Here is a 72,089-nt window from a genome sequence, read left to right on the forward strand (position 1 = left end):
TTGGTTGAATCGTTTTTTGGACATAGCTCGGTAAGTAATTGTCCGATTAATATGAAACCTTGAAAAGGCACATCCTCGGGTCCCCAGCAATATACCTGGCAAGTTAAAAGTATATCGGACCCGTGGTTGTCGAGAAACAGCGGTCACAGACAAACGTACAGACGTACAGACAGACAGACAGAGATTACTGGAATTATTTAATAAAATGAGACCACTTCTTTAATCTTAATGAAAAAAAATCGTAAATTAGATGTTATTTTCACGAATTAGAGTTGTTGGTTTTTAACTTGATGGTTTATCAATGTTGCCAGTACTGATGCACTGAATCAAAGTCTAAAATTTTAGGGTAGAATGTGAGAGTCTCACATTTTTTTTACAGGGTTGACATTGATGGAGCCTGATCTTGAGGAATGCTACTTCAGTTGGAAGTTCAACTGCCGTACGAAGACGGAATAGTTGATCCGTGCAGGAGCCGTCCGAATAACGAACATTATCCGGTGTAGCAAGATACACGGTGATGAAAAACACTTTGAGCTTGAAAAAGCATTAGGCAGGAACAATGAATTAGACAGGAACAATCTAGTGACCGTGATATTGATGTGAAGTATGTCCTTTCCTATGAGCTTGCACCTGTCCCAACAGCATGAAGGATGGAATGCGGATTTGTAAAGCCAAGTCCACACTCAAGAGGTTGCTCCAGGTTGAAGTCTCCAGGAGGAATGCCGGTGATGCAAACGTCACTGTCATAGATGGATCAGCCCTTCTTTGGACCATCAATTGGCCAGCAGATGGCACAGTAGCCGATTTCATTGCAAATGTCAAGAAGCGGAAAACTTCATACCTGACAGACAGTGACGTTTACCTCATATTTGACAGGTACCACGAGTACAGTATAAAGTCCGTCACGAGGGATGGCAGGGAGACGGGGGTTAGCAGGAAACATAATCTGCTACGGACAATGAAGCTTCCAGCCCAGAAGGTTGTCTTGTCATCTGTTGAAAACAAGAAACAGCTTATCCGAATATTATGTGATGAACTGACTCAGGACAGGCTTTTCCATCTACGGAGCACGGAGAAACACAAGTTGGTTGTGACAGGGGAGGACCCTTGTCCCATCGAAATCAAGAAGGAAGAAAGAAGGAGCCGGCACGATCTAGAAACTCATCATGAAGAAGCCGATACCATCATTGTCCAACAGGTCTTGGAGTGTGCTGGAGAAGCCCATCAAGTCTCTGTGGTTTGTGATGACATGGATGTGTTCGTATTGCTACTTCATCATTACCAATTGGCAAGACTGGAAGTGTCACTGGCCATGGAATCCCCAAGCAAGGAAAGGGCAATAGTGGACATCAAGTCAACACTGGCTAAGCATCAATAAATTGTAAAGAACCTTTTACCTGCCCATGCCATATCAGGATGTGACACTAGCATGTTACTTTGGCATTGGAAAAGGCTCTGTAATCAAAGCCCTGAAAGCTGGATATGAATTATCGGCCATAGGCAATGTGGACGCACCGCTCCAACAAGTCATTAATCAAGCCACTGGCTTCATCTCAGCCTGTTACGGCATAGAGGACAGCAAGGACATGTCACACACAAGGCTGCTTGTATGGGGGAAAAAGAATGGAAAAGGTCATACATCTGCACCAAACCTGGCTGCTCTTCCGCCAACGAGAGAAGCATTTATTGAAAATGTGAAGAGGGCCCACTTTCAGGCAATTTTGTGGCGAACCCTCAATGTAAATCCTCTGCCAGCTCTGAACCCAGAAGAATTTAGATGGAAGAAAGACACAATCAACAGGTCACTGAGCCCAACCAATCTACCAGAAAATGCCAAACTTGCTCCAGACTACATTTTGGAAATGATCAGATGCAGCTGCAAAAGTGAACCCCTTTGTAACTCCAAGAGATGCAGTTGTCAGGTTAAAGGCTTAGCTTGCACAATGTTTTGTGCATGTTTCAGGATAGGATGCTCAAGACCCAAGTAGCCTGAACTAGGCCATTATCAGAATGCCAGTGTTTCTAATTCTACCATGTATTGTAGGACATGAAACAGCACAATATAATCTGTCAGTAGGTTTCAGAACTTGTCCTTGCTCGTTTCAAATTTTGGACAGGGATATGTTTTGGGCCACCCTGTAGTACATAAACGTGATTTGATACATGTTTATTGTGGGTTGGTAGATAAGGGTTAATAAGGGTTCAAAATTCCTCATAGTCACTGTGACATTATTCTGTAGATTTCTCTCTTCATTTACTCTGGTCTACAAAATGTCGATTTCTAAAGCGTGTAATCAGAATTATGGAAATTCACTGATTTGGAACAGCTAGAAAAGGGTTAATTGTTTCAAATTTGAATCATATTTGATTGTACATTAAGTATTGTGTGAATAAATATCAGAGACAGCAAATTTGATGCATTTGATGTGAGTATTCACCATGAAATTATGGGAAGTTCCCATTTTTTCATGATTTGGGCACATAGGGCATGAAGGGGTTAAGATCCTGAGTTGCCCAAGGGATCTCATCGGGCACCCTCCTGAATCTTATTGAGCTACCCCAAGGCTACAAGAAACAGCAGAGAAAAAAAACTTTATATGACAAAACCAGGTTCGACCCCACGGCTCCCGGACTACCTCCGTCCGTGTGTGCGTCCGTGCGTGCTTCCGTCTGTCCGTGCGTGTGTGCACTGCAATATCTTTATAAAAGTAAGGAAAGGACCGAATTCTAATTTGTGTGTGGGTGCAACTAGGCATATGGAAGAACCCTATTGAAAATTAGGTCGCCACGTCAAAATCCAAGATGGCTGTCACCATATCTAAACCTTCTGAGCGTGATATCTTGATAAGTAAATGTCTGAACCTTGTGAGCGGAATATCTTGAAAAATAAATGAACTACTAACTTCTAATCCAGTGTGTGGGTGTATCTAGGCATAAGGAAGAACAATATTGAAAATTGGGTCGCCACGTCAAAATCCAAGATGGCCACCACCATATATATGTCTGAACCTTGTGACCCTGTCGGTGAAATGATGTGAGTTGACAAAGTGGAAGATGCAGAAAACATGGAAGAGTCGATAATATTTGCGAGTGGGTTGGAGACACACCCACACACCAGATTAGAAGTTAGTAGTTCGTTTATTTTTCAAGATATTTCGCTCACAAGGTTCAGACATATATATGGTGGCGACCCGATTTTCAATAGCGTTCTTCCTTATGCCTAGATACAGTCGTGCACCAGATTAGAAGGAAGTAGTTGGTTTATTTTTCAAGATATTCCGCTCACAAGGTTCAGACATATATGGTGGCGGCCATCTTGGATTTTGACGTGGCGACCCAATTTTCAATAGTGTTCTTCCTCATGCCTAGAAACACCCACACACCGGATTACAAGTTAGTAGTTCATTTATTTTTCAAGATATTCCGCTCACAAGGTTTAGATATGGTGACAGCCATCTTGGATTTTGACGTGGTGACCTAATTTTCAATCGGGTTCTTCCATCTGCCCAATTGCACCCACACACCAAATTCGAATTCGGTCCTTTGCTTACTTTTATAAAGATATTGTAGTGCACGCACGCACACACGGACGGATGGAAGCATGCACGGACGCACACACGGACGGAGGGTAAAACCATAGTCCCCCTTTCGCTCCGCGGTGCGACGGGGGACAAAAATGGGCATATCAGAATGTGATTTTGCTATACCTGGGAGAAAACCAAAACCCCGGAAGGGAGCAATGACGGTGGGTTTACAGGAGAATGCCACCTCCCTAACGGCTATTACCTTTTCCACTGACCCAAATAGGGTAGATTCAGAGGGCATTACATGTCTTTCAAATCATATGGTTTCCCCACATGGGACAATGTTTGTCTGCGGGGATAAAGCTTACCCCTATTTATCTGATAACTGGAAGGGTGTTTGCTATTTGGGCTCAGTGGTACCGGAAATCTTGATACTGGATAATATACAAAATTCAAAACTTCAGACTAGAAGGGCGATGTAGGATCGGGATGGTTGAGCAGTTTTGTGTATACCATATTGTCCTGGGTTTTGTGGGGTCTGACCATACTTGTGGGATTAATTTTAGTGGTGTTTATAACAAAGCATCTCCTTCGGATGTGTATGGAGAGATTATTTTCTAGCTCCTCAACACAAATGGCCCAGCTGGAAATGAACGAGTATGAGGAGCTGCCGGATTTACCCGTTACCCTGGATTTCAAGGAGACTGATGATCCCGACACTAGTGGCATTTCTCTTTTATCTTTTGACTATCATGCTTTTTATGCTAAGCATGAACGAATGTTGCAAGAGATTAACGGTCTCATGTTCACTCCAGAGGAACGACACGTCCAATCCCTCATGAACATAAACATCGATTAACTGGAGAATCAGCAAGGATTGCAGCTGCGGGAGGTGGAGGGAGCCAGTCCTGCGGGGGATGTGACAGACCCTCCAGCAGGGCACAACTTCGTCAAACCAGCCGTCTTCATTGCAGATTGGAAAGTTAATAAAGATCCACAAAAGTTGTTGCTCTTTGATATAAAAAAGTTAATATTCGAACAAGAGAAGGGATTGTGGGAGCTCATGATTGCTTTATTAAACTTTCCTTATTAGACTGCTGACAGGCTGAGAATGTGTATCTCATGCTCTGTGATTTTTCTATTGCATTTGCTTTTCTGACCACAAGCTGGTCCATGTTTCTCCTCCTGCTTTTCTAACAACTAGGGCATTGCCCGTACTATATCTATATCTAAAATTATATCCCCCCCCCTCTATTTACATGAAATGGTTTGGTCCAAAGCGAACGGCTTCCGGAGTTTGGTAAAGAAATCGCCATCGCGTGCACAAACGCGCAGGAAAGCGAATGAATCGCAAATTCGTTTTTATTAGTTTTAAAACATAGTTTAACGCCAACATAGTTTGCAAACGTGAAATAAATGAATACGCTCTCAAATGTGCCATCCGAGGCAGAGTGTGTCCGCCACGTTCGGCACACGCGATAGTTCGCTGCTCTCTGATTGGTTGAATCGTTTTTTGGACATAGCTCGGTAAGTAATTGTCCGATTAATATGAAACCTTGAAAAGGCACATCCTCGGGTCCCCAGCAATATACCTGGCAAGTTAAAAGTATATCGGACCCGTGGTTGTCGAGAAACAGCGGTCACAGACAAACGTACAAACGTACAAACAGAGATTACTGGAATTATAGATAGATGAAAGGAACTCTGTCGTTTACTCCCTTTGTACTAAACTCCTACATCCTGGGAAGTGACCCTCAACGTTATGTGTGAGATGCATTGAGCATGAGGCATGTCTTGTGGGAAGCTTCCTGTGGAGATGGTTATCTTTGCTCCACTGAAACTGCCTTTTTGGTTATAAATGGTGTGTGCAGTAAAACCTATTGAGAAGGGACCTGGCATTTATCTGGAGCCGACCCTTTTCCCGCATGTGTGTGAATCCCATATTAAACGGCTTGTATCTTCATTACGGTGTCTTTAGTGTCTCCTCGGACATCCGACATCAGATTTCGACAGTACTTACCCCTTATACAGACATACTCACACAAAGGACATGGCACCAGCATTTATTCCGGGAAGGAGACAAGAAGAACATAAAGAGGCAGTTCGGAGCGTTGGTTAGATGCCTCACTTACCTTACACAACCAAGCGGGGTTGCATCAGGCCAAATATTGTGAGAGGGATGGGGGAACTGGTGAGGGTTTGCTGTCGTGGAGGAAGCGTGTGGTATGAGTGTATATGGAGCCGCACGATACCCCTGGGACTTCACCGCAACTTCAAGGAAGAAGGCAGCTGAAAGGATTTCTGCACAAAAGGACAAGGTGTACTGTCCATCTCTATATGTAGGTCAGTTTGTCTATCTAAGAAATAGACCGTTGGGGAGGGACAAATCCAAGATGCTTGGGGACCCACAGTGTAGCAGGTGGTTCAAATACAGGGTACAACTCATGCAGTGGAACCTGTGGGCGGGGAGCCAATCTGGAGAGTGAATCGGGTGAATTTAAGGGCATGTGTGAGACCTATCCCAGAACCAAGAAAGGGTACTGTTCATCAGGAGATTCTAGGGAATAATCGTCCTGCTGTCCATCAGGGAGACGTGCCCGAGTGGGAATCTTCTGATGTTGATTTTGTTGTTGTGGCAGAGGTAACATTTCCGGGGTGGAATCAACCTACAGAGGGTGTTGGCCTTGAATCTTGGGAATCCACAGGCACATGGTGTGGAGGAGGGACAAGGGAAGCAAAACTGTGCTTTCAGATACAGAAAGGTTTGTCCAGAATGTGCCAGTTCCTGACTCTTGCAGAAGCCGAAGGTCAAGAACCGGTGTTTATTTAAATCCCTTTCATGAACTTCCTCAAGTTGTAAAGCTGTTGCTTCAAGTCCAGAGGTTGTATCTCAGCTCCTGATGAGCGTGGGCACTGGATTTTTCAGATAGGCTGTGAAAGAAGTCAAAAATAGGTGTTGATCACCTGAATGGTGACTCTAAGCAGGAGAAAGTGTGACCAGGTGGTAAAATGTTTTAGCATATCAGGAAAAGACATCCGAGGCCTTCGGAATCCGGGTCAATCCTTTATGCACCACACCGTGAACTCCCTTCTCTCACTCGTCACTTCCGGTTGCCACCAGTCCTGGAGACCCAAGATACAACATATTTACATATTACCACAAGAAAGACAAAATGGTGTCGCCACACGTAAACCAGCACCAACATGCAAACCAACACCAACATGTAAACCAGCACCAACATGTAAACCAGCACCAACATGTAAACCAGCACGAAGATCTGAAGTAGCGCAAAAATGCATGTGTGCATGTAAACCAGCACAAACATGTAAACCAGCACTAACATGTAAACCAACACCATTAGGTAAACCAGCAACAACATGTAAACCAGCACCAACATGTGAAGAAGCACCAACATGTAAACCAGCACCAACATGTAAACCAACACCAACATGTAACAGAGTCCCGTTAGAGCTAGAGAGTTGGCCAAGCCCAGTGGGGAGCAGAAGTGATGGCATCAGCCCACGGGTCCTAAAATCCTGCTCTGCCGCTCTATCTCACCCACTCTCTGTTCTCTTCAACCTCTCCTTTGCTCAAGATCATCTGCCATCATCTTGGAAATCAGCAAACATGACCACTTCACACAAAAAATGTGCAAAAACAGATCCTTGCAACTACAGACCAATGTCTGCTCCCAATTATCAGCAAAGTCATGGAATCCATCATTGCTTTGGATATCAAATCCTTCTTCTTCTCCAATGGCTTGATCTCCGATCATCAATTTGGATTCAGACCAGGTCATTCTACTCTGGACATGTTGCTTCTGCTGTCTCAACAATGGATGGAGGTCCTCAATGCCAAACAGGAAATCAGAGCTGTCTCCCTTGACATATCACGTGCCTTCGATACGGTCTGGCACCCAGCTCTGCTCACCAAAGCCTCCTCCAATGGTATCCATGGAAATCTCCATGCATGGTTGCGGACTTCCTCTCTGGTCGTAGTCAACGTGTGGCCCTGAATGGATTTCTCTAATCTCCCCTTCCTGTTCAGGATGGAGTTCCCCAAGGCAGTGTTCTGGGCCCTGTGCTTTTTCTGGTCTTCATCAATGATCTCTCCGACTCTCTGGAAACTCTATCTCTTTGCTGATGACTCCAATCTCTGCCACTCCATTCCTCATCCCTCAGATCGGCAATCTGCAGCCTCCTCACTCTCTGCAGACCTGGACAAAATCACAGACTAGTCAAACAAGTGGAGCATGTCTTTCAATCCTGACAAATCTCACACTCTTACTATGTCTCTCCGAAAAGACCGACTGGACAACCCTCCCATCTACTTTCTCAACAATCCTCTCCAAGAAGTTCTGTCGCTCAAGCTTTTGGGTTTCACTATCTGCCATGATGTTTCCTGGGAAAACCACATTTACAAGCTGGCCTCCAAAGGCAGTCGCCGCTTGGGCATCCTCCGTTGTGCGAAGTCCTTCCTTGGCACACCTGAGCTACTCACCACATACAAGGCTTTCATCTGCAGCTCAATGGAATACTGCTCTCCCCTTTGGGCCGGTGCTCCTGCCTCACACCTAGCTCGTCTTCATGCTGTTGAAACCAAAGCTTTCAGAATCATTGGAATCTCCCGCGATGAAGCTAATTCCGAGGGCCTTTCACTCACTCACCGCAGGCAGGTTGGTGGTCTTTCTGTCTTCTACAGACTCCTCTATGGCCTTGCTCCCCCAGCTCTCTCTGTACTCTGTCCCCCAAATATTCCTACAGGTCGCACAAGATCTGCCGGCAACCTTCTTATGGTTAAACTGCCAAAATCAAGACTCTCTGCTCACCTTCACTCCTTAATTCCTCTTTTCCCCCACCTCTGGAACAAACTCCCTCACTCTCTTCAATCGCACTCCTCCCTCCAGGTCTTTAAAACAGCTGTTCACCACCATCTCTTATCTTCCCCCCCCATCCAAAACCTTGATCTTTTCTACCCCCGCTAATTCACCCCAGATCCACTTTTTTGAAATTCAAACTTCTTTCCCAGAAGTCCTTAAAGTGTGCATGTGTTTTATACCCCTCCCACCTCCCCCCAAGCCCTCTCCCTCCCACAGATCTCCCGATGTTCCTGCTCTCAAATGTTGTGTTTATGTGCTTCCCCATCTCTCCCCATCTTGTCTATCGCGCCCCTTATATGTTTTATGCGTCTGTTTGATTTTTTGTGTGATTAATGTTAGCTCTTTCACGAGCCTCAATCTTGTATACAAAAAAAAGGGGAAAAAATAAAAGAACGAAGTTGTGTGTCCGAGTCTACCGGGCAACAGGTGTAACATTACCTTTAATATAATGATTGATGTAAATACCATACCAAAATGATCGATACATGATCAATATTCAATACCACCACCACCACCACCAATCCCCCTCCTCACCACCACCAGCAAACCCCTCCTCACCACCACCACCAATCCCCCTCCTCACCACCACTCACTGACTACCAACCACTCCTCACTACCACCTCCATTCTCACTACCACCACAATGCACCACCACCCTCCCTCTTCACCACCATCTCCACTCCCCCTCTTCACCACAACCACAAATTCCCCTCCTGAACACCACTCACCTACCACCAACCACTCCTACCCACCACCACCTCCATTCTCACCACCACAGTGCACCACCACTCCCTCCTCACCACAACCACCACCACCAATCCCCCTCTTCACCACCACCACCACTCACCTATCCCCTTCTTCACCACCACTCACCTACCACCAACCACTCCTCACCACCACCACCCTCCTCACCACCACAGTGCACCACCACCACTCTCCCTCCTGACCACCACCACCACTCTCCCTACTCACCACCACCACCAATCCCCCTCCTCACCACCACTCACCTACCACCAACCTGTGTCTGTTTGCCGTGTCGCGAGCAAGGCCTTGTACAGTGTGCACTGTACAACCTTGAGGCTTTGTTTTTCTCTCAGTGGTCCGTCGTTTGTGATCCAATAACTTTCGTTCTCTGTATTCCCAGTCTTTTCACCCATACTTCCTTGTGTAAATCTCAACTCAAAAAAAAAAACAAAAAAAAAAACATTTCCTTCTCTGTTCTCATTCGTTTATTCATTCTTATTCGTTCGTTCGTTCTTCGACCACGTGTTTCTCCCCCATTTCCCCAGATAGTTTTCACTCATTAACCTTCAATGTTTACACTTTCCCCTCAAGTTATGTATTCCGTCATATTTTATAACACCTTTTTCTTCTTCTTCTTTAAAAGGCTGCTTTCGACTTGCTCACCAAATCAATTCATCCCAAAAAAAATATCCATCTCCTATAGTGCCTTTTTTCTACATTCCCTAAACTCTCCTACACTCCATCCTCCATCCAGCGTCCTTAAACGTATTTTTAACTCGAAGGTCACAAGAAACTCATTTTGCAATAAATGTTCGTTTCCCATAAATCGTACACTTTCAAAAATCCAATCTCACCCCTCCCCTCCAAATCTTCCCCATAACTCCTCCCCTCCAAATCTTCCCCATCACCCCTCCCCTCCAAATCTTCCCCATCACCCATCCCTTTCAAATCTCCCCCCTTGCCCCCTCCCTCCTAAACTACCCCCTCACCCCTCCCCGCCAAGACGCCCCCTCGCCCCTCCCCTCCTAGACTCCTGCCTCACCCCTCCCCTCCAAATCTCCCCCATATCCCATCCCTTTCAAATCCCTCCCCTTGTCCCTTCCCTCCCAAACTCCCCCCTCACCCCTCCCCTTCAAATCTCCCCACCCTCATTGCTTCTCAATTTCCCCCCTCTCACTCCCCCTCCTCAAAGCGTCCTCCCCGCTTCTTCCCCCTTCAAACTCTCACCTCCATCTCCCCCAACCTTCTGCCTCGCTCTTCCCCCTCCTCAAATAACACCTCATTGTGGCTCACCCAATCACCATCAAACCTTTTGTCCGCCCCATCCTTCCCTTTCTCCGAGCTATTCTGAAATCTCTGACACACCTTCAACAGCTCTCCCTACCTCTTCCACCTCTTCCACATCTTACCCTACCCCTCCTCCCCCCTGTTCTGTATCTGATGCTCCCCCTTCCTCTTCATTAACGGTATGGACGTCAAACATCCGGGGCCTTCGTTCAAACTTAACTGATCTCTCCATACAGGTTGCTTCTGTCAAACCAGACGTGATCTGCTTAACAGAAACTTTCCTCCTTTATGATGTCTCTGATTCCATAGTATCTCTCCCGGGCTACTCCCTCCTCCGGTATGATAGACCTGAGCCTCGTCCTGGAGGCGGGGTTGCTATCTTTATCAAAAACTCTCTTCCTCACTCGCCCTGCACTGCACTCTCTCCACCTCACCCCCAGGAATACCTCTGGCTACGGCTTCCCCTTCGCTCCCACCTCTTGTTCATATGTGTGTTGTACCGTCCACCAAACAGTGATGACTCCATCTACATCTCGCTGTCTGATGATATGGACCAACTTCTATCTACTCATCCCAACTCTCTCTTCCTCATATGTGGTGATTTCAACTGTCATCATGCCAGTTGGCTGGGTGTGGGTACCTCTCTCACCAGCCATGGCTCCTCAGCAAAGGACTTCTGCGACTCACTGGGACTGACACAATCTGTCAATTTCCCGACCCGGATCTCAGTCAACGGAACATCTTCTCTTCTGGACTTGGTTATGACTAACTTCCCTGAAAATGTCTGCTGCTCTTCTTCTGCTCCGATCGGATCATCTGATCATGTCCTTGTTAAAGTGGACATCTCTCTGACCATCCTCAGGGAGCCTGCTCAGCGTCGACGAGTCTGGCATTTCACTCAGGCCAACTGGCACGGTCTTCAAGCAGCCATCAATCATCTGGACTGGTCTCCCATCTCTACCACCTCTGACATCAACTCATCCTGGGAATTCTTCCAAAGTAAATTGCTCTCTCTCATGCACAGATTTATCCCATCTCGTCTTCAGTTGTCATACCCTTCCTCCCGTCCATGGTACACGGAATCTTGTGGTGAGGCTGTTGCCCAGAAACAACTTGCCTTCGTCTCCTGGAAAGCAAATCCAACGGAAGGAAATCTCATTTCCTTTCACAAAGCCCGAAACAAGTGTGTGTCCACCCTCAGGAGAGCCAGGAAACAATATCTCTCCGTTCTCAAGACCGAACTCTCTTATCTGTCTCCCTCTTCCAAATCCTGGTGGCGTCTGGTCAAATCCGTTTCTGGTGTTTGTTCCCCCTCCATCCCCTCCCTTACCTCAAACGGCTACACAGCTGACTCCGCACGTGAAAAAGCTGAATGCCTCAACTCTGTGTTTGCCTCTAAATCTTGTGTCCCAAACCCATCCCTCTCTGTACCCACCATACCCAGTCGTACCCTGCTGCTCCTGGACTCCGTGTCCTTTCCTCCTGACAAGGTGGAAAAGTTTCTGTCAACCCTCGACTCTGATTCTGCAACTGGACCCGACGGCATCAGCCCACGGGTCCTAAAATCCTGCTCTGCTGCTCTATCTCACCCTCTCTCTGTTCTCTTCACCCTCTCTTTTGCTCAAGGTCAACTGCCATCTGCTTGGAAATCAGCCAACATCACCGCTTTGCACAAAAAAGGTGCAAAAACAGATCCTAGCAACTACAGACCAATCAGCCTTCTCCCAATTATCAGCAAAGTCATGGAATCCATCATTGCTTCTGATATGAAATCTTTCCTCTTCTCCAATGGCTTGATCTCTGATCATCAATTTGGTTTCAGACCAGGTCACTCTACTCTGGACATGCTGCTTCTGCTGTCTCAACAATGGATGGAGGTCCTCAATGCCAAACAGGAAATTAGAGCTGTCTCCCTCGACATATCACGTGCCTTCGACACGGTCTGGCACCCCGCTCTGCTCACCAAAGCCTCCTCCTTTGGTATCCATGGAAATCTCCACGCATGGCTGGCGGACTTCCTCTCTAGTCGTCGTCAACGTGTGGCCCTGAATGGGTTTCTCTCATCTCCTCTTCCTGTTCAGGCTGGAGTTCCCCAAGGCAGTGTTCTGGGCTCCGTGCTTTTTCTGGTCTTCATCAATGATCTCTCTGACTCTCTCGAAAATCCTCTCTATCTCTTTGCTGATGACTCCACTCTCTGCCGCTCCATTCCTCTTCCCTCAGATCGGCAGTCTGCTGCCTCCTCACTCTCTGAAGACCTGGACAAAATCACAGACTGGTCAAACAAGTGGAACATGTCTTTCAATCCTGACAAATCTCACACTCTTACTATGTCTCTCCGAAAAGATCGACTGGACAACCCTCCCATCTACTTTCTCAACAATCCTCTCCAAGAAGTTCTGTCGCTCAAGATTTTGGGTCTCACTATCTGCCATGATCTTTCTTGGGAAAACCACATTTCCAAGCTGGCCTCCAAAGCCAGTCGCCGACTGGGCATCCTCCGTCGTGCGAAGTCCTTCCTCGGCACACCTGAGCTCCTCACCACATACAAGGCTTTCATCCGCAGCTCAATGGAATACTGTTCTCCCCTATGGGCCGGTGCTCCTGCCTCACACCTAGCTCGGCTTCACGCTGTTGAAACCAAAGCTTTCAGAATTATTGGAATCTCCCGCGATGAAGCTATCTCTGAGGGCCTTTCACTCACTCACCGCAGGCAGGTAGGTGGTCTTTCTGTCTTCTACCGACTCCTCTCCGGCCTTGCACCCCCAGCTCTCTCTGTGCTCTGTCCCCCAAATATTCCTACAGGTCGCACAAGATCTGCCAGCAACCCTCTGATGGTTAAACTGCCGAAATCTCGGCTCTCCGCTCACCTTCACTCTTTCATTCCTCTTTTCTCCCGCCTCTGGAACAAACTCCCTCACTCCCTTCAATCCCACTCCTCCCTCCAGGTCTTTAAAACAGCTGTTCACCACCATCTCTTATCTTCCCCCATCCAAAACCTTGATCTTTTCTACCCCCGCTAATTCACCCCAGATCCACCTTGTTTGAAATTCCAACTTCTTTCCTGGAAGTCCTGGCAGTGTCCATATGTTTTATACCTCTCCCACTGCCCCCTTCCCACGCCCGCCCCCCCCCCAAAGCACTCGCCCTCTCTCAGATCTCTCGATGTCTCCATGTCTCTCGGTCCCTGCTCTCAAATGTTGTGTTTGTGTCCTTCCCCCTCTCTCCCCATCTTGTCTACCGCTCCCTATGTTATATGTTTTATGTGTCGGTTTGTCTTTCTGTGTAATTAATGTTCGCTCTTTCACGAGCCTCGATCTTGTATACAAAAAAAAAAAAAAAAAAAAAAAAACCACTCCTCCTCACCACCACCACTTTCCCTCCTCACCACCACCACCACCCTCCTCACCACCACCACCACCACCCTCCTCACCACCACAGTGCACCACTACCACTCTACCTCCTCACCACCACTCTCCATACTCACCACAACAACTCCCCCCCCCCCCCCACTCCTCACCACCACAACCTCCCCTCCCCCGACCCTCCTCCTCACCACCACCACTCCCCTTCTTCACCACCACTCACCTCCCCAAACCACTCCTCCTCGCCACTAGGAACTCAATTCACATCACTGCCACCTCCATCCTTACCACCACCTCCATAGTGCACCACTACCACTCACCTACCACCGACCTATCCTCCTCACGACCACCTCCATTCTCACCGCCACCACCTTCATTCTCACCGCCACCACCTTCTTTCTCACCACCTCCATTCTCACGACCACCAATCTCCCTCCTCACCACCGCTCCTCCTCCTTACCACCACAGCCCCCCACTCCTTGCAATCACAACCCCCACCCTCGTCACCACCACAACTCCCCCCCCACCACTCCTCACCACCACAACCTACCCCTCCCCACCCTGTACTACTCACCACCACAACCCAAGAAGTCTGATAAAATGCTGAAAGTTAGAGCATGTTGAAGACAACATAAAACTTGACCCCGTATCTCCTTCATTCCTGCACGCTCCTCACATTCGATGGTCGTCAAGAAGTTTGTCATTTAAACTGCAACTCCGCGCTGACGTCATCGCCTCGTTCCCCTTCAAAGACACACGCAATTTCGTCTGAGTGGAACCAAACAAAGAGAGAGGTGCGCGGCTGCGCGCTCACGTCAGCACGTCGCGGCAAGCCCCGCCCTCATGACGTTGCGCCCGACTCCCGAGCGGAGTGACGAGCGGGCCACATCAGCACGTCGCGGTAAGCCCCGCCCTCGTGACGTTGCGCCCGTGCGGGCGAGCAGCGGCCGCCGCTGGGCGCGCGTCGCGCGCGCTGGCGCGATGTTGCTGGGCAAGGTGAAGTCGCTTCGCGTCGCATTCGACGGCGAACATGGTGTCGCGGCGTCCGCGGTGTTCACCAGCGGGGACCTGGTCTCCGGACGCGTGTTGCTCGAGGCGGCCGGCTCGGTACGCGTTCGCTCCCTGCGGCTGATGGCGCGCGGGCACGCTAGAGTGCACTGGACCGAGTCCCGGAACGCGGGATCGAACACCGCGTACACGCAGAACTACAGCGACGAGCTGGACTTCTTCAACCACCGTGAGGCGATCATCGAGCCGGGCGCAGGTTCGGATTGGCCCAGCGGCCTTTTGTTCTCGATCGTTCGGCCCCTGGGTGTTTGTGATTTATTTATTTAAATACAGGTATCCGGGCTCGTCGAGGAGAGTAACAACAGGGGGCAAAGGGGGCAACGGACACAAATATGGGCGAGTGCGAAACGGTGGAACGGAAGGGGTTGCAAGTGAAAGTGGGAGGGGAAGAGAGGTAGATAAAGGGGGAGAGGGTCTCGGGGTGTACACAGAGGGAGTAATCGGAGAGTCCATGACATGAGGTATCGAATGGACAACACACCTGAAGATCCGGATGGAGGAAATCGAGACTGGGGTTCCTCATGCGGGGGAAGAAGGGGCTACAAGGGGAGGGGGATACATGTCATGTACTTAGGGGTTACAAGAAGAAGGGGGAACATGTCGGGAACATGTCATGTACTTAGGGGGTACAAGAAGAGGGGGGTACATGTCATGTACTTAGGGGGTACAAGAAGAGGGGGGTACATGTCATGTACTTAGGGGGTACAAGAAGAGGGGGGTACATGTCATGTACTTAGGGGGTACAAGAAGAGGGGGGTACATGTCATGTACTTAGGGGGTACAAGAAGAGGGGGTAACATGTCATGTACTTAGGGGGTACAAGCAGAGGGGGGTACATGTCATGTAATTAGGGGGTACAAGAAGAGGGGGTAACATGTCATGTACTTAGGGGGTACAAGAAGAGGGGGTAACATGTCATGTACTTAGGGGGTACAAGGAGAGGGGGGTACATGTCATGTAATTAGGGGCTACAAGAAGAGGGGGTAACATGTCATGTACTTAGGGGGTACAAGAAGAGGGGGTAACATGTCATGTACTTAGGGGGTACAAGGAGAGGGGGGTACATGTCATGTAATTAGGGGCTACAAGAAGAGGGGGTAACATGTCATGTACTTAGGGGGTACAAGAAGAGGGGGTAACATGTTATGTACTTCGGGGGTACATGTCATGTACTTAGGGAGTACATGTCATGTACTTGGGGGGTACAAGAAGAGGGGGTAACATGTCATGTACTTAGGGGGGTACATGTCATGTACTTAGGGGGTACAAGAAGAGGGGGGTACATGTCGTGTACTTAGGGGGTACAAGAAGAGGGGGGTACATGTCATGTACTTAGGGGTACAAGAAGAAGGGGGAACATGTCATGTACGTTGGGGGTACAAGAAGAAGATGGAACACGTCATGTATAGGGGGTACAAGAAGAAGGGGGAACATGTCATGTACTTTGGGGGTACAAGAAGAGGGGGTAACATGTCATGTATAGGGGGTACAAGAAGAAGGGGGAACATGTCATGTACTTAGGGGGTACAAGAAGAGGGGGTAACATATCATGTACTTTGTGGGTACGATCCAGACGGTGGAAATCGAGACTGGGGTTCCTCATGCGGGGGAAGAAGGGGGTACAAGGAGAGGGGGGTACATGTCCTATTTCGGAGGGTGAGGGGGGGGAAAGGGGTGTTGATGTCCTTTTGGGTGCATGTATTTATGGGGGTACATGAAGAGGGGTGTACGTGGGTTTTTGTCCCGCTACTTGTGTGTTTTCATGGTCCTGTATTCTGTTTCCCATTCCCATGTCTGCTTTGTCTAACCCCTCCAAGGTGACCCCATCCACCACAACCCCACTCACATGATACCATAGGGATACCTATGAATACAGTATAAAGTTTATTGGGGGCTTTGCTTGTGGAGCTAATACCGTCGGGGTGCTGAAGTCGGTGCGATTCAGGTAACCGGACCCTCTCGGGGTCGTGTCCGCGGAGCCGGTACCCGGTAAACAAGTCGCCGGGAGAGGCGGGCACTGTGCGCAGGTGCGACCGGGAGAGGCGGGCACTGTGCGCAGGTGCGACCGGGAGAGGCGGGCACTGTGCGCAGGTGCGACCGGGAGAGGTGGGCACTGTGCGCAGGTGCGACCGGGAGAGGTGGGCACTGTGCGCAGGTGTGAATTGATTGTCATTCACCCAACGTGATCGGCTGTTGTTGGAACTGTTGCACCGCATTGCGGCTTCGGTTGTTGTTTTCATCCCAAACGTGCCGTGTACGTGCCGTGCACAGCAGATGCGGAGGTCGCACATTATATCCATTTCCTGATATCTCCGTTCGGTGTTCGTGTTAAACACTTTTTACTTTCACTTCGAAGCAGCTCAATCCCGTTCAGGGCAGTCGTTGTTGCTAGGCTCAGATATCTGCTCCGTGCTTTCCCATTGGTTAGAGCGAGGCCCTCTTCCGATGCACAGAGGTCTTGGATGTAAAGTGTTGTCCGTGGGTTTATCTTTCATCCTTGATGTGTCGCTTGGTCTGGACCCATGGGGTGTTATAATCCTTCACATTGTCAACGTTTGGTATTCTAAAGGTGTGTGCACTTTGTGCGTACGCGTGTACGTGTTCAACATGATAGTATATGTTTATAAACACTAGCACACCCGTTCCCTACGGGAGCAGCAAGAAGGGCCATTCCTCTCTGGGGTATATCGATTACAGTGGATCTAGGCCTAGGGTCTCAAAAACATCGGAGGGGGGTGTGGGGTGGGGGGGCGGTGTGTTCATTTGCCAAGTTTCTTCAAGAGCACTCGCCGCAAAGTGGCTTAAGCATTTGAGCAAGCACTCCGTTCAAAAAGATTGATAAGGAACAGTCAGCTTGGCAAGCGCTAGTCAGCTGCTTGGTAACTTGGTAACTTTAAACGTCATACCGATGAAACCGTTACATTAAACCTCCCAGAAAGGAGGGCAATTCAAAAAGATATTTGTATGATTAAAATAAATCATATGTAATTATTCTATGAGAGCAGGAACCCTTTAGAATAAAGGACTCTTCTCCTTTTAGTAATATATGACACCTTGGTGACCGATTGTTGTTGTCGTTTCAGATGACGAGGAAGAAGACGGTGCTGTGCTCCAGCCAGGGAGACACGAATTTGCCTTTAATTTTCAGTTGCCTCAGGGGTGAGTGCTTCGAATCGCCCACAATGAACATTTTGCAGTGTTTGCATGAATCACCACAAATTATAAATAAACGTCAAAACGAACAACCAACTACTCAAGGCCCCAAAAGTTCTTCCGGTATCGAAATTGGTGTTTGAATGCTCGTTGTCCGTGTGCAAAGTTCGGCACTCAAGGCAACATCATGTCAAAGATCATAAGGTGAGTGTCCTCAGTGTGTGGAGTTTTGGCTCGGAGGACAAGCGGGTCATCTCGTTCTTCTCCTCTCTCGCTGTTCTTGTCCGAGCGGAGCGGGCAAGATGGTGTCGTGTGTTGAATTTATTAACTTATCCCATTTTTGTCACATTTATTATTTGCAAAGTTCCATGTCAAAGGCATTATTTCAAACGTCTGAAAATAATCATATACTAGCCGAAACCCGTGGAACATCCACGGAAGGGAGGATGTGGTGTATGGATAGAGTGTACCATTATGGATGGCATAGGGGATTTGCTTGTCCGAGTAAGAGTTAGGAAGAAAGATCAATTTTCACTTGTGCAAAAATGCTACTCACAATTACATCGCCTGTGCGTCGGCCTGTGATTGAGCCAGAGAGTTGGCCTGTGAGTCAACTTCCTTTCCAATGTCTGCAAGAGTTGAAATACTGATTGTGCATGTGTAAAATTATATGAAAGAAGAACATGCATATCAATAGACGATGCCATCGAAAAGGAGAGCAGCTGTCCATAGAAAAGGATGTCTGACTTATCAATTTGACATTATTGCACAGGAAATGACAAACAAAGAAACAGTTCATTTCCATCGGGTAATATTACGATGAGAGATCAGCCGATACCTTTATTATGTCCATCAGCATCCATGGCACTTAGAAAAAAAAAACGTGGCATCAGCCAGCCGCAGCCAACTATCACGTGCCGTCTCGAAGTCAATGCCATCCTTTTATCTCTTCGTATACAACTCACTGATCGCAACGTCACTCCATTTAACTTTATTAAAATGACGATAAAGACGTGAAACCCGTGGAACATCCACGGAAGGGATATCGTTCGTCTGTTTTCAGCTCGTTATCTTTAAGCTTCCTTACGTCTCGCCACCTGCTACACCTCTCTGAGTTACGAGGATTTATGCAACGCACCCCGAGTATCGCAACGTCACTCCATTTAACTTTATTAAAATGACGATAAAGACGTTTCCTTATATATCCTAATTTCAAATGTTCAAGGGAATAAAAAAGCTTCCTTACGTCTCGCCACCTGCTACACCTCTCTGAGTTACGAGGATTTATGCAACGCACCCCGAGTATCGCAACGTCACTCCATTTAACTTTATTAAAATGATGATGAAGACGTTTCCTTATATATCCTAATTTAAAATGTTCAAGGGAATAAAAAGACCATATGGTTCACACCACCCATCACACCACTCGACTGTCGAATCAGCGGACGGCTCGCATCGCCTTCGCCCAGCAGACGCCAATACGATGGTGTCGTAAGATGGCGTCGTATCGGCCGATAATCGGATGCTTTTGGGTCCCAAAGTCGGCGAATTCAGATTTTTCGAGTATGGCTGTACGTGATAAACAAAGAACGCGGTTCGTAGATGGAAAATGCATTAGTGCCGTGGGCATCGGGTCACTGGGTGCGGCGTAAAAGGGATAACAAAGTCGAGTCCTTACGGTATTATTATATAGATGACTTTCTTCACAAATGTCCCAATTAGCGAGCAGCTTGCTTGGGGCGTTCCATTATGGAGTGGAAGGTGGAGGTTTGTGTGCAGGATATTTCTAAGTTGTGCACGAATTCGGATGAAGCTTGGTGGAGACGTTGTTGTGTGGCCTGGACGATTGGTCCGATTTTGGTGAAGATCTGCTTACGAATCCAGATATTAGAAAATTTTAATTATTTAACTGATTCTTCACCATTGAGAAATAGATCCAAAAACGATACGTAGCATGACATTCCAGAACGTTATGGACAGATTTGGACGAAACTTGGTGGAGAGATTAGGTGTATGACGAGCAAGAAATGATTCGATTTTGGTGAACATCTGGATCCTGACACGAATTTTTTTTAATTTTTGAAGTGATTCTTCACCATTGAGGGAGAGGACCAAAAACGATGCACAATACAGTACAGCATGATATTTAAAAAATGTATTGGGCCCGATATGTTCTACTGGATCAGGCATCGCGTGGCGGAGGTATGCACTCCACCGAGTGCTCTTCTAGGTGAGATTGTTATTTGATGCTACAAGGTTCTCAAGGAGCTAATTACATTATATTATCGTGATATTATTGTAATATAGGATTTTCCATTATCGCCCAGACCTAATGCACACACACACACACACACACACACACACACACACATCTCGTTTTTTCATTTCTGTTCCTTACAATTCTATCCCTCTCTTACACACACACACACACACACACACACACACACACACACACACACACACACACACACACACACACACACACACACACACACACACACACACACACACACACACACACACACACACACACACACACACACACACACACATACATACATACATACATACATACATACATACATACATACATACATACATACATACATACATACATACATACATACATACATACATACATACATACATACATACATACATACATACATACACACACACACACACACACTTAATTAATTTTACAGTATCGGTTGTTCCTAAACTTAAATATAAATAATTTAAAGGATTGTTGTAAATGATGTTAATTTTACAACATCCCATATTCAACTTTATTTAAATTGTAAACCTCAAACATAGTTTCTCCACCTAAAGCATACACGTGTACACACACACACACACACACACACACACACACACACACACACACACACACACACACACACACACACACACACATCCATGTGCACACATACACATCCATGTGCACACATACACAAACACATCCATGTGCACACATACACATCCATGTGCACACATACACAAACACATCCATGTGCACACATACACGTCCATGTGCACACACATACACATACACATACTACATCCATGTGCACACATACACGTCCATGTGCACACATACACATCCACATCCATGTGCACACATACACATACATGTCCATGTCCACACATACACATCCATGTGCACACATACACATATACGTCCATGTGCACACATGCACATACACGTCCTTGTGCACACATACACGTCCATGTGCACACATACACATCCACATCCATGTGCACACATACACATACATGTCCATGTGCACACATGCACATACACGTCCATGTGCACACACACACACACATACACGTCCATGTGCACACATACACATACACGTCCAGGTGCACACATACACAGAAACGTCGAGGTGCACACATACACGTACGCGTCCAGGTGCACACATACACATACACGTCCATGTGCGCACACACACACACACACACACACACACACACGTCCATGTGCACACACACATACATACACGTCCATGTGCACGCACACACATACATACACATCCATGTGCACACACACACACACATACACGTCCATGTGCACACATTACACGTCCATGTGCACACATACACATAAACATACACGTCCATGTGCAGACATACACATACACGTCCAGGTGCACACATATACACACACGAGTCTTTCCATGTAGTTTAAACGCCATTGCTTGTGCTATTGTTTTGGATTTTGTGTGATTTTAACTTGTGAACGGTGATCTATGAATATTCTAATTGTAATAGCCAAGGTGTGCACGTGTTCCGTTTTCAGAAGTATGTAGGTAATGTAAATCTGTCATGTTACAATATTGTTGCGGATTCGGGGGTCGGCGCTCCCCTTATCAAGGGGGGGTTAATCCCCATGTCTTTTAAGCTGGCTGTCCCCCAATCCTGGAAATTATGACGCTCCTCCCGGTCGGTCTTGGGTAGGGTGATTGGTCAATTTGGGGTCCCAAATACCTAATACCAACACCGACCGCGAGCAGGGAAATAACTCCCGCTCGAACCACGGATAAGATGGAATATTGCCGAGCGGTTAGCAATCCGCGATCCGAGCCGTTAACAAATGACGAAACCCGATCCTGAGTGGTTCCGAAATCGTGCCACAGGTACTCAATTGGAAGAAAAGACGGAGGCGATCGGATTAGGAAAACCAAGAAGGAACAAGGTACATTTATTAACAAACCAAAAGAGGAAACGATAGGAATATACAAGAAGAAGAAGAAGAAGAAGCAAAAGGACACAGGGCAGGCTTACCTATACAGCCTTAACTTATCACGACCCCAGGACAAACAGACAGACTCACACGGAATTGTAGTGGTAGGGGAGGAAGCTCCAGGCAGATGGTTCCAGGCTCCTCGTCCGGGCCCGACCCGTGCCGTGGCGGTGATGGAAACAGGCCGGCAGCGCGTCGTTGGCGTTGACCGCGAGCGGACCTTACATATGCGAGGGGCTGGAATGCTGCGTACGTATAGCGTGCCAAACGCTCTCTCTCTCCCGATCAATCAAGGTCCGTATCAAACAGGCAGTTCGTCACAACGAGCTCTCTTGGCGCAGTTCTTCAATAAACAGTTCGTGCAACGCAATCCCCGGTGCAGTTCGTTACGTACCATCGATGGTTCCCTACGCAGTCCGTGATAGGGCTTGGCGCGTGCGCTTATATAGTGCGCTTATAGATCAATCCGCGCTTCATAGAGCCACGCCCGCCAGCGAGCTCACCTCAGCCCTGGTTGGTTAGCGAGGGCTCACCGGCTCCGCCCTTGACGGCTGGTTGACAGGGCCACGCCTCGTTCCCGGCGCTCCGCCCCCTTCTTCCTCGAGCTTGACCGCATGTTCAATGGCGTTTGTTTGAGCAAACTTCAGCTCAACGCAGCGAATGCAGCTGGCAAGTGAAGGCGCGTTATAGAATTGGGAGAGAGGTTGGCAAGGAAGCGAATGGGGCCTATCTTATTTGATTAATGCAACGCAGATTCAACTATTGGGAACACAGCCTTATCTGAAACACATACTAAGGAAATAACTGAATGTCCTATGGTGTCCTACGTGTTGCTGTGGCCTAACTATGGGTGCAACCTTTAACCTTATTAAATGATGGGATATTTACAAGTATTTACAAAGTGAGGGGTTCTCAAAACCGCAACAATATTTTAATATGGCAGAATAATTGATTCGTGTTTAAAAGTGACGTTTTAAATAAACGGGACGATGTTGCAATGTAATCCCATTGGAAGCTCACCATAAACATTCTTACATGAGTAACTACAATGTTGTTTTCAGAACAGAATGAATCGCTGAGTAAAGATGGTTAATGTTAACTGGTCATGTAGGCATGTACAGTGCATTCAGAAAGTATTCAGACCCCTTCACTTTTTTCACATTTTGTTATGTTGCAGCCTTATGCTGAAATCGTTTAAATTCATTTTTTCCCTCATCAATCTCTACTCAATATCCCATAATGACAAAGAGAAAACAGGATTTTAGAAAGTTTTGCAAATTTAATAAAAAGAAAAAACTGAAATATCACATTGACGTAAGTATTCAGACCCTTTGCTACGACACTTGAAATTTAGCTCAGGTGCCTCCCATTTCTCTTGATCATCTTTGAGATGTTTCTACACCTTTATTGGAGTCCACCTGTGGTAAATTCAATTGATTGGACATGATTTGGAAAGGCACACACCTGTCTAAATAAGGTCTCACAGCTGACGATGCATATCAGAGCAAAAACCAAGCCATGAGGTCGAAGGAACTGCCTGCAGAGCTCAGAGACAGGATTGTGTCGAGGCACAAATCTGGGGAAGCCGACAAAAAAATTTCTGCTGCAGTGAAGGTTCTCCAGAGCACAGTGGCCTCCATAATTCTTGAATGGAATAAGTTTGGAACAACCAGGACTCTTCCTAGAGCTGGGGCCATCCGGCCAAACTGAGCAATCAGGGGAGAAGGGCCTTGGTAACAGAGATGACCAATAACCCGATGGTCACTCTGGCTGAGCTCCAGAGATCCTGTGTGGAGATGGGAGAAACTTCCAGAAGGACAACCATCACTGCAACACTCCACCGATTTGGGCTTTATGGCAGAGTGGCCAGACGGAAGCCAAACAGTTCAATCTTGGTTTCATCAGACCACAGAAACTTGTTTCTCACAGTCTGATCGTCCTTTAGGTGCTTTTTGCAAACTCCAAGCGGGCTTTCATGTGTCTTTCACTGAGGAGAGGCTTTCGTCTGGCCACTCTGCCACAAAGCCCAGATCGGTGGAATGTTGCAGTGATGGTTGTCCTTCTGGAAGTTTCTTCCATCTCCACACAGGATCTCTGGAGCTCAGCCAGAGTGACCATCGGGTTCTTGGTCACCTCTCTTACCAAGGCCCTTCTCCCCCGATTGCTCAGTTTGGCCGGACGGCCAGCTCTAGGAAGAGTCCTGGTTGTTCCAAACTTCTTCCATTTAAGAATTATGGAGGCCACTGTGCTCTTGGGAACCTTTAATGCAGCAGAGATTTTTTTGTAGGCTTCCCCAGATCTGTGCCTCGACACAATCCTGTCTCTGAGCTCTGCAGGCAGTTCCTTCGACCTCATGGCTTGGTTTTTGCTCTGATATGCATCGTCAGCTGTGAGACCTTATATAGACAGGTGTGTGCCTTTCCAAATCATGTCCAATCAATTGAATTTACCACAGGTGGACTCCAATCAAGGTGTAGAAACATCTCAAAGATGATCAAGAGAAATGGGAGGCACCTGAGCGAAATTTCAATTGTCATAGCAAAGGGTATGAATACTTATGTAAATGTGATATTTCAGTTTTTTCTTTTTAATAAATTTGCAAAACTTTCTGAAATCCTGTTTTCTCTTTGTCATTATTGGGTATTGAGTGTGGATTGATGAGGGGAACAATGAATTTAAACGATTTCAGCAAAAGGCTGCAACATAACATAATGTGAAAAAAGTGAAGGGGTCTGAATACTTTCTGAATGCGCTGTACCTCCCCATGATCGAATACATAATGTGGAACAAGACTCGTGAAAACGCTGGTGTATCGTCGTGCTTTCATATTACTTTACCACACGTACGTGGAAAATGCCCTACAAATTATTTAATTCAACACTCCCACTCGACATTCATGGGGATGATTCAACGATAAATGTAGGCGATCTGTAGTCCTTGTAAAAACATTCTAATGAGATATTTGTAAAGCAAGTCAGGCGACCTGGGTATCCTAGTGGTCCGAGTACTGTATGCCCACTTCTTATGATAACTGGGGTCATGGGCAGGGATTTCACACAGAGGGCAGGTATTTTCCACCAAGTAGTTGATTATAAAGTGAAGTGGATGTGTCTTTTCCGAAGACGAGCCACTAGGCCGACCTCTCGACTGTTGTTACTTGGTTAGAATGTTATTCGGCATTAAGGTTTGATTGTGCGACACATGATAATAATTAGGCCCCCCCTATAGAATCAATAGGAGGTGGTTTATAGGTGTTGTAGGGTTTGTTTTTACAATTGTTGCCCCCACTTTGTAATGGCCCCACAGAAGTTCTTTCACCCCTTGGAGTACCAAACCACCATTTCGGCTCCTTTGCCCTTTTTTGTGGCAATTTCTGAGCTTCATCTCGGATCCATCTGGGACTTTCGGAATGCAATTTTGCATCAATAATGGGAATAAGAAGTTTGTAGGGTTGAATTAACTTTTTTGACTTTGACATAATTTTAAGGCCATGACCCAATTGTAGACATTTTATCATTTTTCACCATAACTCAACTCAGGTTCATCCATTTAGATTGAAATTGTCCTCTCTAGATAGCCTAGAGCAAATCACATTTATGCCTAATTTACAACATACCCCTCCAGGTTAAAGGTCAAGGTCAATCAAATGGCGGGCTGAAAATATAAAATCGTTTTTTTGTCATCGCTTAATTTTGTCATTGCGGAAACTCGAAGATTGCTTGGCCTTCCAAGATGTTCTCGCATCATAATAGCGTACCTGCATTGAAGTTGAGCACCTGATATTTGTTTCATGTCCTTGTCCTACTTTTTTGGGGATTGTGAACGAATTACCAAAAACACATTTTTGATCATAACTTGAATAATTTTCCTCAGATTTTAATGATGTTGAGTTTTATGGATATATTGTACACGGGGACGCGTTTTCTTAATGTACACTCTATCCCGAAATGTTGAAGATCAAGGTCATATGGTGGTCCAAATAGAATATGACTATTGATCGTTGGATTGCGGGATTTGGGGGAGGCTAATCCTCGGCGATCGCTTTGCGATCGCAGATGTCTAGTATTCCCCCGTCGCTCAGCGGAGCGAAAGGGGGACAATGGCTTTCCCCTCCGTCCGTGTGTCCGTCCGTCCGTCCGTCCGTCCGTGCGGGCGTGCGTGCGTAAGCGAAGGACCGCATTCGAATTTGGTGTGTGGGTGCAACCCACGTCAAAATCGAAGATGGCCGCCGCCATGTATGTCTGATGCCATGTATGTCTGAACCTTGTTACCTGCATATCTTGAAAAATAAGCGAAGTACCAACTTCTAATCTGGTATGTGGGTGTATCTAGGCATAAGGAAGAACGCTATTGAAAATTGGGGTGCCACGTCAAAATCCAAGATGGCCGCCGCCATGTATGTCTGAACCTTGAGATGAGTATCTTGAAAAATAAGCGAAGTACCAACTTCTAATTTGATGTGTGGGTGTATCTCGGCATAAGGACGAAAGCTATTGAAAATTGGGTCGCCACGTCAAAATCCAAGATGGCCGCCACCATATATATATACACAAAGAATTAAGTTAAGCACCCCTACACAAAGAATTAAGTTAAGCACCCCCTAATCCTGTCCTGAACCTGAACCCCCTCGAGCACGTTTGGGACATGTTGGGACGACAAATTGCGAAGATGGTCCCTCCAATAGCCAATCTGGATGAATTGGAACGTGCATTACATCGGGAATGGAACAACCTGCCACAGCAACGCATACGACGGCTTACAGGGTCTATGAGACGTAGGGTTGAGTCAGTGATCCGATCACGTGGGTCCTACACACGTTATTGACGCAAAGATCGCTAGAGGTCTTCTCAGAACAATGACTGTACGTTAGAAAACATAAACGTCATCCACACTGTCCGTGATGGACCTATAGCTCCATACTTAAATTGAGGTGAAAATATGCCTAAAATTCCCAAAAAATTTCACCTTAAATTATTCAGAATAAAATATTGAAAACGGCATGATTGTTATGTTTTTATGTGACCATAATATCACTTCTCCAGAAAATATAGCAATATCATGGGTATATTACACTGTTTTGACGACAACAAACTTGTAATGTGCGAGGTTGTAAAAAAACGGGGGGGGGTGCTTAACTTAATTCTTTGTGTATATCTGAACCTTGTGAGCGAAATATCTCGAAAAATAAGCGAAGTACCAACTTCTAATCTGGTGTGTGGGTGTATCTAGGCACACGGAAGAACACTGTGTAAAATTGGGTCGCCACGTCAAAATCCAAGATGGCCGCCGCCATGTATGTCTGAATCTTGTGAGAAGAATATCTTGAAAGATAAGCGAAGTACCAACTTCTAATTTGGTGTGTGGGTGTATCTCGGCATAAGGAAGACCGCCATTGTAAAGTGGGTCGCCGCGTCAAAATCCAGGACGGCCGCCACCATATATATGTCTGAACCTCGTGAGCGAAATATCTTGAAAAATAAGCGAAGTACCTTCTGGTGTGTGGGTGTGTCTAGGCATAAGGAAGAACGCTATTGAAAATTGGGTCGCCACGTCAAAATCCAAGATGGCCGCCTCCATGTTTGTCTGACACTTGTGAGCGAAATATCATATCATAGCATGTTTTCTGCGTGTTCCACTTTGTCAACTCACATCACTTCCCCGACGGGGGACCTAGGCGTAACGCTTGTTACATGTGACATGTTATTTGATTGTTCTGTTATTCATATTATGACGTGTTACGTGAGATCTAATTGATTGGCATCTCAAACCTGGCAAACAATGGTGTTCTCTGTTTTGTATTGTTAGTTCACAGTTGATTATCTTGGGAGGTAATTTGTGTTACACATTTGAATTACGCGATGTTCTCTGGAGCCTAATGTGCCACGTCTGTTGCTTCCTGTGAAGTCGTATTCTCTTCTTATCCACAGACCACTTGCTACCTCATTTGAAGGGAAGTATGGCTTCATTCGCTACTGGGTTAAAGTGGAGCTGGGAAGACCTTGGGCTCTTGTACAGAAGGTGAAGACTGAGTTTACCGTTATTGATCAAGTTGACATCGGGACACCAGAACTGATGGTAAAACTTAGCACCGATTTATAAATCTAGTATTTAGCACCGGATGCCTATTGGTGTGTAGGCATCGTTTGCTTTTCTTCGTAATCACGATGATAGATACCCTGATAAAATACCTTTTTGCGATTCGATGTGGATTACAATGGATCTTCTTCCCATCATTAAAGGCTCCCGCTGGAGGAACGAAAGAGAAAACCCTCTGCTGTTGGCTTTGCACATCAGGACCCATCTCACTTTCTGCCAAAATACAGCGCAAGGGTTACTGCCCGGGTAAGGCACAATGGTACGCATTGTGACTTTGCACCATCTTAAAAACCGATTATACAGTGATTGGTATGAAATACTTATCAATTGTTGATGGGGGTAAATGCGGTAAAGCCTTGCCAGAATTTGCTGCAAATCGGAAAGGGTCCAGGGGGAGGTGGGGAAGGGGGTAACCGTACCGTGTCACCTGTATTGTGTTTTATGTGCTTTACCTGAGTAAAGAAATGTGCCAAAGGAAGCAAAGAAAACTGTTTGTGGTTCGTTACATGGAGCAATTCTGGTCACCAAATGAGGAATTTTGAAGTAACCGTAGGAAGATGTGAGCATCTGATTCATCAAGGTGTTATACATTGGGAAATGCACATTGTGCAATATTAAATTTAAACCAAGGTGAAGCTCCAGAAATTTCAAAAAATCGTTAGATTAGCAAAAGCCTTGGATGTGCTGCACAGTATTGTGGGCATGACTGAAGGAGGCGACTCTTCAATGACGACTCTACGTTACGATACATGAATGAAGAGTGAAGTAATTATGGTACAGTTTGCGACAAAGTTGAAACGACAACATTTGTTACTTCTTTACGTTTGAATCCCCAGTCGCTCAACCTCGACTTTCCTCGTTTGGTGAAACACAGCCTTTTACATCAAATATATGACTTTTGGTACTCGTATATTATTACCTCCATCACCGAAGGTGGAAGGAGATTATGTTTTCACCCCTGTCTGTCTGTGAGCAGGATATCTCAAAACGTTGTTGACAAGTTCTGATCAAACTAGGTGGATGAGTTGGCTATGTGGCAAGAATAATCCAATTCAATTTTGGTTAATGTCCGGGTGCAGATCCGGCCTATCATTGGGATATGCAATGTAAACTGTTCAGCCTGGCAGAGGTATGCGCTCTACCGAGTCTTGGTCTGGTTTATTTACCGTTATTTGCAGTAAGCTGGAAACTCTCGTATCCGGAATTGAAAATCTCGTTTCAAAATGGAAACTCGTATCCGTAATAAGCTGACGACCCCACGTTTGAATTCATCTTGAATGCTTATTGGTAACGCAGTCATAAAATGTGTTCCGGTTGTGATTCGTAGTAAAAAATATCTTGCATGTCCTTTGCTGTTATTGTTGTCGGTCTCCAACAAAGCAGATGTTCAAATGTCTTGCATCACTTCTGTGCTTTGTTATTTTCCTGCAGGGGAATCCATTCCCATCCATGCGGAGATAGAAAACTGCTCCTCGAGACCCATCGTGCCTAAGGCTGCCATCTACCAAACACAGATTTTCTGTGCCAAAGGCAAGCAGAAGCCCGTGAGGCAGCTCGTAACGAATCTTCGGGGAGAGCCCGTGCCTCCCGGTCGGACGGACGTGTGGAACGGACGTCTGCTCAAGATCCCTCCGGTTTCACCGTCTATCCTTGTTTGCAGTCTCATCCGTGTGCAGTACGAACTGCTGGTAAGTCCCTGGCCCTGGAAGCTCTGCCTGGCTGGTTCTACAGTATAATGACATGACTCAGTTGTTGTGCTCATGATGCACAGTGTTTATGCAGAAAGGGCCCACTGGGAGGCTGCAGTGGTAGTCCACTTGCGTTTGAGCTGTCTTGTTTAGGTTTGATTCCCGACCAGACTGCAAACTGTCGGATTTGTCCTTCGTAGACCGGGTGTCGTATCGCAAAGCTTGCCATCCTTCAGTTGGCCGTTGAACAAGGTGTCCCATCGACATTCGCCGGTGGATCTCAAATATCTTTCACCATGTAATGAAGATGTCTCGATCTTGTGTAAAGATAGGTGTCTTTCATGAAGAGTGAGTGAGTTATCGCTGGCACCCTGACTAAATTCCAAATTCCTACGCAAGTCGAACGTACGTCGGGTCTGGTCGGCCGGTTTGTGAAAGATTTGGGCCAAACTTCGCTCTCTGCCATGGTGGTTTATACATTAGGTGTGTAATATCCTGTACCAGGTGCGAGACATTTCACTTTGGGCGAGGTTCAGAAAATAATAAAACAACGTGACACAACATGTTAACGGCCTGTAACCTTGCAAGATTATTTAATCCTGAACTCTATTTGCTGCCATTTTAATTTATCCAATCGGTTTCATTGTCTTAAAGCAAATTCACAGAACTTTATTTTGTCTCCAACATTATTCTGCTTTTGTCCAAAATGAAAGAGAGCAAGTTTTCCTGTCTGTCCAAAGCCCACATCCCATGTTGCCTAAAGCGTTGTCCATACTCTGTTCGAGGCCAGGTGCAGAGACCCGGTGGTCAGCGGGTGAAAAATACTTCGGCACTGCTTGTTAAGTCTACCTGTGTTGTGGCTCGCAGCTAATAGCGGAGGCTTCACGGCAGGTGTACCTGGACATCCCTGGGGCGTTGCAGCTGTCGCTGAGCTTGCCACTTGTCGTGGGCACGGTACCCCTTCACGGGTTTGGCAGCCGCACGTCCAGTGTCAGCAGCCAAGGCAGCTTCGATATCCACTGTCTCCGGATCACCTTGCCCGAGTCTCCGGAAGGTTCGTTGGATGGGGTTCTTGAGTTTGTGTAGTTCCGCTGGAAGGTGTTGCCTTCTCCTCATAGATTTTTATAGTTGTTTGCTGGTGGACGATAAACTCATCATCGCTGACAAATTTCACATTTGACATATTGGTGCATTCGACCACCTCTCGCCTGAATGGCAGTGCTGGCGCTGTGTGGCGTAAATTCCCGAAAGATGGAAAATTACTTTGGTCATATTTGACTCCCTTCCTCTGAATTAAGCTCACATAGTTGAATTGAAGCACATGGTTGAATTGGATGCATTCATTACCTTAATTATACCTATTGTAGGGGTATCAAAGCTGCATAGACTCCAAGATCACACAGCTCGTGAAATCATTTGACACTTTATTTGTTCCACTGATCCATGTTGTGAAGTGAACATTGTTCACTTTAACCACAGAACCACCAAACTATGCGGAGGCATTGCGTGGTGAGGAACCAGTGGCCGTCTCTGCGGTGGAGAGATGTTCCGATGAGTTTTCTGGTGTGCTCATCCACCCCATGTATGCGTACGTGCAAGAGTTTCGCTTTCAGCCGCCACCGCTATATTCTGAGGTGAGTCCGTTTCCACTCCACCGTACGGCTCGGCTCCGATCTCGCAGCTGATAGAGGAGGCCAGCGATGTCTTTCCTACACTGTTGGATGTTTCCAAGTGTCAGCTATTTCTTGTGCTCTGTCAGAATCTCGACTCTAGTGATGGAATCGCAGTGCTGTTTCCACCAGGTGGATCCATTCCCGATGACGAGGCGAGATTGACCAGAGTATACGCCTTCATTACTGGGCTTGCGTGAGACCACGCAAACTCTTTGCTTTCATCTGCCTTTTCATATTGAAGGATCCATAAGAAAATGGCAGCAGATGCTGCATGAGCCCGTTTCCATCGTTGGGAAAGCTGGCTTGCCATTTTGTTTTCCGTTTGTCTTTGTTAAACGGAGGTGTGAATTTGGGTGAGCAAGTTGAGAGTTCACGTAGGTTCCAACAATGCCTTCAGATAGAGAGACAGATGCAGCTTTCATTTTCTTTGGGGATGTTAGACCTGAGCAGTTCTGTTACTTTGTGCCACACCTTGCTTAAAAATGCGCCTCATATGTGTAGTCTATTTCACTTTTGGTAGTTTTCTTCAGGACATGTTTCTTCCAATTCAGTATGGTTGTTCTCAACTTTTTTGTTTTAATCGCTGGTTTTTCATGCGTTAGTCTGACAGGCCCTAGAAGCGACGAACGACATGATTCCCAGTGTAATGAGTATACTTCCGTCATGAACCTGCTTGCCTTTCTTCACATGGAAAAAAAACCCCCAAATTGTTCCAGTTCAAATTGTGCAATTTCAAATTACCCGAGGTATGATAACACTGGTCAAGTCCCCTTTTAAAATTGATTTTCTAACCTGTGGTTGGCCTTGGCTGTAGTATTAGAGCCGCAAACGGCGATGCGACCATGGACCAAGATGCACCGGCGTCGAGGCACCGTCATGAGGTTTCCAAGATTGGAATTAGCACTTGGAGTGTCTAACGGATGACTTGTATGATGACTACAGTGAGCTACGTAGTACTTGTACCTTTCCATGTGGATTGGAAGTCCTGCATTCCACATCACTTATTTATGCAACCACAGGTAGTTGTGTGTGCAATAAATACATGTTGGAAATCCTCCGGCATACCCCGACGTTGTCGCGGAAAGTCGATTCATTTAGCGTTCAAAAACGTTTAAGCTCCACTTTGTGTTATCAATATCATCGTGCTCGTCATCCTTGTTCTGTGGCATAATTAGTTTTTCTTTTGATTCATTCATTGCATTCCGTCGATTGGTGTAGCTGAAACGGCTTTGAAGAATATGCATCCATCCTGGAGCCTTTTTTGGCCGGCTTATTCACTGCACTTTTGGTTGACCCTTCTGTTATCGCGCGCACCATATGTGGAGGAAGCCGTGCAGCCAAGAAGATGGCTCTCCGGTGCGCATAAGATTGTCGCCTTTTTCTCAAAGGTTCATATTGCATGCAATTTTGTTTCTAGTTTATACTTTTGTACGGTGTTTGATAGTGCGGGATATTTGTACTCAGACGTGGCTGATGTTTTTTTTGGTTTTTCCTTCTGATACTTGCATTGGCCAAATGTAATAAATTGCACTGTTGGGGGGCAGGAGGCAGAAAGTTTTGTCATCTTTTTGTGTGTGGGGGGGGAAAGTGGGGGAAGTGAGGGTGTGGGGTTTGTACAATTTTTATGTTTCCAATGATATAGCTCAATCTGATGAGTTGGTGGAAAAAAAGAAAAGAAAAGTATTTTATTCAATTTCATGAAAGGACAGGCTGGTTACCAAAATGAAATGTCTATGTCGTCCTCCAATGAAATGTCCAAAATGAAAGGGCCCTCTTTATGGGTCTATGTCGTCCCATGTCCCAACACTAATGATTATGATGTTCCTAAAAACATATAGAAAACTCTTGCTTTAAAGAATTAACACTTCATTTGAGGATGTTAATTTTTCAAAGCTGCAAACATCCTTTTTAATAGTAATGAAAATTTCGTTTTGGGGTAACGACGTCCATTTGAGTTTGAGTATTTTGTACGAAAGGAAGGCAGGATTTTCATAGTATTATGTGCCCGTTGCAGGATGGGAGGGGCCTGTAGTGTATGCTTATAGGAAACACCACAGAGTTTCTTGCTGCGCACTTCGTTCTAGCACGGGGATGTTTTATCCATACACGAGGCCCCCTGTCAATTAGTCACAGCTGAATATTGTCGCGCGGACCCTTCCGGTTAAGACCAGGGACCGCGGATGGACCAGAACGGATTTAACGGAGGTGACGATCAAAACGGATTGTGCTATCAAACGCGGGAAGAGAAGAAGGGAAGTGGAAGCTGTGGTAAAAGCGCTACCTTCAGCGAACCGACGGCAGCTACGATCCTGCAGGGAATTAATGAACCGAACAACCACAAGATTTAATGTACAAAAATAGAGATTTATTCACGGACCCGAGACAATGAAATGCGACGGTAATCAAATAAAGAGCCTAAGTTGGGATCCCACACACCTCACTTCAGAAACGAGACACAGGAATGAATTAACAAAATAAATCGTCATGTAAGTGTAAATGTGGAGCGTGAGTGCAGTCTTATCTTGTCTGTAGTGCAGTGTCCGTTCAACGCGGCCCCGTCCGGCTCCAAGCTCCAATCCACCCACGCTCTGCTCGGCCCGAGCCAACGCCCTCTCCGTTCGCACACGAGCCCCGCTCCCGCACAGGCACCGAGCACCGCTCCAAGCACAAGCACCGAGCACCACGCAGATGGCGAGCCAACGACCACCAGGACCTCTCAAGACCAAGAACCAAACGCAAGAGCTTCAAGCACGTTGAGACAGCCAGAGAGCACCAGGGCTAGAGCTGCGCAAGAGAGAAAATGTCATTCGGCGTGCTCTTATATAACCTGGGCGGTGACGTCAGCCTTGGCGCGCCACCAACCAGCGACTTCCACCGAACCTTCCAGCTCCTTCCCTCCAATCACAGGCCTCCTGGGCATGTTGCTATGCAAGTTCGTGATGCGACCGGCCGCAGCCATCATCGGCAGTGTCCTGGCCTGGTTTCCTGTCCGTTTTCTTCCAAAGTCATTGTCAGGGAAGGGGATTTAGTTACTGTGTGCACTACAGGGCCTGTCTAAGTGTTTATATGGGTATGCATTGCCATAAGGGACAAAGGTTTGGCTACCAGGTTTGACACACAGGGGTTTATCTTAATCCCTACACCATCTAACACCCAAACATCCTGGTATGTTCACAGGTATACTCTTATCCGACAAACCGGACTACACACACAGAACTTATTACAAGGTAGATTCCCTATCGTGACAGCCGAAGCATGTTACCTATTCAGATCTACCTGACTCTAGATATTGCTCTACCCTACCGACATAACAATATTTAATGTTATAAACTCGTGTTTACCCATCTACCTCCCCCTGCATTCTCACATATCTATCGTGGTTGATTTTCATTTCAGGGAAGTCACTGGTGGAGAGCAGCCCACCAAAAGCAATCCAAGGTTTTGGATTGCGGATGATTTGAGATGGTGGTGAGCAGCTGTCTTGAGGACCTGGAGGGAAGAGTGAGATTGAAGAGAGTGTGGAAATTGGTCACGAAGCCACTCGGGCCTGGTTCAACCGGTCGGTGCATAATTGGTGGCGATTATTAGTTTCACCCCGAACGGGATGCGAGAATATTGGTGTGTGTGCGTGCATGCGCGCACATCTATAAATTTTCCCTTTAAAAATGGCTTTCTCTGCAACCACTTGTCCGATCGATGTGACACTTTAAACACAGGAGGGACTCCCCAATGGAGAATATTTTATTCCTAACTCTTGACATCATCGGTCACATGGTATGGCAGCCATATTGGATAAAAGGAAAAAAAAATTGGACATCATTTTCTCTGAAACCTTTCAACAACAAAAATGTATAACTATAAACCACAGCCCACAAGTTTGAGGTGGGTAAGCAAATGTTTACACATCCTGGTGAGAGATGGGTGAGTGTGTTGACTTTGCCTGCCCCGTTGTCAGGCTCGTCTGCCAGGCCGGTCTCCGGCTTGTCTGCCTCTTCCCTCAAACCCCTATCTTCAGAATACGGTAACCAGGCTCATTCTTTAACCACATGGTTCCTATCCTCTGATTAGCTTCCAGTGTACAAACATAATGATACAGAAATATTGTTAACTTTTAAACCAAAAATAAATTTGGCCTTGCCGACATGTCTGACCTCATCGCACCTTACACCTGTGCAGAGAATGCTGCAGTATCACATCACGTGGAATCTCCTGGTAGTATTATGATGAAGACCTTTGGTGATTGAGCAATTCCTAAAGCTTTTTTTGATCTTTTTTGGGATAGAGAGTCGACGCTCATGGCGGAGCGAGAACACAGAATGGATCGGGAAGCAACATGACAAAAGGAACAGCAGAAAGGGAAGCTGGGGAAATGTAACAGCAGGGCTGAGGGGCAAAACGGACAAAGATGGACAAAAAGGGATGTGGATAAGGGTGAGAGATGGGGGATAATTCAATCCATCACAAGGTGGATACGATTTATAAAGAAGCAAACACTCAGGAAGGGAGAACTGGAAATTTTGGGAGTGGGGGAGGGAGGCGGAGGTGGTTTAACGAGGGTTTATATGATCATGGTTTTGGATTGGGGATGATTTGAGATGGTGGTGAGCAGCTGTCTTGAGGACCTGGAGGGAAGAGTGAGATTGAAGAGAGTGTGGGAATTGGCTCCATCCTGATCTGTTCATTGTTCTAGCTCTCCCATGAGCCTTGATTCTGCATCCAAAACACCCATGAATAGTCCAGGCCGACACAAGTAGGTTGGACTTTACCAATGACGCTGCTTTGACAATTCAACACGGGGTACGATTTTCAACAGAAACTTGGAGAAAACATGACCAGCAACCCAGGAATGATAACTAGAATGGCACTCGGTAGAGTGGAGTCGGTAGAGCTAAACTGAGCAGTTTACGTTTTGTATCCGGATCTGATAGGCTGGATCTGGACCTGAACCAAAATCGAATCAATTCGTCCTGATCACACCCAACCTCTCCACAATTTTTTTTTGCATACTGTTACGGATTCGGCACTTATTATTATTATTGCTGTTATTATTATTATTGTGGGTTCTAAGTATTATGGGTATTGTTGTTTAAGGGAAATGGTTAGTGTGGTTAAAAGGTTAAAAGCGCTCAGGGTAAAAATGAGAAAGGAAATCGGATCGTGACCCGGAAGAGAAACGAGCGAGGAAGAAGAAGACGTGAGGACAGTAAAAGACGTGCCTTGAAGCTCTGTACGGAGCGTGGTTGAGCGAACGTCGCGAGTGGACTTTGAGTCCTTGAAAGGAAGTTCGAGCGATAGGTGATATCGCTGGAGTATTGTTGAGCCTGCGTAGACGGGTATCGGCATTGAGATTCCGGAGAATCCTTGCCTAGAAGCTGTGGCTCGAGTGAGGGCCGTCCGCCATTTCGCCCCGCGCGCTACCTTCATCGGAAAAGGTTTTTGTCGCGTCGGTTGGGCTTATCCTCCGGTGGTTTGCCGGGGACAGCTGTGCAATAAAGCGGCGTCTGAAGATTGCACTGCGGTTCGCTGATTGAACGGTGCAGGTGCACGTCTGGATCGCGTCTTTGGGAGTTCCCTTTCTACCGCAAGTTTGCTGGGTGTTAGACCACGTGACTTCTGTGTCGCTTCGACCGTCTACGCCTCGGTTGTTCTTGATCGGACATTGTTCCAACGATCGCCAGAGCGCATCAACTTCGCCTTTGAGGGTTATAGAGACATTGAGGAGGGCTCGGTTCCATTTCCTGGGAGTGCCGTGAGTTTGGGGTTACCATCTTAAGATATTGATTGTAGGGTTGATTGCCACCATTGTTGTATGGTTCTTTTTGTGTGCTTTTAATATAATATTTGTGCATTGACAACCAAGGGTGTGGTTTCCTTATTGATTTGGATTGTTTCCTTTGAGGGTTTCATGGATGGTTTCATTGGTGATTGATTTCGACATGGAATAACATCTATATCTTTCTGCCGGGGTTCCTCTCGGGGTTCGGAGGTTACCGGGACCAGGAGATTGCAGAGGACCCCGTAACAGAAATTGGGGGCTCGTCCGGGATCTAAAATTCCCTAAATTTAGTCCGGGAAAGAATTCCCTAAAATTCCCAGAATTCCCAAATTTGGAACTTGTTCCCAAATTTTTCCCAAAAAAAACTAAAAAAATTTTTTTTTTTTTTCTTGTGTGAAGGTTGACAGGTGTTAACAATAGTCACCATGGAGTTGACGCAGAGAAGTTTGCAGTGACCCCTAGTGAAGCACAGTTCAGAGCGTTAGTAAAATCGGACCTCTTGAAATTGGCCAAACATTTTAGCTTGGAGGTCCGAACTAATATGAGGAAGGCAGAGATGCAGACAGTGGTGATACAATCTATGGTGGGATTAGGAAGATGGGAAGAGGTAGCCTGGGATTGGCTACCTGAGGAACCAGAAGATGTGGAGCTCCGGAAACTTGAGATGCAATTACTGAGCCAGGAAAGGGAAAAACCAGAGGAAAGGAGAGCTGCAAGAGAACTCGAAGAAATAAAAGCAGAGGAAAGGAGAGTGGAACGAGAACTCCAGGAAAGGTTAAAAGCAGAGGAAAGGAAAGCAGAAAAGGAAAGAGCAGAACAGGAAAGAGAACTCCAGGAAAGGTTAAATAACAACAACGTGCATTTTAAGGCCATTTTCCCTGCTAGAGCGGGGGTTAGCCTTGCGGTCCCCATGACAATCTTCTCCATTTTGCCCTATTTTCTGCATCTCTCCTTGTTAAACCCCTTGCCCGCATTTCTTCTTCCACCATCTTTAGCCAAGTCTTTCTCGGTCTTCCCCGTCCTCTACTTCCTTCTACATTCATTTCCATCACTCTTCTCAACCAGTCACTTTCATCCTTCCTCAACACATGACCAAACCATCTCAACCTGTTCCTCTTCACAGCATCAATCACAGGCTCTATTCCCATCATCTTTCGCAGTTCATCATTTGTCTTCCTCTCTCTCAAGGATACTCCGCACATCCACCGAACCATTCGCATTTCCACCCTTTCCAGCCTTCGTTGCTGCTCTACATTCATGACCCATGTCTCGCTCCCATAAATCATAACACTTCTCACACATGCAGCATACACCTTTCCCTTCAGCTTCAAAAGGTTCAGCTCCACTACACCTTTCCAGGCTCCACTACACCTTCAGCCCTTTCCAGGAAAGGTTAGAAGACAAAAAAGCAGAGGAAAGGAGAGCTGCAAGAGAACTCGAAGCAGAGGAGAGAAAAGCCGAAAGGGAGTTTAAGGACCGTGAATTGGCGCGTCAGCAGGAAATTAAAGTCGAGGAGCTGGAGTTAATGAGAGAACGGGGAGAGGTACCACCCATGCCGACTGGTTTGACACCTAGTCAGAACACCTGGGATGTTGGCAGACATGTGAGGCTGGTTCCACCCTTCAATGAAAAGGTGGTAGCCAATTTTTTTTCACACTTTGAGAAGGTGAGGTGAGAAAAGGATCTGCGCATGCGCAAGATTGGTCGTCACGTCTCTTCAAAGCTGTCCCCGCACGCACGCTTTTGAAGTTAAGTAATTTTTCACAATTGTGTTTTTGTCGAATCTGTATCTTTCTTTCGGTGAATGTACCTATTGGGGTGACTTTAATAGGATTCTCTGTGTTGGTTTTTCATACCTGTGTACAGAATCGTCGTTTTTTTCGTATCTTGTATTCTGAGGCCTAGTGTAGTACTAGTAGGCTACCGTGTCAGCCCTTGGCTTGAGGCTTTTTTTTTGTCTCAGCGGTTCTTTGATCGCGCTGCAAATTACTTTCGGTCTCTGTTTTTCACGGTCTTTTCACCCCATACTTCCTTGTTTTAAAATCTATAAAAAAAAAAATTTTTCCTTCTCTGTTCTTATCCGTTTGTTCGTTCTTATTTGTTCGTTCGTTCTTCGACCACGTTGTTCGTGACGTTAAAAAATGTTTCATCTGTCCCCTGAAGAACTTTATTTTGTCATATTCTATAACACCTTTTTCTTCTTCTTCTATAAAAGGATGCTTTCGACTTGCTCACCAAATCTATTCATTCCAAAAAAAAATTCCATCTCTTACAGTGCATCTTTCATTCATTCCCTAAACTCTCCAGAACTCCACCCATCCTTCAGCGTCCTCAAATGTATTTTTGACTCGAATGTCTCAAGAAACTCATTTTGCAATAAATGTTCGTTCCCCATTAATCGTACACTTTTCAAAATCCAATCTCACCTTCCCTCCAAATCTTCCCCATCACCCATCTCTTTCAAATCTTCCCCCTTGCCCCTCCCCCCCAAATCTTCCCCATCACCCATCCCTTTCAAATCTCCCCCCCTGCCCCTTCCCTCCTAAACTCCCCCCACACCCCTCCCCTCCGAGACTCTCCCTCACTCCTCCCCTCCTAGACTCCCCTCTCACCCCTCCTCCTCAAAGCGTCCTCCCCGCTTCTTCCCCCTTCCAACTTTCACCTTCTTCTCCCTCAACCTTCTGCCTCACTCTTTCCCCTCCTCAAATAACACCTCACTGCGCCTCACCCAATCACCATCAAACCTTTTGTCTGCCCCATTCTTCCCTTTCTCCAAGCTATTCTGTAATCTCTGACACACCTTCAACAGCTCTCCCTACCTCTTCCTCCTCTTCCACATCTTACCCTACCGCTCCCCCCCCCCCCCCTGTTCTGTATCCGGTGCTCCCCCTTCCTCTTCCTTAACAGTATGGACCTCAAACATCTGGGGCCTTCGCTCAAACTTAACTGATCTCTCCATACAGGTTGCTTCTGACAAACCAGACGTGATCTGCTTTACAGAAACTTTCCTCCTTCATGATGTCTCTGATTCCTTGGTATCTTTCCCAGGTTACTCCCTCTTCCGGTATGATAGACCTGAGCCTCGTCCTGGAGGTGGGGTTGCTATCTTTATAAAAAAAACTCTCTTACTCACTCGCCCTGCACTGCCCTCTCTCCACCTCACCCCCAGGAATACCTTTGGCTACGGCTTCCCCTTCGCTCCCACCTTTTGTTCATATGTTGGAATGTTGGATTACATTGGAATTGGAATCTCCCGCGATGAAGCTATCTCTGAGGGCCTTTCACTCACTCACCGCAGGCAGGTAGGTGGTCTTTCTGTCTTCTACCGACTCCTCTCCGGCCTTGCACCCCCAGCTCTCTCTGTGCTCTGTCCCCCAAATATTCCTACAGGTCGCACAAGATCTGCCAGCAACCCTCTGATGGTTAAACTGCCGAAATCTCGGCTCTCTGCTCACCTTCACTCTTTCATTCCTCTTTTCTCCTGCCTCTGGAACAAACTCCCTCACTCCCTTCAATCCCACTCCTCCCTCCAGGTCTTTAAAACAGCTGTTCACCACCATCTCTTATCTTCCCCCATCCAAAACCTTGATCTTTTCTACCCCCGCTAATTCACCCCAGATCCACCTTGTTTGAAATTCCAACTTCTTTCCTGGAAGTCCTGGCAGTGTCCATATGTTTTATACCTCTCCCACCGCCCCCCTTCCCATGGCCCCCCCCCCAAAGCCCTCGCCCTCTCTCAGATCTCTCGATGTCTCCATGTCTCTCGGTCCCTGCTCTCAAATGTTGTGTTTGTGTCCTTCCCCCTCTCTCCCCATCTTGTCTACCGCTCCCGATGTTATATGTTTTATGTGTCGGTTTGTCTTTCTGTGTGATTAATGTTCGCTCTTTCACGAGCCTCTTTCACGAGCCTCGATCTTGTATACAAAAAAAAAAAAAAAAAAAAAAAAAAAAAAAAAAAAAAAAAAAAAAAAAAAAAAAAAAAAAAAAAAAAAAAAAATGTGTGTTGTACACTACATGTGTGTTGTACCGTCCACCAAACAGTGATGACTCCATCTACATCTCGCTGTCTGATAATATGGACCAACTTCTATCTACCCATCCCAACTCTCTCTTTCTCATATGTGGTGATTTCAACTGTCACCATGCCAGTTGGCTGGGGGTGGGTACCTCTCTCACCAGCCATGGCTCTTCAGCAAAGGACTTCTGTGACTCACTGGGACCGACACAATTTGTCAATTTCCCAACCCGGATCTCAGTCAATGGAGCATCCTCTCTTCTGGACTTGGTTATGACTAACTTCCCTGAAAATGTCTGCTGCTCTTCTTCTGCTCCAATCGGCTCTTCTGATCATGTGCTTGTTAAAGTGGACATCTCTCTGACCATTCTCAGAGAGCCTCCTCAGCGTCGACGAGTCTGGCATTTCACTCAGGCCAACTGGCACGGTCTTCAAGCAGCCATCAATCATCTGGACTGCTCTCCCATCTCTACTGCCTCTGACATCAACTCATCCTGGGAATTCTTCCAAAGTAAATTGCTCTCTCTCATGCACAGATTTATCCCATCTCGTCTTCAGTTGTCATACCCTTCCTCCCGTCCATGGTACACGGAATCTTGTGGTGAGGCTATTGCCCAGAAACAACTTGCTTTCGTCTCCTGGAAAGCAAATCCAACGGAAGGAAATCTCATTTCCTTTCACAAAGCCCGAAACAAGTGTGTGTCCACCCTCAGGAGAGCCAGGAAACAATATCTCTCCGTTCTCAGGACCGAACTCTCTTATCTGTCTCCCTCTTCCAAATCCTGGTGGCGTCTGGTCAAATCTGTTTCTGGTGTTTGTTCCCCCTCCATCCCCTCCCTCACCTCAAATGGCCACACGGCTGACTCCGCACGTGAAAAAGCTGAATGCCTCAACTCTGTGTTTGCCTCTAAATCTTGTGTCCCAAACACATCCCTCTCTGTACCCACCGTACCCAGTCGTACCCAGCTGCTCCTGGACTCTGTGTCCTTTCCTCCTGACAAGGTGGAAAAGTTTCTGTCAACCCTCGACTCTGATTCTGCAACGCCCTGACGGCATAAGGCCACGGGTCCTAAAATCATGTTCTTCCGCTCTTTCACTCCCTCTCTCTGTTCTCTTCACCCTCTCTTTTGCTCAAGGTCATCTTCCATCTGCTTGAAAATCTGCCAACATCACCGCTTTGCACAAAAAAGGTGCAAAAACAGATCCCAGCAACTACAGACCAATCAGCCTTCTCCCAATTATCAGCAAAGTCATGGAATCCATCATTGCTTCAGATATGAAATCTTTCCTCTTCTCCAATGGCTTGATCTCTGATCATCAATTTGGTTTCAGACCTGGACACTCCACTCTGGACATGCTGCTTCTGCTTTCTCAACAATGGATGGAGGTCCTCAATGCCAAACAGGAAATTAGAGCAGTCTCCCTTGACATATCACGTGCCTTCGATACGGTCTGGCACCCCGCTCTGCTCACCAAACCCTCCTCTTTTGGTATCCATGGAAATCTCCACGCATGGCTGGCGGACTTCCTCTCTCGTCATAGTCAACGTGTGGCCCTGAATGGGTTTCTCTCATCTCCTCTTCCTGTTCAGGCTGGAGTTCCCCAAGGCAGTGTTCTGGGCCCTGTGCTTTTTCTGGTCTTCATCAATGATCTCTATGACTCTCTTGAAAATCCTGTCTCTCTCTTTGCTGACGACTCTACTCTCTGTCGCTCCATTCTTCATCCCTCAGATCGGCAGTCTGCAGCCTCCTCACTCTCTGCAGACCTTGACAAATCACAGACTGGGCAAACAAGTGGAACATGTCTTTCAATCCTGACAAATCTCACACTCTTACGATGTCTCTCCGAAAAGACCGACTGGACAACCCTCCCATCCACTTTCTGAATAATCCTCTCCAAGAAGTTCTGTCACTCAAGCTTTTGGGTCTCACTATCTGCCATGATCTTTCCTGGGAAAACCACATTTCAAATCTGGCCTCCAAAGCCAGTCGCCGACTGGGCATCCTCCGTCGTGCGAAGTCCTTCCTTGGCACACCTGAGCTCCTCACCACATACAAGGCTTTCATCCTCAGCTCAATGGAATACTGCTCTCCCCTCTGGGCTGGTGCTCCTGCCTCACACCTAGCTCGCCTTCACGCTGTTGAAACCAAAGCATTCAGAATCATTGGAATCTCCCGCGATGAAGCTAACTCCAAGGGCCTCTCACTCACTCACCGCAGGCAGGTTGGTGGTCTTTCCGTCTTCTACCGACTCCTCTCTGGCCTTGCCCCCCCCCCCCCCCAGCTCTCTCTGGGCTCTGTCCCGCAAATATTCCTACAGGTCGCACAAGATCTGCTTGCAACCCTCTTATGGTTAAACTGCCAAAATCAAGACTCTCTGCTCACCTTCACTCCTTCATTCCTCTTTTCTCCAGCCTCTGGAACAAACTCCCTCACTCTCTTCAATCCCACTCCACCCTCCAAGTCTTTAAAACAGCTGTTCACCACCATCTCTTATCTTCCCCCATCCAAAACCTTGATCTTTTCTACCCCCGCTAATTTCACCCCCATTTCCACTTTTTTGAAATACCAACTTCTGTCCAGGAAGTCCTTGGTGTCCTTGTGTTTTATACTTCTCCCTCTCCCCCCCCCCCCCCTTCCCATGCCTCCTCCCCCCGGGCCCTCTCCCTTCCACACATCTCCCTGCTCTCGGATGTTGTGTTTGTGTGCTTCCCCTTCTCTCCCCATCTTGTCTTCCGCTCCCTCTTTTTGGGTATTTTGTTTGTCTGGTTTATTTGTTTGTGAAGTAAATGTTAGCTCTTTCACGAACCTCGATTCAGTATGCAAAAAAAAAAAAAAAAGGTGGCTCAAATGCTAAACTGGCCTGAGGGGTCCTGGACCATATTAGTGCAAAGTGTTCTGGTGGGTAAAGCTCAATATATTTATTCGGCTTTACCGATTGACCAATGTGCAGATTATGAGGTATTGAAGAAAAACATTCTCAAAGGCTATGAATTGGTCCCGGACCAAGTCCCGGACCAAAGCTATGGTCAGCTTACCGACAAAAATTCCGGAATGCCAGGAAGAGGGAGAGTGAGACCCATGTAGAGTTTGCCAGCATGAAAGAAACCATGTTTGATAGGTGGTGTGATTCAAAAGGGGTTGGGAAAGACTTCAAACTATTGCGACAATTGATCCTGGTGGAGGAATTCCAGCAGTGTGTCCACGAGGACATTAAAGTACATCTGGAAGAAAGGAAAGTACCAAAGTTGTATGAGGCAGCAACCATGGCAGATGACTATGCCTTAACACACAGGATGGGGTTCCACAAACCTAACTTCTCGCCTAGACCTAGCCTGGGGAGCTATGGTACATCAGGGGCGGAGAACAAAAATTCATGGGGGCGGCCTCGAGATGACTATGAGGACCACTCTGATACCACGACTTCGAGAAATCAGAAGACAACAGTTCCAAGGCAGACGTATCCTCCGGGGGGGGCTCGAGGCAGACCACGAGGTTCTCCTCCGGGCCTACTTGCGCTTTTTGCCATAAACCTGGACACTTGATGTCCCAGTGTGACACCATGAAAAGGGAAAATCAGGAGCGGAGTTCGACTAGTACAACTCCAAATGCAATGGCCATTGTGAGAAATCGCCCTCAAAAGGGTTACCAACCATTTATTTCAGAGGGGTTTGTGTCACTGGATGGAGCCTCGACTAACTGGAGACCTGTGAGGGTATTGAGGGACACAGGAGCACATCAATCTTTAATACTTGAAGGCATCTTGCCATTGTCAGAGGAGACGGCAACTGGTGATAGTGTTCGTTTACAGGGGATTGGTGGCTGTGTTGGAGCTCCACTTCATGTCATCCATTTGGAGTCTGATTTGGTGTCAGGACCGGTCACCGTCGGTTTACAAGCCACGCTTCCTGTAGAGGGAATATCTGTTGTTATCGGGAATGATTTGGCCGGTGGTCAAGTTTATGGTAACCCGATGGTCGTTAAAAAGCCCAGTAGGGAAAATAACACCACACCAGTTAGGGATGGCGACAAATTTCGCAAGTTATTTGTAGGTGGACTGAACTTCAAAACAAAGGAAGATGTTCTGGAGTCTGCCTTCAGCAAATAATGACCGCTTTTGGAAGTGCTGCTGATAAAAGACAGGGAGACACGAACATCAAGAGGGTTTGGCTTTGTCACGTTTGAAAACTCAAAGGACGCCAGAGAGGCAGAAAAGGATCTGAATAGCAAGGAGTTGGAGGGTCGGACCATAACAGTAGGAAAGGCATTTCATAGGTGTCGTGGGATCGACAGAAGAGGACCACGGAGTCGTAGTTTTGGTGGTGGCCGCAATCGATATTATTATGGAGGCTCCCAGAGTTACAGCAGCCCCCGAAGGAAGGATTATCCGAGCAGTGGCCGAGAAGGAGACCGCTATTCATGTGACTACCGTGACAAGTGGTCCACCCGTGATTGTTAGGAAAGTTAGAAAGAGCTGAAGCACTGAATGCTGTGGAGCAGCCGAGCCAAGATTCCTACACAGATTAACCATGAACGCCAAGTTCCTAAAGGCGTCCATGTAGTGAACTTCCCTACACGGATTAACCATGAACACCACGTTCCTAAAGGCGTCCATGTAGTGAACTTCCCTACACGGATTAACCGTGAACTCCACGTTCCTAAAGGCGTCCATGTAGTGAACTTTCCTGCATGGACTAACCGTGAACTCCACGTTCCTAAAGGCGTCCATGCAGTGAATACTTCCAGGCCTCACCACCCAACCACCATGGAACCTGGCTTCAGCTCGGCCTCCCGGGAAAAGTGCTGTAGATTTGCTTGACTTTGGGTTTTTGAGTACTACTGTTACATATTTATGTGAATGTATGTGAATTACCATTCAGGTCTTTGCGTGTAATAGATTAAGGGTTGTTGTGGTTGGAGGGTCAGGAGCCCTTCTGAAAAAGTGTCCGGAAACGGAAGTGACCGGAAACGGAAGAGAAAAAGACACGAGGAAGAAAAGCGACGAGTATTCTTCTCCCTCGCCCGCTCCGACGAAAGGTGGGATCGACCTTGCGCCGCGTGGAAAAGCGGCGTTCCGAAGCCCGTCTGGCGAGAGGAGTTACCGGGACGTGTACCTACCCAGTGGAGACGTCAAGTTGACGTGGGGCCGTGCATCGACCCCGCGTCTGGCACCGTTCGCGGCACCGTCTAAACAGACGCGTACGGGTCTCCCGTTGGGGCCTAACACGCCTTGCAAGCGGCGTGGGGCTTTTGGCTTGCTTTACCGTCCCCCGCTTCGCGTGGCCACGAGGGGCTGCAGCCGCGGTGCCTGGTACGATACCTGCCCGGTGGAAACACGTCCACCCGGGGTTCGTTCAACCGCCCGAGTGCGGCGACGCCGACCAGCATCTTGGTCAGGAGGGGCCCAGAGACATTGTGAGGGGCAGAGACCAAAAGGGGGTCGTGAGTACAGAAGTGGACACACATATATAAGATGGCCATCTTAATCATATAGGGAATTGATTGTGGATTGGGAATTGTTGATGGTTGTTTGTGGTTGATTGCTCGGGGAATATATCCGTGATTGTATCCTTGAAATTGTATGATATCCTTACCCTGGAAATATATCATTGAACATCAGTTTCTCTTGGGTGGAATTCATAGGGATTGCGTTGCGAAAGCGCATAGATAATACTACTTTCTGGCGAAGGTCCTCTCACGGTCCGGGGGTCACCGAGACCAGGTAGTCACCGAGGGGACCACGTAACAGAATTGGGGGGCTCGTCCAAATTACGATTTGCGGATTCGCAATTGGGTCTACGTCCGGGATCTAAAAGTGTATTTGTATAAAATAATAAAATAATATTTTTATTAATTAAAATTTATTAATTAAGTATTAATTGGTAAATTTTTGGGGAAATTGGGGTAAAGTCTTGGGTGAAGGTTAACAGGTGTTAACGATAGTCACCATGGCGTTTGTGGCACAGAACTTTGCGGTAACACCGAGTGAGGGCACAGTTCCGAGCGTTACTAAAGTCGGACCTCTTGAAATTGGCCAAACATTTTAACTTGGAGGTCCGAACTAATTTGAGGAAGGCAGAGTTGCAGGCCACAGTGATACAATCTATGGTGGGATTAGGAACATGGGACGAGTTAGCCTGGGAGTGGCTACCCGAAGAACCAGAAGACGTTGAGCTCCGGAAACTGGAGTTGCAATTACGGAGCCAGGAACAGATCAAAGAAGAAGAAAGGAAAGCAGAAAAGGAAAGAGCAGAAGAAGAAAGGAAAGCAGAAGAGAGGAGAGAAGAGAAACAAGCAGAGGAAAGGAGAGTGGAACGAGAACTCCAGGAAAGGATAAAAGAAGAAGAAAGGAAAGCAGAAGAGAGGAGAGAAGAGAAACAAGCAGAGGAAAGGAGAGTGGAACGAGAACTCCAGGAAAGGTTAGCAGAAGAAGAAAGGAAAGCAGAAAAGGAAAGATCAGAAGAGGAAAGGAAAGCAGAAGAGAGGAGAGAAGAGAAGCAAGCAGAGGAAAGGAGAGTGGAACGAGAACTCCAGGAAAGGTTAGAAGGGAGAAAAGCAGAGGAGAGGAGAGCTGCAAGGGACCTCGAAGCAGAGGAGAGAAAAGCGGAAAGGGAATTAAAGGAACGTGACATGGAGCTTCAGCAAGAAATCAAATTCAAGGAGCTGGAGTTAATGAGAGAACGGGGAGAGGCACCACCCTTGCTGACGGGGTCGACACCTAACCAGAAACCTGGGATGTGGGCAGACATGTGAGGCTGGTTCCACCGTTCAGTGAAAAGGAAGTCGCGAAATTTTTTCCACACTTTGAGAAAGTGGCTCGACAATTAAACTGGCCGGAGGAGGCCTGGACCATACTCGTGCAAAGTGTGCTGGTGGGGAAAGCTCAGGAAATTTATTCGGCGCTACCAATGGACCAATGTGCAGATTATGAGGTACTGAAGAAGCACATTCTCAAAGCCTATGAGTTGGTTCCGGAAGCTTACAGGCAAAAATTCAGGAATGCCAGGAAGAGGGAGAGTGAGACCCATGTGGAGTTTGCCAGAGTGAAAGAAAACATGTTTGATTGGTGGTGTGAGTCAAAAGGAGTCGGGAAAGACTTCGAAACATTGCGTGACTTGATCCTGGTGGAGGAATTTCAGCAGTGTGTCCACGAGGACATCAAAGTGTACCTGCAGGAAAAGAAAGTACCAAAGTTGTGGGACGCAGCCACCATGGCAGATGATTATGCCTTAACCCACCGAATAGGGGTCTACGAACCTAACTCCTCGCCTAGATCTCCGCAGGGGAGGTGGGGAACAGCAGGTGCGGAGAACGACCATACATGGCGGCGGCCTCGAGAGGATTATGGGGACAACGCGGATACCCCACCTGTTCGAAATCAGAGGGATGCGGGCCCAAGACAAACTTATAGTTCGGGGGGCCCGAGGCAGACCACGAGTTTTTCCTCCGGGCCTACTTGCGCTTTTTGCAAGAAACCTGGACACTTGATGTCCAGTTGTTACCGCATGAAAAGGGAAGACCCAGAGCGGAGTCCGACTATTACGACTCCCAATGCAATGGCCATTGTGAGAAATCGCCATCAAAAGGGTTACCAACCATTTATTTCAGAGGGGTTTGTGTCACGGGATGGAGCCTCGACTAACCGGAAACCAGTTAGGATATTGAGGGACACAGGGGCACATCAATCTTTAATGCTTGAAGGCATTTTGCCATGGTCCGAGGAGACGGCAACGGGGGATAGTGTTCGTTTACAGGGGATCGGGGGCGGTGTTAATGCTCCACTTCATGTCATCCATTTGGAGTCCGATTTGGTGTCAGGACCGGGTACCGTCGGTTTACAAGCCACGCTTCCTGTAGAGGGTGTATCTGTGGTTATCGGGAATGATTTGGCCGGGGGTCAAGTTTATGGTAACCTGAGGGTTGGTAAAGAGCCCAGCAGGGAAAATAAAACCACACCAGCTCGGGATGGCGACAAAAGTACCAAGTTATTTGTAGGGGGTCTGAACTTCAAAACAGAGGAAGAAGTTCTGACCTCTGTCTTCAACAGATATGGGCCGCTGGTGGAAGTGCGGTTGGTAAGAGACAGGGAAACGCAACAGTCAAGAGGGTTCGGCTTTGTCACGTTTGCAAGCACAAAAGACGCCAGAGAGGCAGAGAAGAATTGGAATGGCAAGGATTTGGAGGGTCGGACCATAACAGTAGGGAAGGCATTTCGTAGGCGTCGAGAGGTCTACAGGAGAGGACAACTGGGCGGTAGTTTTGGTGGTGGCCGCAATCAATATTATTATGGAGGCTCCCTGAGTTACGGCAGCTCCCGAAGGAAGGATTGGCAAAGTAGTGGCCGAGAAGGAGACCGCTATTCATGGGACTACAGGGACAAGTGGTCCCACCATAATTATTAGGGAAGTTCTGAGAAGTTGAAGCACTGAATGCGGCGGAGCCGCCGAGCCAAGATTCCTACACGGATTAACCGTGAACGCCGTTCCTAAAGGCGTCCATGTAGTGAACTTTCATGCACGGACTAACCGTGAACTCCACGTTCCTCAAGGCGCCCATGTAGAGAACTTTCCTGCACGGACTAACCGTGAACTCCACGTTCCTAAAGGCATCCATGTAGTGAATACTCGGCTTGGCCGCCCGGAAAAAGTGCTATCGAGTTGCTTAACTTTGGATCTTTGATCAACCCCTTAACCTTCATTCACAAGAAACTGACGGTCAAAGTCAGAGGGTCATGAGATGGAGTTTGATTTGGCAGGGACAATGTCGTTGCTGGTGCTTAGTCCAGAGTTAGTAATCTGGAGGGGTTGTGGTGAAATTTTGGTTGCTTTATTTTTGAGTGATAACTGTGCCCGGGGGGAACTGATAATGTGGGGGGGGGGGTTGAGTTATCTGGTTTGTTTATCCAAATTGGCCGGCAAAGAAAGTTTTCGCTGGGTTCAAACTTTCTTTCTTGAAGGGGGGGAGTGTTACATATTTATGTGAATGTATGTGAATTACCATTCAGGTCTTTGCGTGTAATAGATTAAGGGTTGTTGTGGTTGGAGGGTCAGGAGCCCTTCTGAAAAAGTGTCCGGAAACGGAAGTGACCGGAAACGGAAGAGAAAAAGACACGAGGAAGAAAAGTGACGAGTATTCTTCTCCCTCGCCCGCTCCGACGAAAGGTGGGATCGACCTTGCGCCGCGTGGAAAAGCGGCGTTCCGAAGCCCGTCTGGCGAGAGGAGTTTCCGGGACGTGTACCTACCCGGTGGAGACGTCAAGTTGACGTGGGGCCGTGCATCGACCCCGCGTCTGGCACCGTTCGCGGCACCGTCTAAACAGACGCGTACGGGTCTCCCGTTGGGGCCTAACACGCCTTGCAAGCGGCGTGGGGCTTTTGGCTTGCTTTACCGTCCCCGCTTCGCGTGGCCACGAGGGGCTGCAGCCGCGGTGCCTGGTACGATACCTGCCCGGTGGAAACACGTCCACCCGGGGTTCGTTCAACCGCCCGAGTGCGGCGACGTCGACCAGCATCTTGGTCAGGAGGGGCCCAGAGACATTGTGAGGGGCAGAGACCAAAAGGGGGTCGTGAGTACAGAAGTGGACACACATATATAAGATGGCCATCTTAATCATATAGGGAATTGATTGTGGATTGGGAATTGTTGATGGTTGTTTGTGGTTGATTGCTCGGGGAATATATCCGTGATTGTATCCTTGAAATTGTATGATATCCTTACCCTGGAAATATATCATTGAACATCAGTTTCTCTTGGGTGGAATTCATAGGGATTGCGTTGCGAAAGCGCATAGATAATACTACTTTCTGGCGAAGGTCCTCTCACGGTCCGGGGGTCACCGAGACCAGGTAGTCACCGAGGGGACCACGTAACACTACCCCTTAACCTTCATTCAAAAGAAACGAAAAGTAAAATCAGAAGGTGATGAGATGGAGTTTGGCTTTGCAGGAGTCCAACAGGGAAATTGAACATGTAAAGGGCAGGGACAATGTCGTGGCTGACGCTTTGCCCAGAGTCAATTAACCTTGGAAATCTCAGTGGGTTGTAAAATTTTGTTGCTTTATTTTTGAGATGTTGATAATTGTTGCTCACGGGAATTGGTGATTTGGGGTTGTGAGTTTATTTTTGTTTGTTTAAAGAGTTTGCCGGCAAAGAAAGAAAGAAAGTTTTCGCTGTGTTTTCAAACTTTATTTCTTGAGGGGGGGAAGTTTTACGGATTCGGCACTTATTATTATTATTGCTGTTATTATTATTATTGTTTTTTTTTTTGTTTGTTTTTTTTGGTATACTGAATCGAGGCTCGTGAAAGAGCTAAATTTTATTTCACAAACAAATCAACCAGACAAACAAAATATACAAAAAGAGGGAGCGGAAGACAAGATGGGGAGAGAAGGGGAAGCACACAACCACAACATTTGAGAGCAGGGAGAAGTGTGGGAGGGAGAGGGCTTGGGGGCAGGAGGCGTGGGAAGGGGAGGGGGGGGGGGGGAGAGGTATAAAACACAAGGGGCCCGAAATTAGCGGGGGTAGAAAAGATCAAGGTTTTGGATGGGGGAGGATAAGAGATGGTGGTGAACAGCTGTTTTAAAGACCTGGAGGGTGGAGTGGGATTGAAGAGAGTGAGGGAGTTTGTTCCAGAGGTGGGAGAAAAGAGGAATGAAGGAGTGAAGGTGAGCAGAAAGTCTTGATTTTGGCAGTTTAACCATAAGAGGGTTGCAGGCAGATCTTGTGCGACCTGTAGGAATATTTGGGGGACAGAGCCCAGAGAGGGCTGGGGGAGCAAGGCCAGAGAGGAGTCGGTAGAAGACGGAAAGACCACCAACCTGCCTGCGGTGAGTGAGTGAAAGGCCCTTGGAGTTAGCTTCATCGCGGGAGATTCCAATGATTCTGAACACTTTGGTTTCAACAGCGTGAAGACGGGCTAGGTTTGAGGCAGGAGCACCAGACCAGAGGGGAGAGCAGTATTCCATAGAGCTGCGGATGAAAGCCTTGTATGTGGTGAGGAGCTCAGGTGTGCTAAGGAAGGACTTCGCACGACGGAGGATGCCCAGTCGGCGACTGGCTTTGGAGGCCAGATTTGAAATGTGGTTTTCCCAGGAAAGATCATGGCAAATAGTGAGACCCAAAAGCTTGAGTGACAGAGCTTCTTGGAGAGGATTATTCAGAAAGTGGATGGGAGGGTTTTCCAGTCGGTCTTTTCGGAGAGACATCGTAAGAGTGTGAGATTTATCAGGATTGAAAGACATGTTCCATTTGTTTGCCCAGTCTGTGATTTTGTCCAGGTCTGCAGAGAGTGAGGAGGCTGCAGACTGCCGATCTGAGGGATGAGGAATGGAGCGACAGAGAGTAGAGTCGTCAGCAAAGAGATAGAGAGGATTTTCAAGAGAGTCAGAGAGATCATTGATGAAGACCAGAAAAAGCACAGGGCCCAGAACACTACCTTGGGGAACTCCAGCCTGAACAGGAAGAGGAGATGAGAGAAACCCATTCAGGGCCACACGTTGACTACGACCAGAGAGGAAGTCTGCCAGCCATGCGTGGAGATTTCCATGGATACCAAAGGAGGAGAGTTTGGTGAGCAGAGCAGGGTGCCAGACCGTATCGAAGGCACGTGAAATGTCAAGGGAGACAGCTCTAATTTCCTGTTTGGCGTTGAGGACCTCCATCCATTGTTGAGAAAGCAGAAGCAGCATGTCCAGAGTAGAGTGAGCAGGTCTGAAACCAAATTGATGATCAGAGATCAAGCCATTGGAGAAGAGGAAAGATTTGATAATTTTTCGTACATGTATACACAATCGTCGGTTAATGGTATCGAGTATTCTGCGGCCTAGTACACGTAGGCTTAGACTACCGTACCGTCTCCGACCTTGTGGTTTTGTTTTTCTCTCAGCGATTCGTCGAATGCGCTGAAATTATTTGCGTTCTCTGTTTCGTCCCAGTCGTTCACACCCCGTACCTCCTTCTTTAATATCTGTACTCACAAAAAAAAAAAAAAAAACCCAAATTTTTTTTCCCCTTCCCAGGTCTTATTCGTTTATTTGTTGTTCTTTTTGTTCGTTCGTTCTTCCTTCGCGATCACGCGGTTAGAAATGTATAATCTCTCCCCTGAACAACTATTTTCTCTCATATATTATAACACCCTTTTCTTCTTTTCCTACAAAAGGATGCTTTCGTCTTGCTCACCAAATCGATTCATTCCAAAAAATATATATAATACCATCTATTACAGTTCCTCCTTTCTACATTCCCTAAACTATCCAGAACTCCACCCCTCCTCCAATGTCCTCAAACGTATTTTTGACTCGAAGGTCTCAAACTCATTTCGCAAAAAATGTTCGTTTCCCATGAATCGTACACTTTTCAAAATCCAATCTCACCCCTCCCCTCCAAATCCTCCCCATCACCCATCCCTTTCAAATCTCCCCCCTTGCCCCTTCCCTCCCCTCCCTCCTAAACTCCCCCCACACCCCTCCCCTCCGAGACTCTCCCTCGCTCCTCCCCTCCTAGACTCCCCTCTCACCCCTCCTCCTCAAAGCATCCTCCCTGCTTCTTCCCCCTTCCAACTTTCACCTTCATCTCCCCAAACCTTCTGCCTCGCTCTTCCCCCTCCTCAAATAACACCTCACTGTGCCTCACCCAATCTCCATCAAACCTTTTGTCCGCCCCATTCTTCCCTTTCTCCAAGCTATTCTGAAATCTCTGACACACCTTCAACAGCTCTCCCTACCTCTTCCTCCTCTTCCACATCTTACCCTACCCCTCCCCCCCCCCCTGTTCTGGACCCGATGCTCCCCCTTCCTCTTCATTAACGGTATGGACCTCAAACATCCGGGGCCTTCGCTCAAACTTGACTGACCTCTCCATACAGGTTGCTTCTGACAAACCAGATGTGATCTGCTGAACAGAAACTTTCCTCCTTCATGATGTCTCTGATGCCTTGGTATCTCTCCCAGGTTACTCCCTCCTCCGGTATGATAGACCTGAGCCTCGTCCTGGAGGTGGGGTTGCTATCTTTATAAAAAACTCTTCCTCACTCGCCCTCCACTGCCCTCTCTCCACCTCACCCCCAGGAATACCTTTGGCTACGGCTTCCCCTTCGCTCCCACCTTTTGTTCATATGTGTGTTGTACCGTCCACCAAACAGCGATGACTCCATCTACATCTCACTGTCTGATAATATGGACCAACTTCTATCTACCCATCCCAACTCTCTCTTCCTCATATGTGGTGATTTCAATTGTCACCATGCCAGTTGGCTGGGTGTGGGTACCTCTCTCACCAGCCATGGCTCTTCAGCAAAGGACTTCTGCGACTCACTGGGACTGACACAATCTGTCAATTTCCCGACCCGGATCTCAGTCAACGGAGCATCTTCTCTTCTGGATTTGGTTATGACAAACTTCCCTGAAAATGTCTGCTGCTCTTCTTCTGCTCCAATCGGCTCATCTGATCATGTGCTTGTCAAAGTGGACATCTCTCTGACCATTCTCAGAGAGCCTCCTCAGCGTCGACGAGTCTGGCATTTCACTCAGGCCAACTGGCACGGTCTTCAAGCAGCCATCAATCATCTGGACTGGTCTCCCATCTCTACCGCCTCTGACATCAACTCATCCTGGGAATTCTTTCAAAGTAAATTGCTCTCTCTCATGCACAGATTTATCCCATCTCGTCTTCAGTTGTCATACCCTTCCTCCCGTCCATGGTACACGGAATCTTGTGGTGAGGCTGTTGCCCTGAAACAACTTGCTTTCGTCTCCTGGAAAGCAAATCCAACGGAAGGAAATCTCATTTCCTTTCACAAAGCCCGAAACAAGTGTGTGTCCACCCTCAGGAGAGCCAGGAAACAATATCTCACCATTCTCAAGACCGAACTCTCTTATCTGTCTCCCTCTTCCAAATCCTGGTGGCGTCTGGTCAAATCTGTTTCTGGTGTTTGTTCCCCCTCCATCCCCTCCCTCACCTCAAATGGCTTAACGGCTGACTCCGCACGTGAAAAAGCTGAATGCCTCAACTCTGTGTTTGCCTCTAAATCTTGTGTCCCAAACCCATCCCTCTCTGTACCCACCGTACCCAGTCGTACCCAGCTGCTCCTGGACTCTGTGTCCTTTCCTCCTGACAAGGTGGAAAAGTTTGTCAACCCTCGACTCTGATTCTGCAACTGGTCCTGACGGCATCAGCCCACGGGTCCTAAAATCATGTTCTTCTGCTCTTTCACTCCCTCTTTCTCTTCTCTTCACCCTCTCTTTTGCTCAAGGTCATCTGCCATCTGCTTGGAAATCAGCCAACATCACCGCTTTGCACAAAAAAGGTGCAAAAACAGATCCCAGCAACTACAGACCAATCAGCCTTCTCCCAATTATCAGCAAAGTCATGGAATCCATCATTGCTTCAGATATTAAATCTTTCCTCTTCTCCAATGGCTTGATCTCTGATCATCAATTTGGTTTCAGACCTGGTCACTCTACTCTGGACATGCTGCTTCTGCTTTCTCAATAATGGATGGAGGTCCTCAACGCCAAACAGGAAATTAGAGCTGTCTCCCTTGACATTTCACATGCCTTCGATACGGTCTGGCACCCTGCTCTGCTCACCAAACTCTCCTCCTTTGGTATCCATGGAAATCTCCATGCATGGCTGGCGGACTTCCTCTCTGGTCGTAGTCAACGTGTGGCCCTGAATGGGTTTCTCTCATCTCCTCTTCCTGTTCAGGCTGGAGTTCCCCAAGGTAGTGTTCTGGGCCCTGTGCTTTTTCTGGTCTTCATCAATGATCTCTCTGACTCTCTTGAAAATCCTCTCTATCTCTTTGCTGACGACTCGACTCTCTGTCGCTCCATTCCTCATCCCTCAGATCGGCAGTCTGCAGCCTCCTCACTCTCTGCAGACCTGGACAAAATCACAGACTGGTCAAACAAGTGGAACATGTCTTTCAATCCTGACAAATCTCACACTCTTACAATGTCTCTCCGAAAGGACCGACTGGACAACCCTCCCATCTACTTTCTCAACAATCCTCTCCAAGAAGTTCTGTCGCTCAAGCTTTTGGGTCTCACTATCTGCCATGATCTTTCTGGGGAAAACCACATTTCCAAGCTGGCCTCCAAAGCCAGTCGCCGACTGGGCATCCTCCGTCGTGCGAAGTCCTTCCTTGGCACACCTAAGCTCCTCACCACATACAAGGCTTTCATCCGCAGCTCAATGGAATACTGTTCCCCCCTCTGGGCTGGTGCTCCTGCCTCACACCTTGCTCGGCTTCACGCTGTTGAGGCCAAAGCTTTCAGAATCATTGGAATCTCCTGCGATGTAGTCAACACCGAGGGCCTTTCACTCACTCACCGCAGGCAGGTTGGTGGTCTTTCAGTCTTCTACCGACTCCTCTCCGGCCTTGCTCCCCCAGCTCTCTCTGTGCTCTGTCCCCCCAATATTCCTTCAGGTCGCACAAGATCTGCCTGCAACCCTATTATGGTTAAACTGCCAAAGTCTAGGCTCTCTGCTCACCTTCACTCTTTCATTCCCCTTTTCTCCCGCCTCTGGAACAAACTCCCCCACTCCCTTCAATCCCACTCCTCCCTCCAGGTCTTTAAAACAGCTGTTCACCACCATCTCTTATCTTCCCCCATCGAAAACCTTGATCTTTTCTACCCCCGGTAATTCACCCCAGAGTCCTTGCAGTGTTCATATGTTTTATTCCTCTCCCACCTCCCCCCAAGTCCTCCCGATGTCCCTGCTCTCAAATGTTGTGTTTGTGTCCTTCCCCCTCTTCCCCCTCTCTTTTGTGTCCTTCCCCCTCTCTCCCCATCTTGTCTGCCGCTCCCCTTGTTTTTTGTGTTTTGTGTGTCGGTTTGTCTTTTTGTGTGATTGATGTTAGCTCTTTCACGAGCCTCGATCTTGTATACAAAAAAAAAAAAAAAAAAAAAATTTCATATCTGAAGCAATGATGGATTCCATGACTTTGCTGATAATTGGGAGAAGGCTGATTGGTCTGTAGTTGCTGGGATCTGTTTTTGCACATTTTTTGTGCAAAGCGGTGATGTTGGCTGATTTCCAAGCAGATGGCAGATGACCTTGAGCAAAAGAGAGGGTGAAGAGAACAGAAAGAGGGAGTGAAAGAGCGGAAGAACATGATTTTAGGACCCGTGGGTTGATGCCGTCAGGACCAGTTGCAGAATCAGTCGAGGGTTGACAGAAACTTTTCCACATTGTTTTTGTTCCACTTTTCCACAGTGTTCTAAGTATTATGGGTATTGTTGTTTAAGGGAAATGGTTATTGTGGTTAAAAGGTTAAAAGCGCTCAGGGTAGAAATGAGACAGGAAATCGGATCGTGACCCGGAAGAGAAAAGAGTGAGGAAGAAGAAGACGTGAGGACAGTAAAAGACGTGCCTTGAAGCTCTGTACGGAGCGTGGTTGAGCGAATGTCGCGAGTGGACGTTGAGTCCTTGAAAGGAAGTTCGAGCGATAGGTGATATCGCCGGAGTATTGTGGAGCCTGCATAGACGGGTATCGGCATTGAGAACCGGAGAATCATTGCCTAGAAGCTCTGGCTCGAGTGAGGGCCGTCCGCCATTTCGCCCCGCGCGCTACCTTCATCGGAAAAGGTTTTTGTCGCGTCGGTTGGGCTCATCCTCCGGTGGTTTGCCGGGGACAGCTCTGCAATAAAGCGGCGTCTGAAGATTGCACTGCGGTTCGCTGATTGAACGGTGCAGGTGCACGTCTGGATCGCGTCTTTGGGAGTTCCCTTTCTACCGCAAGTTTGCTGGGTGTTGGACCACGTGACTTCTGTGTCGCTTCGACCGTCTACAACCTGGTTGCTCTTGATCGGACATTGTTCCAACGATCGCCGGAGCGCATCAACTTCGCCTTGGAGGGTTATAGAGACATTGAGGAGGGCTCGGTTCCATTTCCTGGGAGTGCCGTGAGTTTGGGGTTACCATCTTAAGATATTGATTGTAGGGTTGATTGCCACCATTGTTGTATGGTTCTTTTTGTGTGCTTTTAATATAATATTTGTGCATTGACAACCAAGGGTGTGGTTTCCTTATTGATTTGGATTGTTTCCTTTGAGGGTTTCATGGATGGTTTCATTAGTGATTGATTTTGACACGGAATAACATCTATATCTTTCTGCCGGGGTTCTTCTCGGGGTTCGGAGGTTACCAAGACCAGGAGATTGCAGAGGACCCCGTAACAATACATAGTCGAGACTTGTGGAAGCGCGAGTACTCGAACATTGAACCGATCAGGATGCATCAGGACAAAAGGAACAGTAGAAAGAGGGGTGAGGGACAAACAATGGGGATAGGAGAGGATTCATGGGGTGGACAAGATGGATACACAAGGAAACTCAGGAGGGAGAACTGGAGAGTTGGAAGGAGATTTTGGATTGGGGCGATCTGAGATGGTGGTGAACAGCTATCTTGAGATTGAAGAGAACGTGGAAGTTGGTTCCGCAGGTGGGAAAAGAGGAACAAATTGGGGGAGGTGTGTAGTGATCCTGGATTTTGGGAGTTTCACCAGAAGGGGGTTGCTGGTAGACTGTGTGACCTGCAGAAACGGCGGAGGGGGGCAGGATGGGGTAGAGGGATGGATATAGCACGGAAAGAGCAGAAGGTGCAAGACGAAAAAGGAGGTGATGGAAAACAGACCACCGACCTGTGAGATTAATTTTCTATTTCTGTGTTATTATACCAAGTTACTGTGAATCCTCGACCCTCATCCTTTGGCTTTATCGCATTAGGGTCACTGTTTTCTATTTCTGTGTTATTATACCAAGTTACTACACATCCTCGACCCTTATCCTTTGTCTTTATAGTATTATGGTCACTGGTTTCTATTTCTGTGTTATTATACCAAGTTTCTACAAATCCTCGACCCTTATCCTTTGTCTTTATAGTATTATGGTCACTGTTTTCTATTTCTGTGTTATTATACCAAGTTACTACAAGTCCTCGACCCTTATCCTTTGTCTTTATAGTATTATGGTCACTGGTTTCTATTTCTGTGTTATTATACCAAGTTACTACAAGTCCTCGACCCTTATCCTTTGTCTTTATAGTATTATGGTCACTGGTTTCTATTTCTGTGTTATTATACCAAGTTACTACAAGTCCTCGACCCTTATCCTTTGTCTTTATAGTATTATGGTCACTGTTTTCTATTTCTGTGTTGTTATACCAAGTTACTACAAATCCTTGACCCTTATCCTTTGTCTTTATGGTATTATGGTCACTGTTTTCTATTTCTGTGTTGTTATACCAAGTTACTACAAATCCTTGACCCTTATCCTTTGTCTATTATAGTATTATGGTCACTGTTTTCTTTTTCTGTGTTGTAATAGCGTGTGTAGCAAATGACGTAAAAATCTAATTTAATGCTATTCCCACACCATATTAAAGGACCGTTTTGGTTCATAATTGAAGTGCCGGGTGCTTTTGCAAAATGCCAGGAGAGATGAGAATACGGATCACACTTGAAGTAATTATGGGAAGCCTTTTACAAGTAAATTGGGAGTAAACCTGGAATGTCTCTGTGCTTGGAATAGCATTGACCTTTAGTAAAAGATATTAGTCATTTCAGGGGACGTGGTGCAACTGATGGCTTATGTTGCCTCCTTGTTCTACGAATGATACTAAAGGGTTATGAACTATTTTTAACTAATTAATGAAAATGTTTATTTGATTTTCTGATTATTTGAAGAATAGGTGCGTGTTCGTAGTTGGTGATGGAATTGTGGATGATTGAAATAGGGTTCATTTTATTCAATTTGAAACATTCGCCTATTTTCTAATCAATGTCTTGGTATCTAAGTAGTTAATGTGAGTAAAATTTTCTAGGAAGTGATCTATATCATTGTATGGAGCATACTGTAGAATATAACGCAACAAACCAAAGCCAATTCAATGAAAATTCGACAAAATTATTTGGCAAACATCTACAAAGTGCATCGGTGGAGGTCCATCACCGTCATTCCTTACCTGAAGCATGCTGTTGGGTGTACACCTCACTGGTACGTGATTCCAGGAGGAAAACTTCAGTTCTGCTCTCTCGAAAGTAGCAGTGGCAGAATGGGTCTCCGAGGGCCTTTCACTTACTCACCGCAAGCAGGTTGGTGGTCTTTCCGTCTTCTACCGACTCCTCTCCGGCCTTGCTCCCCCAGCTCTCTTTTTGAGATCATGCTATGGATAGATTTTGGCCCTTTCATTCAATGTTGAAGAATTACATTTAAAAAATTCCTACCATTTTAAATCCAGGAATCTGATTCAAATCCATTGGGATTTCGATACAGACTCCAACCTGCAATCTCACATGACCGACTCCATGGACATCTACCATTTAAAATCCAGGAATTTGATTCAAATCCATTGGGATTTCGATACAGACTCCAACCTGCAATCTCACACTACCCACTCCATGGACATCTACCATTTACAATCCAGGAATCTGATTCAAATCCATTGGGATTTCGATACAGACTCCAACCTGCAATCTCACACTACCCACTCCATGGACATATACCATTTAAAATCCAGGAATCTGATTCAAAGCCATTGGGATTTTGATACAGACTCCAACCTGCAATCTCACACTACCCACTCCATGGACATCTACCATTTACAATCCAGGAATTTGATTCAAATCCATTGAGATTTCGATGCAGACTCCAACCTAGCTCGTCTTCACGCTGTTGAAACCAAAGCGTTCAGAATCATTGGAATCTCCCGCGATGACGCTATCTCCGAGGGCCTTTCACTTACTCACCGCAAGCAGGTTGGTGGTCTTTCCGTCTTCTACCGACTCCTCTCCGGCCTTGCTCCCCCAGCTCTCTCCGGGCTCTGTCCCCCAAATATTCCTGCAGGTCGTTCAAGATCTGCCTGCAACCCTCTTATGGTTAAACTGCCAAAATCAAAACTCTCTGCTCACCTTCACTCCTTCATTCCTCTTTTCTCCCGCCTCGGGAACAAACTCCCTCACTCTCTTCAATCCCACTCCTCACTCCAGGTCTTTAAAACGGCTGTTCACCACCATCTCTTATCTTCCCCAATCCAAAACCTTGATCTTTTCTACCCCTGCTAATTTCACCCCAAATCCACTTTTTTGAGGTGACTTTTGTCTTCTTTCCTGGAAGTCCTTGGTGTCCTTGCGTTTTATACCTATCCTGCCTCCCCCCAGGCCCTCTGCCTCCCACACATCTCCCGATGTCCCTGCCCTCAAATGTTGTGTTTGTATGCTTCCTCCCCTTCTCTCCCCATCTTGTCGACCGCTCCCCGTTTTATATACTTTGTTTGCTTGTTTGTTTGATTTGTTTGTTTGATAAATGTTAGCTCTTTCACGAGCCTCGACTCTGTATACAAAAAAAACCCCAAAAAAACCTGTAATCTCACACTACCCACTGCAATTGCACATGCACCTCAACCCAAAGGCTGAAGCACATGGTCAATCAAAACACATGCATCCTGACCCTGAAGGGCCAGAATGCATGGTCATACAATTGGACCCCTCCTCCATCGGAGTGAGTCCCCATGACTTCAACACCATGCCGTCCCGACGAGGGCTTATTTATCACTTATGAATTGGCCTTTTTTACGATGAAAAAAGGTTTTTAAAAAAATCAAACATTTGAACAGCCTTGGACGTGCACCTTGACCCCATGGCCAAGGCGCAACGTCTATCAAGGCTGTCCCAATAACGTTACATATGCACCTCAACCCCAAGGCTGAAGCACATGGTCATTCAAACACATGCACCCTGACCCCGAAGGGCCACAATGCATGGTCATACAATTGGACCACTCCTCAATAGGAGTGGGTCCCCATGACTTCAACACCATGCCGTCCCGACGAGGGCTTATTTACCTGTTTTGGGGCCACAGGGAAGGCCTGCCTTTTTTGCTGTGAAAAAAGGTAAAAAGTCAAACATTTGAACAGCCTTGGACGTGCACCTTGACCCCATGGCCAAGGCACAACGTCAACAAGGCTGTCCCCATAACAATACACATGCGCCTCAACCCCAAGGGGGAAGCACGTGGTCATTCAAACACATGCATCATGCCCCCGAAGGGCCACAATGCATGGTCATACAATTGGGACCACTCCTCTTAATAGGAGTAAGACCCCTTGATCCACCGACAGGGCATTACTCCTGCCAGGTCCGATTTGCATGCAGGTCTACCAGCGCTTTTAGGGCCTGCACAAGGCCTGCCTTTTTTGCTTGTGAAAAAAGGTAAAAGGTCAAACATTTGAACAGCCTCGGACGTGCACCTTGACCCCATGGCCAAGGCACAACGTCAACAAGGCTGTCCCCATAACAATACACATGCGCCTCAACCCCAAGGGGGAAGCACATGGTCATTCAGACTCATGCATCATGCCCCCGAATGGGCCACAATGCATGGTCATACAATTGGGACCACTCCTCTTTATAGGAGTAAGACCCCTTGATCCACCGGCAGGGCATTACTCCTGCCAGGTCCGATTTGCATGCAAGCCTGCGAGCCCTGTTTTGGGCCACAGCTAAGGCCTGCCTTTTTTGCTGTGAAAAAAGGTAAAAAGTCAAACATTTGAACAGCCTCGGATGTGCACCTTGACCCCATGGCCAAGGCACAACATCAACAAGGCTGTCCCAATCACAATACACATGTGCCTCAACCCCAAGGGGGAAGCACATGGTCATTCAAACGCATGCATCATGCCCCCAAAGGGCCACAATGCATGGTCATACAATTGGGACCACTCCTCTTAATAGGAGTGAGACCCCTTAATCCACCAGCAGGGCATGACTCCTGCCGGGTACAATTTTGCAGGCTTCTTCACTGTTTTGGGCCACAGCTAGGGCCTGCCTTTTTTACTATGAAAAAAGGTAAAAAGTCAAACATGTGAACAGCCTCGGACGTGCACCTTGACCCCATGGCCAAGGCACAACGTCAACAAGGCTGTCCCAATAACAATACACATGCGCCTCAACCCCGAGGGGGAAGCACATGGTCATTCAAACACATGCATCATGCCCCCGAGGGGCCACAATGCATGGTCATACAATTGGGACCACTCCTCTTAATAGGAGTAAGACCCCTTAATCCACCAGCAGGGCATAACTCCTGCCAGGTCCGATTTGCATACAAGCCTGCGAGCCCGTTTTAGGGCCCCGGGCAGGGCCTGCCTTTTTTACACGAAAAAAGGTAAAAAGTCAAACATTTGAACAGCCTTGGACGTGCACCTTGACCCCATGGTCAAGGCACATCGTCAACAAGGCTGTCCCCATAACAATACACATGCGCCTCAGCCCCGAGGGGGAAGCGCATGGTCATTCAAACGCATGCATCATGCCCCCCGAAGGGCCACAATGCATGGTCATACAATTGGGACCACTCCTCTTAATAGGAGTGAGACCCCTTAATCCACCGGCAGGGCATTACTCCTGCCAGGTCCGATTTGCATGCAGTTCTACGCACCCGTTTTAGGGCCCCGGGCAGGGCCTGCCTTTTTTACACGAAAAAAAGGTAAAAAGTCAAACATTTGAACAGCCTTGGACGTGCACCTTGACCCCATGGTCAAGGCACATCGTCAACAAGGCTGTCCCCATAACAATACACATGCGCCTCAACCCCGAGGGGGAAGCGCATGGTCATTCAAACGCATGCATCATGCCCCCCGAAGGGCCACAATGCATGGTCATACAATTGGGACCACTCCTCTTAATAGGAGTGAGACCCCTTAATCCACCGGCAGGGCATTACTCCTGCCAGGTCCGATTTGCATGCAGTTCTTTATACCTGTTTTGGGGCCACAGGGAAGCCCTGCCTTTTTTACTATGAAAAAAGGTAAAAAGTCAAACATTTGAACAGCCTTGGACGTGCACCTTGACCCCATGGTCAAGGCACAACGTCAACAAGGCTGTCCCCATAACAATACACATGCGCCTCTACCCCGAGGGGGAAGCGCATGGTCATTCAAACGCATGCATCATGCCCCCCGAAGGGCCACAATGCATGGTCATACAGTTGGGACCACTCCTCTTAATAGGAGTGAGACCCCTTAATCCACCGGCAGGGCATTACTCCTGCCAGGTCCGATTTGCATGCAGTTCTTTATACCTGTTTTGGGGCCACAGGGAAGCCCTGCCTTTTTTACTATGAAAAAAAGGTAAAAAGTCAAACATTTGAACAGCCTTGGACGTGCACCTTGACCCCATGGTCAAGGCACAACGTCAACAAGGCTGTCCCCATAACAATACACATGCGCCTCTACCCCGAGGGGGAAGCGCATGGTCATTCAAACGCATGCATCATGCCCCCCGAAGGGCCACAATGCATGGTCATACAGTTGGGACCACTCCTCTTAATAGGAGTGAGACCCCTTAATCCACCGGCAGGGCATTACTCCTGCCAGGTCCGATTTGCATGCAGTTCTTTATACCTGTTTTGGGGCCACAGGGAAGCCCTGCCTTTTTTACAAGAAAAAAGGTAAAAAGTCAAACATTTGAACAGCCTTGGACGTGCACCTTGACCCCATGGTCAAGGCACATCGTCAACAAGGCTGTCCCCATAACAATACACATGCGCCTCAACCCCGAGGGGGAAGCGCATGGTCATTCAAACGCATGCATCATGCCCCCCGAAGGGCCACAATGCATGGTCATACAGTTGGGACCACTCCTCTTAATAGGAGTGAGACCCCTTAATCCACCGGCAGGGAATTACTCCTGCCAGGTCCGATTTGCATGCAGTTCTTTATACCTGTTTTGGGGGCCACAGGGAAGCCCTGCCTTTTTTACTATGAAAAAAGGTAAAAAGTCAAACATTTGAACAGCCTTGGACGTGCACCTTGACCCCATGGTCAAGGCACAACGTCAACAAGGCTGTCCCCATAACAATACACTTGCGCCTCAACCCCGAGGGGGAAGCGCATGGTCATTCAAACGCATGCATCATGCCCCCCGAAGGGCCACAATGCATGGTCATACAGTTGGGACCACTCCTCTTAATAGGAGTGAGACCCCTTAATCCACCGGCAGGGAATTACTCCTGCCAGGTCCGATTTGCATGCAGTTCTTTGCTTCGGCGTTTAGGGCCCGCACGAAAAAGGCCAGCCTTTTTTACACTGAAAAAAGGTAAAAAGTCAAACATTTGAACAGCCTTGGACGTGCACCTTGACCCCATGGTCAAGGCACAACGTCAACAAGGCTGTCCCCATAACAATACACATGCGCCTCAACCCCGAGGGGGAAGCGCATGGTCATTCAAACGCATGCATCATGCCCCCCAAAGGGCCACAATGCATGGTCATACAGGTGGGACCACTCCTCTTAATAGGAGTGAGACCCCTTAATCCACCGGCAGGGAATTACTCCTGCCAGGTCAGATTTGCATGCAGTTTTATGCTTGTATTGGGGGCCACAGGGAAGCCCTGCCTTTTTTACAAGAAAAAAGGTAAAAAGTCAAACATTTGAACAGCCTTGGACGTGCACCTTGACCCCATGGTCAAGGCACATCGTCAACAAGGCTGTCCCCATAACAATACACATGCGCCTCAACCCCGAGGGGGAAGCGCATGGTCATTCAAACGCATGCATCATGCCCCCCGAAGGGCCACAATGCATGGTCATACAGTTGGGACCACTCCTCTTAATAGGAGTGAGACCCCTTAATCCACCGGCAGGGAATTACTCCTGCCAGGTCCGATTTGCATGCAGTTCTTTATACCTGTTTTGGGGGCCACAGGGAAGCCCTGCCTTTTTTACTATGAAAAAAGGTAAAAAGTCAAACATTTGAACAGCCTTGGACGTGCACCTTGACCCCATGGTCAAGGCACAACGTCAACAAGGCTGTCCCCATAACAATACACTTGCGCCTCAACCCCGAGGGGGAAGCGCATGGTCATTCAAACGCATGCATCATGCCCCCCGAAGGGCCACAATGCATGGTCATACAGTTGGGACCACTCCTCTTAATAGGAGTGAGACCCCTTAATCCACCGGCAGGGAATTACTCCTGCCAGGTCCGATTTGCATGCAGTTCTTTGCTTCGGCGTTTAGGGCCCGCACGAAAAAGGCCAGCCTTTTTTACACTGAAAAAAGGTAAAAAGTCAAACATTTGAACAGCCTTGGACGTGCACCTTGACCCCATGGTCAAGGCACAACGTCAACAAGGCTGTCCCCATAACAATACACATGCGCCTCAACCCCGAGGGGGAAGCGCATGGTCATTCAAACGCATGCATCATGCCCCCCAAAGGGCCACAATGCATGGTCATACAGGTGGGACCACTCCTCTTAATAGGAGTGAGACCCCTTAATCCACCGGCAGGGAATTACTCCTGCCAGGTCAGATTTGCATGCAGTTTTATGCTTCGCCACAGGGTGGCACACTGCGAAAAATCTAACCAATAAGGACAAAACTCGTCTGTTAAGTTGATCAAGGCACCTCCTAGCTTTAATGGTGAGCACCAGCCACGGATTATGTCTCACACGGTAAAAACCGCATTACCCACAAGGAACCAACAGCCTGTCTGCCACACAGACCATCGTTCCCGCCAGTGCAAACCAAAACCAGGGGGTGCGGTGCGATCGGCGGAGATAATAATCAACGACATAACAGCATGACGAGCACTGTCCCGATCTCCTGTGGACCGAAGTCCTAGACCAAAGCCTAGTCCTAGACCAAAGTCCTACACTATACATATATATATATATATGCACACTGTATATATTTACAGAAATTAAATTAAGCCAAAATGATGTTTTGTTTTTTTGTAATGTTTGTGCATATTTTTTTTTACATTCACTATCAAATGGAATATTCTCAATTCCAATGAACACCAAAACTCACCTGCCCACTGTTTAAGAGTAAAAAGATTGCAAGAATCCAATTTTTAAAATATGTTACATGAAGCCTCCCCAGAGCCAAGTGAATGTTCCCAATGAAATAAAGCATAGCTTTAATGGAACTTGTGCACACAACAGAAATAGAAAGGATGGTGTGTAAGACAAGTGAAGCACATGATCCAGGTGTACCTGTCAGACACATGATGCAATATTGCTTCTGTAAGTTCTTGCACTTAGACATTGGTGCACAAACTGATGTGTTGGGTACACCATATTGTAAAATAATCTGTTGTAGTTGCGAGGTTTCCTCCTTATCTTTGAGGCAGTTGTGTCATTGCACAACAATGTTAATCTATGTTGATGCACATTGCAGAGATAACATCCACTTCTTCATGTAAGATAAACACCAAGAATACAAACACTGAAAAGCAAATACGAAACAAGAAAAAGAGCAATCAGATTGCAAACCCTCGCCAGGATGTATTTTCAGTGGTTTTTAAGGCTTTTGTGTTAAAACAAATATGGCGGCCGAACCACGTGACCGATGACGTCATCGTTATTTTTTTTCTAAACGAATTTATTCCTAGATTATGCTCAAGAAATTTCATCTTGATTGGATGAAGTTTTGTACTTGTCGAATTATGACGTCATAATGGAGGCACCTATGACATCATCATTAACATATTTTATTCCCCATGGAGAGTTCTTTACAATGAGCCACGTCTCAATTTTTCCTATTCAGTACTTTCGGAGATATGGAGATGCAATTTTTTTTGGTTTTTCCAAGATGGCGGCCGAACCACGTGTCCTATGACGTCATAATTTTCATTTAAAAAATTCTACAGGTGGAGTTGCACCGATGGTGAAAATTTGCTGTCAATCGGACCAACGGTTGCAGAGAAAATCATATTTATTCTGTGCAGACGAACAGACAGACAAACGGACTCAAATGCAATATCCTCTCCTCTGGCGAGGGAACAATATGGTGGAGAAATGGGAAAACAAAGGGGAGATTTTGTGAAATAATTGATTTTACAATATGGTAAAGCATTGACTGTGGAGATAATCTTGAAAATGCCTTTTTTTATTTTCTTTTTTCTATACAAGATCGAGGCTCGTGAAAGAGCTAACATTCCTCACATAGAAAGACAAACCGACACATAAAACACAAAATAAGGGGAGCGGAAGACAAGATGGGGAGAGAGGGGGAAGGACACAAACACAACATTTGAGAGCAGGGACATCGGGAGAACTGTGGGAGGGAGAGGGCTTGGGGGGGGGGGGGGGGGAGAAGTATAAAACATATGGACACTGCAAGGACTTCCAGGAAAGAAGTTGGAACTTCGAAAAAGTGTATCTGGGGTGAATTAGCGGGGGTAGAAAAGATCAAGGTTTTCGATGGGGGAAGATAAGAGATGGTGGTGAACAGCTGTTTTAAAGACCTGGAGGGAGGAGTGGGATTGAAGGGAGTGTGGGAGTTTGTTCCAGAGGCGGGAGAAAAGGGGAATGAAAGAGTGAAGGTGAGCAGAGAGCCGAGATTTCGGCAGTTTAACCATCAGAGGGTGGCTGGCAGATCTTGTGCGACCTGTAGGAATATTTGGGGGACAGAGCACAGAGAGAGCTGGGGGAGCAAGGCCGGAGAGGAGTCGGCAGAAGACAGAAAGACCACCTACCTGCCTGCGGTGAGTGAGTGAAAGGCCCTCAGAGATAGCTTCATCGCGGGAGATTCCAATGATTCTGAAAGCTTTGGTTTCAACAGCGTGAAGCCGAGCTAGGTGTGAGGCAGGAGCACCGGCCCATAGGGGAGAACAGTATTCCATTGAGCTGCGGATGAAAGCCTTGTATGTGGTGAGGAGCTCAGGTGTGCCAAGGATGGACTTCACACGACAAAGGATGCCCAGTCGGCGACGGACTTTGGAGGCCAGATTTGAAATTTGGTTTTCCCAAGAAAGATCATGGCAGACAGAGAGACCCAAAAGCTTGAGCGACAGAACTTCTTGGAGAGGAATGTTGAGAAAGTAAATGGGAGGGTTTTCCAATCGGTCTTTTCGGAGAGACACAGTAAGAGTGTGAGCTATCCTCAATCCCTCGACTCTACACATCACACCATCCAAAACCATGACCTTTTCTACCCCCGCTAATTTCACCCCAATTCCACTTTTTTGAAATACCAACTTCTGTCCTGGAAGTCCTTGGTGTCCTTGTGTTTTATACTTCTCCCTCCACCCCCTCCCCCCTCCCCTTCCCACGCCTCCTCCCCCCAAGCCCTCTCCCTTCCACACATCTCCCTGCTCTCAAATGTTGTGTTTGTGTGCTTCCCCTTCTCTCCCCATCTTGTTTTCCGCTCCCTCTTTTTATATATTCTGTTTGTGTGGTTGATTTGTTTGTGAAGTAAATGTTAGCTCTTTCACGAGCCTCGATTCAGTATACAAAAAAAAATATAAAAAAAACACACCTTCACACTCCTCCTATAATGAGCTATCCTCAATCCCTCGACTCTACACATCACAAACCTTCACACTCCTTCTATAATGAGCTATCCTCAATCCCTCGACTCTACACATCACACACCTTCACACTCCTCCTATAATGAGCTATCCTCAATCCCTCGACTCTACACATCACACACCTTCACACTCCTTCTATAGCGAACTATCCTCAATCGCTCGACTCCACACATCACACACCCTCACACTCCTTCTATAGCGAGCTATCCTCAATCCCTCGACTCCACACATCACACACCCTCACACTCTTCCCATAATGAGCTATCCTCAATCCCTCGGCTCCACACATCACACACCCTCACACTCTTCCCATAATGAGCTATCCTCAATCCCTCGGCTCCACACATCACACACCCTCACACCCTTCCCATCATGAGCTATCCTCAATCCTTCGATTCTACACATCACACACCCTCACACTCCTCCTATAATGAGCTATCCTCAATCCCTCGACTCCACACATCACACACCCTGACACTCCTCCTATAATGAGCTACCCTCAATCCCTCGATTCTACACATCACACACCCTCACAGTCCTCCTATAATGAGCTACCCTCAATCCCTCGGCTCCACACATCACACACCTTCACACTCCTCCTATACCGAGCTATCCTCAATCCCTCGACTCTACACATCACACACCCTCACACTCCTTCTATAGCGAGCTATCCTCAATCCCTCGACTCCACACATCACACACCCTGACACTCCTCCTATAATGAGCTACCCTCAATCCCTCGATTCTACACATCACACACCCTCACACTCTTCCCATAATGAGCTATCCTCAATCCCTCGACTCCACACATCACACACTCTCACACTCTCACACTCTTCCCATAATGAGCTATCCTCAATCACTCGACTCCAAACATCACACACCCTTACACTCCTCCCATAATGAGCTATCCTCAATCCCTCGACTCCACACATCACACACCCTCACACTCCTTCGATACCGAGCCATCCTCAATACCTCGACTCTACACATCACACACCCTCACACTCCTTCTATACCGAGCCATCCTCAATCCCTCGACCCTACACATCACACACCCTCACACTCCGTCTATAGCGAGCTATCCTCAATCCCTCGACTTCACACATCAAACACCCTCACACGCCTCCCATAATGAGCTTTCCTCAATCCCTCGACTCGACACATTACACACCCTCACACTCCTCCCATAATGAGCTATCCTCAATCCCTCGACTCGACACATTACACACCCTCACACTCTTCCCATCATGAGCTATCCTCAATCCCTCGACTTCACACATCAAACACCCTCACACTCCTCCCATAATGAGCTTTCCTCAATCCCTCGGCTCCACACATCACACACCCTCACACTCTTCCCATCATGAGCTATCCTCAATCCCTCGACTCGACACATTACACACCCTCACACTCCTCCCATAATGAGCTATCCTCAATCCCTCGACTCTACGAATCACACTCCCTGACACTCTTCCCATCATGAGCTATCCTCAATCCCTCGACTCTGCACATCACACACCCTCACACTTCCCATAATGAGCTATCCTCAATCCCTCGACTATGCACATCACACACCCTCACACTCTGTCGATAGTGAGCTATCCTCAATCCCTCGACTCCACACATCACACACCCTCACGCTCTTCCCATAATGAGCTATCCTCAATCCCTCGACTCGACACATCACACACCCTCACACTCTTCCCATAATGAGCTATCCTCAATCCCTCGACTCTGCACATCACACACCCTCACACTCTTCCCATAATGAGCTATCGTCAATCCCTCGACGATACACATCACACACCCTCACACTCCGTCTATAGCGAGCTAACCTCAATCCCTCGACTCCACACATCACACACCCTCACACTCCTCCCATAATGAGCTATACTCAATCCCTCGACTTCACACATCACACACCTTCACACTGTTCCCACAATGAGCTAGCCTCAATCCCTCACACACCCTCACACTCCTCCCATAATGAGCTGTCCTCAATCCCTCGACTCCACACATCACACATCCTCACATTCCTCCCATAATGAGCTATCCTCAATCCCTCGACTCGACACATCACGCACCCTCACACTCTTCCCATAATGAGCTATCCTCAATCCCTCGACTCCACACATCACACAACCTCACACTCCGTCTATAGCGAGCTATCCTCAATCCCTCGACTTCACACATCACACACCCTCACACTCCGTCTATAGCGAGCTGTCCTCAATCCCTCGACTCTACACATCACAC

At 47.2% G+C, this 72,089-nt stretch overlaps 1 protein-coding gene across 8 annotated transcripts; it reads left to right on the forward strand.

The window, feature by feature from the left end:
• The first annotated feature begins 14,687 nt into the window (after positions 1-14,687).
• LOC137422076 (arrestin domain-containing protein 3) lies at positions 14,688-37,578 on the forward strand. Of its 8 annotated transcripts, none has more exons than XM_068108803.2 (8): positions 14,688-15,060; positions 17,948-18,023; positions 28,194-28,341; positions 28,506-28,608; positions 29,794-30,050; positions 30,918-31,104; positions 31,530-31,684; positions 35,120-37,578. In XM_068108803.2, the coding sequence occupies exons 1-8, from the start codon at positions 14,778-14,780 to the stop codon at positions 35,177-35,179; spliced, it is 1,269 nt and encodes a 422-aa protein (XP_067964904.2). In that variant the 5' UTR covers positions 14,688-14,777; the 3' UTR covers positions 35,180-37,578. The 8 variants fall into 8 exon arrangements, with proteins under 8 accessions (XP_067964904.2, XP_067964905.2, XP_067964906.1 ...); XM_068108804.2 differs by having other exon boundaries at positions 30,942-31,104; XM_068108805.2 differs by lacking the exon at positions 35,120-37,578 and adding an exon at positions 31,853-33,277.
• The last annotated feature ends 34,511 nt before the right edge of the window (positions 37,579-72,089 follow it).

The sequence above is a fragment of the Myxine glutinosa genome, chromosome 2, assembly GCF_964187855.1.
Source record: "Myxine glutinosa chromosome 2, kmMyxGlut1.1, whole genome shotgun sequence".
NCBI lineage: Eukaryota > Metazoa > Chordata > Myxini > Myxiniformes > Myxinidae > Myxine > Myxine glutinosa.

Coding starts and splice junctions, on each gene's coding strand:
- LOC137422076 (XM_068108803.2), top strand. CDS start 14,778: ATGTTGCTGGGCAAGGTGAAGTCGCTTCGCGTCGCATTCGACGGCGAA. Junction 15,061..17,947: donor GATCATCGAGCCGGGCGCAG/GTTCGGATTGGC, acceptor TTGTCGTTTCAG/ATGACGAGGAAGAAGACGGT. Junction 31,685..35,119: donor CGCCACCGCTATATTCTGAG/GTGAGTCCGTTT, acceptor TTTTCATTTCAG/GGAAGTCACTGGTGGAGAGC.